At 37.2% G+C, this 60,948-nt stretch overlaps 2 pseudogenes; both read right to left on the reverse strand.

The window, feature by feature from the left end:
- Positions 1–37,813: 37,813 nt before the first annotated feature.
- LOC143670431 (putative monooxygenase p33MONOX pseudogene) lies at positions 37,814–38,708 on the reverse strand (annotated as a pseudogene).
- A 12,867-nt stretch (positions 38,709–51,575) lies between these two features.
- LOC143672081 (aldehyde dehydrogenase 1A1-like) lies at positions 51,576–53,667 on the reverse strand (annotated as a pseudogene).
- Between the last annotated feature and the right edge of the window lie 7,281 nt (positions 53,668–60,948).

Raw genomic sequence — 60,948 nt, forward strand, 5'->3', positions numbered from 1 at the left:
GATCTTTCTAAAATTAAATTAATGGCAGACATTGAACCACAGATTCATGAAGCTCAGGGGATAACAAAAGGGAAAATACTAAAAACAAACAGAAATAACAACAAAAAACCCTCAAAAATCCACGACACCTAGGCATATATGATGGTTAGGTTCTGGTGTCAACTTGACCAAGCAATGATGCCCACTTGTCTGGTCAGGCAAGCACTGGCCTGACCATTGCTGCAAAGGTATTTTGTGGCTGGTTGATAAACTGGAAGGCTGGTGTACTAAATCATCAGCAGGTTGATTGAATCTGTGGATGATTTCATCTGTGATCAACTAAGGCACATTTCCCATATTAATAAAATCCAATCAGTTGAAGGGTTTTAAGGAAGAAGAAAGATACTTCCACTGCTTCTTCAACCAGTAAGCCTCCCCTATGGAGTTCATCCAGACCTTTCTTCAGATCCACCACTTTCACAGCCTGTCCTATAGATTTTGGACTCTTCCATTGCCACAGTTGCATGAGACACCTTTATAAATCTCATATTTACAGATCTCTCCTGCTAGTTTTATTTCTCTAGAGAACCCTGACTAATGCAGCTTGGTACTGGGAGTGGTTCTTGAGAAACAGAATCTTAAAAATGGGTTTTTACAATAGGCTTTCTAGTCTAACTAGACTCAGAGGCAGTAATGACTGTTTCTAAAAATCAAGATGACACTGACAGTCCATGGGATGAGTTGGCAAAAGAGTACTCAAATTATCACCATTAAATTCTGATAATTGTAGGTTTATATAAGACAAGGCTCTTGGTGAGAATGTTTTTGATACCTTTACAGAGTTTTCTGGGATTTAAGAGGTGTAATGACATTGGTTGATTGTTTTTAGATACACCGGATACAGTGATGAAGGAAAGGGGTGACCTGAAGGTTTCGAATTTGCACCTTAAGCACTGTATGAATGATATAAAAGTTTACATGTGTGCCCTGAAAGAAAATCTTATTTCCTGTGGTGGCAGAGTTGAGAGCTCTGAAAACCAAACTAAAGCCTCATTGTGCAAATAGCACTTTTAAAATGTAAACGAAAATCTCATCCTTTCAGGGTATCTGCTGTTAAAGTAAGGGTTTTATTGGAAAAGAACTAGATCCTGAAACATGGGATGGTGATATATGGCTTGACAATGATGGCAATGGGGTGATAGGATCCTTGGAATCTGGTGAGCTTTTATTAGATAGATCTGTAAAGAATTGCCCTGAGGAAAGATCTTCCTGACCTCCAGCCTGCCTTGAGGAAATAGCTTCTCAGCCTCCAGTCTTCCCAGAGGATTCTTCCATCCAACCTCCAACTAATGAGACTAACCATTAAGTGCCTGATAACCCTGTAACCACCTCCACTGGGGAAACAGCCCTCACTCCTCTGTCTGGAGCAATTAATCCTATTTCACCAGATGAAACTGCAACAGACTGCTTCGAGGTAATTAGCTTGAAAGACACTTCTATTTCTTTCAAAGACCCACCCTCACCACCCCTCTTTTCTTCAAGACTTATGACTAGACTTAAGTTCCAACAGGTCTTGAAAGGTGAGCTACAACATGTGACCCATGAGGAGGTCAAGAGAACTGCATGATTTTCCAATCTATACAGAGAGAAATCAGGGGAATAGGAGTAGAATGAATATTAAAGATGTGGGATAATGGTGGAAGGAATACAAAGTTGGAGCAAGCTGAATTTATTGATATGAACACAATAAACTGAGATTCTGTGTTCAGTGTTGTAACTCAAGGGTTTTGAAAGGGCATTAACAGTTTGATTGGATGGTTGGCTGAAACATGGATCCAAAGGTGGCTGAAATAACTTGAGGCCAAATGCCAGCACTGCCCTGGTATAATGTGAATGACGGGATCCAGAGGCTTAGAGAGATTGGAATATTAGAGTGAATTTATCATAGAAGACCTGCTTACACACTCCTGGAATCTCCAGAGGATACATCTTTCACCAGAACCTTGAGTAATAAATTCATGAGTCTAGCTCCACCATCCCTGAAGAGCTCTGTAGTATCCCTTCTTTGTAGGTCAGATTTTACTGTGGGAAGTGCTGTCACTGAGCTGGAATCCTTAAACAGATTGGGGATAATCAGATCCTGAGTTGGCAGAAGCCATGTGGTGACAGTTAATCACCATAGACAAGGTGGGCGTGGCCATCATAATGGAGAGCAGACACAAACAGCAGTCAAAATAATCTAACCCATAGACGCTTGTGGTATTGGCTAGTAGATCATGAGGTACCTAGAAGTAAAACAGATGGGCAGTCTTCTAAATTCTTGTTTGAGCTATATAAGCTGAAGAATTCTAGGTCAAGTGAACAGAAATCTTACTTGAACTACAAAAAACAGTGTCATGGCCTTTTAATCAATTTCCAGATTTGAGAGTTTACAGACCCCAAGCTCGTCAAATGAGAGAAGGGCCAGGTACACTTGGGGAAGGACCCTTTTACACTGTCCAAAATGTGCACTGTCACCCTTCACACAACCTTCCCCAAGGAGACCTATGGCCTCTTACCAGGGTGTCTGTACAGTGGGGAAAAGGAAATGATCAGATATTTCAAGGATTATTAGACACTGTCTCAAAAGTGACAGTAATTCCAGGAGAGCCAAAATGTTATTCTGGTGCCCCAGTCAGAGTAAGGGCTTTTGAAGTTCAGGTGATTGATGGAGGTTTAGGTCAGGTACATCTCACTGTGGGACCTGCAAGACCCACTAGAAATTCTGTCATTTCCCCAGTTCCAGAATGCCAAGTTGGAATTCACTATCCTGCTGCAGTCATATGTCAACTCTCCAGTCCTATGGTACAATCTTGTCCGTAGGTTCCTCAACTGTTTATCCCTCACACAAGACATCACACTGGTCCATTATTTTGATGATATCATGTTCATTGGACCTAGTGGGCAAGATATAGCAACAATTCTAGACTTACTGGCAAGGCATCTGTGAGTCAGGAGATGGGAGATAAATCCATAAAAAATACAGGGACGTTCCATCTTAGTGAAATTTCCAAGTGTCCAGTGGTGTGGGGCATGTTGAGATATTCCTTCTAAGGTGAAAGATAAGCTGCTATATATGGTCCTTCCTGTGACCACAAAAGTGGAAAAACACCAAGTTTTTCCTTTGAATTTTGGAGACACTATATTCCTCATTTGGGTGCGCTACTAGGGCCTATTTTTTGAGTGACCAGAAAAGTTGCTAGTTTTGAGCCTACCTGGTCACTTCCAGTTAGTCATGTCACTTAATCAACAGGCATGAAAGGGGAATACTGTTCTATCTGGGATACTTGATCCTGACTATCATGGAGAACTTGGACTGTAAATACACAATGGAGGTAGAGAAGAGTTTTCCTGGAATGCAGGAGATCCCCTAGGGCATCTCTTAGTACTACCATGTCCTGTGATTAAAGTCAACAGAAAACTGCAACAACCCAATCCAGGCAGGACAACCAATGACCCAGAAACTTCAGGAATGAAGGTTTGGGTCACTCCACCTGGCAAAGAACCATGGCCAGCTGAAGTGCTTGCTGAAGATAAAGGGAACATTGAATGGGTAGTAGGAGAAGGTAGTGATAAATATGAACTACACCCACATGGCCAGTTACAGAAATGAGGACTATGATTGTACAAATATTTCCTCCCTGTTTTATCATGCATATGTTTGCATTTGTAGATAAGCAAACATCTTATTTTCCTATTATCATATGACATAAGTTGTGTTATAGTATTTAAGTCATAGGATATGAAGTTTAAGTGTGAATGCTACCTAAGGACTTGCATCCTATTCTGGAGAGATGTAGTGCACTTCTTGTTGTACACAGGACAGTTGAAGATTGCTAAACAAAACATATGTCTGTTATTGTGTTCTACTTTGAAATTAATCATGTTTCAACATGATGTGTAGAGCTGCCAAGTTGTTGAGGTGTGGATTGTGATGGTTAGGTTCTGGTGTGAACTTGGTCAAGCAATGATACCCAGTTGTCTGGTCAGGCAAGCACTGGCTTGACCATCACTTCAAGGATATTTTGTAGCTGGTTGATAAACCTAAAGGCTGGTGTATTGTCATCAGCCAGTTGATTGCATCTGTAGCTGATTACATCTGCAATCAAAAAAAGGTGCATTTCCCACAATGAGAAAATCTAATCAGTCAAAGGCTTTTAAGGAAGAAGAGAAACTCTTTCAGTGCTACTTCAGCCAGTGAGCCTCTCTTGTGTAGTTCATCCAGACCCTTCATCATAGCCACCAGCTTCACAGCCTGCCCTATCAATTCTTTTCTGTACTGTATGGCAGGGTCACATTTCAATAGTTTTCCATGTGAGTATCCCATTATTGCAGCAGCATTTGTGAATTTTGTTTGTTTGTCTTGCTTATTTGTCTTTTTGGTAAGTGCATGGGCCAGGAATCAAACCCAGGTCTTTCACACAGCATGTGGGAATTCTACCACTGAACTACCCTTGCACCCCCTGCCCTATGGATATTTTACCTTTCCATTCCCATGATTGCATGAGACACCTTTATAAATCTCATATTTACAGACCTCACCTGTTGATTTTGTTACTCCACAGAATCCCAACTAACACAGCATATCATATTTAAACTAAAAAAAAAGCCAAAGACATAAAGAAAACCTTGAAAGAATCCAGAGTGGAAAATAACAACTAACCTGTAAAGGAACAAAGATTATAATTAAAATGAAATTCTTATAAAAAGCCACGCAAGAAAGAAGAGACTAGAGTGAAATACATAAGGTGTGAAAGAAACAAATGACCAACTTAGATTTTTATATCCAGTGAAATTATCCATCAAAGGTGGGAGGAAACTAAAGACTGTCTCAGACAAACAAAATTAAGGGTATTTATTTCCCCACAAGAAAAATTAAAATAATTTATTTGTTTTGAAGGACAATGATGTACATCAGATATTAAGATCTACATGAGACAGAAAGACCATCATAGAAGGAATAAATGGAGGAAAAATACATTCTTTTGTGTTTTTTATTCTGCTTGATCTAAAAGATAATTGCTGGCTTAAAGTAATGATGGTAGATACATTGGGTGATTGCAGTAAATGGATACGTGAAATGAATGACAACAATGTAACAAGGAGCAAGAGGAGGAATAAGGAAATTGCACTATATATGATGCATCACACTGTTATTTGAAGGTGGATTTAAATTAGTTGAAATTATATATTGCAGGGGATACAAGGGTAGCTCAGTGGTAGAATTCTCACCTGCCATGAGGGAGACCCAGGTTCAATTCCTAGTCTATGCACTTCCCAACAAATAAACAAACAAGCAAGCAAAACAAACAAACAAACAAAAAATTCAGCAAATGGTGCTGCAATAACTCACATGGAAAAATAATGAAGTGTGTCCCTGCCATACAGCATATGAAAAGAAAAGTATATTGCAGACCATAGGGAAAACAATAAAATATTTTTAAAAGGAAGACAATTAATGTGCTTAGAGTTGAGAGAAAATAAATTCATATAAGGTGAGTATATAAAATAGTGCTCAATTTATAACCAGGGAAAGCAGAAAAAGAAGGGGAGAGAGAAACAAAAAACAAGAGCAATGTGCCAGTTTGAAGCTATTATGCACCCCAGAAAACCATACCCTTTAATCCTAATTCAGTATTACTGATTGGAATCTTTTTCATTGTTTCCATTGAGATGTGACCCACCAAATTGTGGGTGGTAACTTTTCTTAAAAACTTTTTTATTGTATAATATAACATATATACAAAGCAAAGAAAGAAAAAAGCAATAGTTTTCAAAACACTCTTCAACAAGTAGTTACAGGACAGATCCCAGAGTTTGTCATGAGATACCATACTATCCTCTCGTATTTTTCCTTCTAGCTGCTCCAGAACATAGGAGGCTAGAAGTAATAATTTTTTTTTATCATCACAATCGACATTTTTTTCTTTTTTGTGAAAAATAACATATATACGAAAAAACAATAAATGCGAACGCACAGCAGAACAATAAGTTTTAGAATAGATTTCAAAGTTTGGTGTGGGTTACAATTCCACAATTTTAGGTTTTTACTTACAGCTGCTTTAAGATACTGGATACTAAAAGAAATATCAATTTAATGATTTAGCAGTGATATTCACTTTTTAAACCCTACCTTCTCTGTATAAGTCCACTATCACCTTTGATGTTTCTATCCCACTCTTTAGGTGTATTTGGGCTATGGCATTTCTAATTTCCCCATGTTGGAAGGGGCTGTCAATAATATGGTGTAGAGAGATAAAGCTACCTGATGTTCTGGAGAGGCTGGGCCCTCTAGGTTTCAGAAACTATCTGGTTCATGTGGAGGTTTTAGGTTTCTGGAAATTACCCTAGTGCATGGAACCTTTGTAGAATCATACATATTCCCTTAGGTGTTATTTAGGATTGGCTAGAATGGTTTTGGTTGGAGCTTGGCAAGTTATGATAGGTAGCAGTGTCTAACTGAAGCTTGCCTAAGAGTCAACTCTGGAGTACCTATACCTGCAGGTAGCCTAAGCTTCTCTCCTACCTACATAAGCTTCACAAGAGTAAGCTTCAAGATCAAGGGCTTGGTCTATTGATTTGGGTGTCTCTCATGTTTGACACAGTATCAGGGGATACCCTGATGGTAATTTTTTAAAAGACTTTTATTAATACAGCAAGATACAAGCATATACATTCTTTACGTACAAAAATTCCATACCTGGTGTAAATTGATGGCTCACAATATCATCACATAGTTGTATATTCATCACCATGATCCTTTTAGAACATTTTCATCACTCCAGAAAAAGAAATAAAAAGAAAAAAGAAAAAAACTCATACATACCATGTTCCATACCCCTCCCTCTCCTTAACCATTAGTATTTCCATCTATTCAATATATAAATTTTCTAATGTTAACATTTGTTCTACCTATTATTTATTTATTTTTAATCCATATTTTACTCATCTGTCCATACCATAGATAAAAGGGGCATCAGACACAAGGTCACATTGCAAAAGCTATCTCATTATACAACCATCTTCAAGAAATATGGCTACAGGAACATGGCTCTGCAGTTTCAGGCACTTCCCTATAGCCACTCTAATATCCCTTAAACTAAAAAGGGGATATCTATATGTCATGGTCAGCTTCATGTGTCAACTTGGCCAAGTGGTTGTACCTGTTTGTCAGGTTGGATAAGTGCTGGCCTGTCTGTTGCGATGAGGACATTTCATTGAATTAGATAATGATCACATCAGCTGCATCCACAGCTGATTCCATTTGTAATCACTCAAGGCGGGTGTCTCCTGCAATGAGTGATGCTCAATCTAATCACTGGAAGCCTTTTAAGGAGGATATAGAAGAGACAGGCTCTTCCTGCTTTGGCCAGCAAGCCTCTTCTGTGGAGTTCTTCCAGACCCTCCATCTGAATCGTCGGCTTCACAGCCTGCCCTGCAGATTTTGAACTCTGGACTGCCTTGGCCACTTGAGACACTGTTATAAATTTTATATTTGCGAGTGTTTCCTGTTGTTTCTGTTTCTCTAGAGAACGCTAACTAATGCACTAAAAAATGCATAAGAATAACGTCCAGGATAACCTCTCAATTCTGTTTGAAATCTCTCAGCCACTGACACTTTATTTTGTCTCATTTCCTTCTTCCCCCTTTTGGTCATGAACTCTTTCTCAATCCCTTGATGCAGAGTCCCTGCTTAATCTAGTATTTCTGTCCCACATTGCCAGGGAGTTTTATACCCCTGGGAGTCATTTCCGACATAGAGAGGGGAAGGGTGGTGAGCTTGCTTGCTGTGTTGGCTGAGAGAGAGATAGGCCACATCTGAGCAACAAAAGAGGTTCTCTGGGGGGGGTGACTCTTAGGCCTAATTTTAAGTAGTCTTAGTCTACCCTTTGTGGGGATAAGTTTCATAGGAACAAACCCCAAGATTGAGGGCTCAGCTTATTAAGTTAGTTGTCCCTACTGCTTGTGAGAATACCTGATGGTAAATTTTAATAGCTCCATGCTTTTTCTCACATCCCTCAAGGAACTTTGCCAATACATATTTATTATCTGCTTAATATATTCTAAGATGTATCCAGGCATTACATTAAGGTATACAGGACTAAAGACCCTCATTCTTATTCTTATTTAATTGTTGAAATGAGCCATCCAGACAGGATGAGTTAGACTATGTGCCACATAAAATTTAGGTTCTGGACAAAATAAACCTTTTTTCCTTTGGTCTCAAAGAGTATGCATCATTCTAAAATACAGACAGTATCTTCTTACCCTTGTGTTCTGAATTACTTTAATCCAGAGCTGATTAGTTTCATTCTTATCTCTAAATACCAGTTTATAAATATAAAAAACTGCCTCTCAAAATCCAGAAATCATAATTACCACTCCTGACTAAATGTGTCTGCTATAAGAGCTTACAATCCAGGTCTGTGTTTTCTTATAAGCATTTTCTAAAGAAGAACTTACAACAATTGCTCTTTTGTTTCTGGCCTATTTTGACTCACCAAATTCCCACAGATTTATTAACATCATTGCATGCCTCAAGACTTTGTCCCTTTTAGTAGCAGCATAATATTCTATCATATGCATGCACCATCATTCATGAACCTACTTCTCAATCAGTGCATCCTAAAGCCACCTGCATTCATTAGGCATCGTGTGTAATGCTGAAAGTCCACAGTTCATCAACAGTCTCAATATTTAACAATTTCATTGTTTCCGAGAAAGATAGCTGATAAACACATCCTCACCAAATAGGAAATCTAAACTTCCCCTTAACTCTTTTTGCTATTGTTGTTGTTTTCTTTTTTATGGGCAGGCTCCAAGAATTGAACTTGGGTCTCCGGCATGGCAGGAGAGAATTCTGCCCGCTGAGCCACCATTGCAGTGCCCTAATTCTTTTTTTTGCTGATGTTTTCTTATTTAATAAAAGAAACAATACACTTGGAACACCAACAATCCAAGAATGGATATCTTAGCTCAACCATAGGCATAATTAAATAAAGTATCCATATAATCATTGTGAATCCTGTGTTTGCACAGTAAGTTTCATAAACCAATTAAAAATTAAGGCCACAAGGAAAAATCTACTTATTCAGACAGCAAAGTTCTTAAATTCTAAGTATTAAACACTAACTTAGATACCATTTCATTAGCTGTTAACAACTGTGAATGTTTTCAAAATATCAAGTAGAAAGTTCTTACAAATATCTGCATTGCTATAGTAATGACGTATGTTACTAAATATTTTCCTGATTTCAGGAAAATATGAAGATACAAATATTTTAACAAATAACATATGGAAATCTTAACCACCTAAAATGTATATCTAAGTTAGCTTATTCATAGGCATTTTAAAAATATCTAAGTAATATCGTATAGACTGTACAATATATTTCATAAATCAATTTAAAATTAAAGCAAAGAAGGAAAAATATCTACAAATTCAGATATGAGTTACTTGAATTCTAAATATTAAAACTACCATTTGATTAACTGTCAAAACTGTGCCTTCTGAGAATATCAAGTAAAAAGTTGTTACAAATATCAACTTTGCTATAGTAGTGAGCCAAGTTACCAAATATTTTCAAATTTTTTATTTCAAGAATTTATTTTATCTAATATCACTATAAGCATATGTAGGCTTTTAAAACCATTTTTAGTTGTAAAATATAACATATATATATATACAAAGAAAGGAAAGAAAATAAGAAATACTTTTCAAAGCACACATCAATCAGCAGCTACAGAACAGTTCCCAGAGTTTGTCATGGGCTACCATGCCATCAACTCAGATTTTTCCTTCTAGATGCTCCAAATACTGGTGACTTTATCAGAGTCATAATAATGGAATCATACAGTATCTGTCCTATTGTGTCAGACATTTCACTCAGCATTATGTCCTCAAGATTCAACCACATTGTCATATGTTTTGGGACATCATTTTGTCTAAATTTTGCATAATTATTCCATTGTATGTTTATACCACATTTTGTTTATCCACTCGTCTGTTGATGGGCACCTGTATTGTTTCCATCTCTTGGCAATTGTGAATAATGCCACTATGAACATCGGTGTGCAAATGTCTGTTCATGTTACTGCCCACAGCTCTTCTGGGTGTATATACTGAGTATTGGTTTTGCCAGGTCATAGGGCACCTCAATATTTAGTTTTCTGAGAAATTGCCAAACTGATTTCCACAGTGGCTGAACCATTTTGCATTTCTACTAACAGTGAATAAGTGTTCTAATTTCTCCACATCCTCTCCAACATTTAGTTTCCTGTTTGTTTAATGGCAGCCATTTTTATAGATGTGAGATGATATCTCATTGTCATTTTAATTTGCATTTCCCTTATAGCCAATGAAGATGAGCAGTTCTTTATGTGCTTTTTAGTCATCTGTATTTGCTCTTCAGAAGAGTACCTATTCATTTCCTCTGCTCATTTTATAATTGGGTTGCTGGTTCTTTTTTTGATGAGCTGTATAATTTCTTTATGTACACAGGATATCAAACCTTTATCTGATATGTGATTTCCAAATATTTTCTCCCATTGAACTGGCTGCCTCTTCACCTTTTTACAAAGTCTTTTGAGGCACAGAAGCTCTTGATCTTAAGGATTACCCATTTGTCTATCTTTTCTTTCAAAGCTTGTGCTTTAGATGCAAAGTTTAAGAAGCTACCTCCTATTAATAGAACTTGAAGATTTTATTCCTACATTTATTTTTAAGAAGTTTTATGGTGCTGGCTCTTACATTTAGGTCTTTGGTCCATTTTGAATTAATTTTTGTATAGGATGTAAGGTAGGAATCCTCTTTCATTCTTTTAGCTATTGAAATCCAGTTCTCCCATGCCCATTTATTGAAAAAATTATTCTGTCCTAATTCATTGGATTTGGGGACCTTATCAAAGATCAACATTCATGCATTTGGTGGTCAGTCTCTGTGCTTTCGATTCTATTCCACTGGTCAGTCCTTATATCTTTGTGCAAGTACCATGTTATTTTGTTGTTGTTGTTGTTGTTTGCATGGGCAGGCACCGGGAATTGAACCCGGGTCTTTGGCATGGCAGGCGAGAACTCTGCCTTCTGAGCCACTGTGGACTACCCACCATGCTGTTTTTGATCACTGTCTCTTTATAGTAAGCTTTAAAGTCTGAAGTGATAGACTTCCCAGTTTGCTTTTCTTTTTTTAGGTTTGTTAGTTATTCGAGGTCTCTTTCTTTTCCATATAAATTTGATAACTAGTTTTCCCAAGTCTTCAAAGTAGGTTGTTGGGATTTTTACTGGCATTACTTTGAATTTGCAGATCAGTTTGGGTAGTATTGACATCTTGATGACATTCAACCTTCCTATCCATGAGCATGAAATGTCTTTCCACCTATTGAAATCGCTTTTTATTTCTTTTAGCAATATTTTGTAATTTTCTGTGTATAATGGTCCTTGACATCCCTGGTTAGGCTTGTTTCTAGACACTTAATTCTCTGGTCACTATTCTGAATGGAGTTCTTTCCTTAGTTGTCACCTCAGATAGGTCATTGCTTATGTACAGAAACATTACTGATTTTTGTACATTAATCTTGTATCCTGCCACCTTGCTGAATTTATTTATTAGCTCAAGTAGTTTTATTGTAGATTTCTCAGGATTTTTTAAGTATAGGATCATGTCATCTGTTGTACATAATGAAAGTTTTATTCTTCCCTTCCTATTTGGATGCCTTTTAATTCTTCCTCCTGTCTAATTGCTCTAGCTAGTACTTCTAATACAATGTTGAATAATAGTGGTGACAATGGGCATCCTTGTCTCATCCCCAATCTCAAGGGAAATGCTTTCAATTTCTCACCATAAAGTATGACGCTGGCTATGGCTTTTTCATATATGCCTTTTATGATATTGAGAAAGTTTCCTTTGATGCCTAACTTTTGAAGTGTTTTTATCAGGAAAGGATGCTGGATTTTGTTGAATGTTTTTTTCAGCATCAATCAATATGATCATGTGATTTTTCCTTTTGATTTGAAAGGAATCAAATCAAAAGGAAACAATGTAATCCTTGTTGTTGATTGATTTTCTTGTGTTGAACCACCCTTGTATTCCTGGTATGTTGTTGAGTGAGAAAACCTGAGCTTCACTGGCCTTTCTTGAGTGATGGTAACCTATTTTTGGTGCCTTAGTTTGGACATTTTTATAGACTTTTGCTTTAATTGGGACATTTTCTTGAACTTAGAAGTGTAAATTAGCAACTTTTTAAATTCTCTTTTTTAAAAGCCATCCCACTTCTGATATGTCACATTCCAGCAGCTAGCAAATTAGAACATTCATATTCTTCAATTCCATGCCCTCCTCCAGACCTCCCTCTCCTGTGTTTTTTTTTTTTTTTTTAATCAGCTGACAGGGCTCCCTTTCATATTTCTTGTAGGGCTAGTCTCTTGTTAATTAGTTCTCTCAATTTTTTTTATCTTTGAATATTTTAATCTCTCTCTCAATTCTGAAGGAAAACTTGGCTGGATAAAGAATTCTTGGCATTCATGATCTTAAAAATATCATATCACTGCCTTCTTGCTTCCATGGTTCCTGTTGAGTAGTCTGAAGTCAGTCTTATGTGTTTTCCTTTGTATGTAGTAGATTGTTTTTCTTGTGCTGCTTTCATGACTTTGTTTATCTCTTTGTACCTGACAGTCTGACCAGTATGTGTCTTGGAGTGGGCTTGTTAGAATTTATTCTATTTGGAGTTCACTGGACTTCTTTCATGTGCATATTCATATCTTTTATAAGGGTTGGGAAGTTTTCTCCAATTATATCTTCAACTAACTTTCCTAACACTTTACTCTTCTCTTCTCCTTCTGGGACACCAATAATTCTTATATTTTTGTACCTTTTGTTGTCCGTCATTTCCCTAAGATCCAGTAGCACTTTTTCTGTCGTTCTTGACATTTGTTCTTTGGTGCATTCTAGTTCTATTGTTCTATCTTCTAGCTCACTTATTCTTCCTCCTGCTACTTCAAATTTGCTATTGTGTGTCTCGAGTTTATTTTTTAATTTGGTCTACTCAATCTTTCATTTCTGTGAGATCTGCCATTTTTTCTATTTAACCTCCAAAATTCTTCATGTTCTTTGAGTGTCTTCCTGATATCCTTTATTTCTTTATAAATATCCCTGATTAGTTCTTCCATATTCTGTGTCTCATCTGGGATTTTGATTTGGTCCTTTGGCTGGGCCATTTCTGTTTGGATCTTCGTGTGTTTTGTGATTTTATGTTGTGTTTGGGGCATATGATTATCTTGATATGGTTTTTATGCAAGTTGGTTTCCTTCACTCTTCTAAAGTTTTGTATTTACTTAGTTTCTGCTGAATGTTTCCTTTTGCACTTTGTTTATCATTTATCCTTGGTCAAATGAAGGTCCAGATTTCATGTAGGGGATACAATTCAACTTAAAGGTCTATTATAAATTAGGCTGGACTGCATGGATACTACAGTGACAGAATGGATGACTACCACACAGGAGACCCACGGTGGACTCCTAGCACCCTGGGACCTGCAATACTGGGTATTTCCTTCCTGTCTTCTATCTTGTTTTATGGAGTAGGAGTGAACTCCACCTCCCATAACTCTTGCCCACCCCCCTGTTATTTACCCCTGCTGTTGCTGTGGTACTGCTGGTGTTTGCCTGTTAAACAAAACTCATAACATGCAATAACAGTTTCCCCCCTGTATGCTGGACTTAAAAACATTCTTTGTACAAGAATCATACCTTTTAAGTAGTTCTTCAAGAACTTTATATTTATATTTATATTTCTAGTGTTAATCAGTGGAACATGTTGGTTTATACAACCCCTTTTAATCTTGTTCACCTTCAATATGGTTATATTGCTTATAGACCCACTAGAGAACTGCCTTCACTTCTGTCTATTCCCTTACATTTGAGTTTAACCTTATTAGCTAACCATTCACTGATCTCTAGCTTTTATGTATTCTAAGTCCCCTATATTCTGTATTATAAGCCTTCGATTTTACATTGACCATGGTCATAAAAGTGGAGTCCTATAGTATCTATCCATTTGTGTCTGGCTTGTTTCACTCAGCATATGTCTTCAAGGCTGATCCATTTTGTCATGTGATTCAGGATGCCATTTTGTCTTACTGCTGCATGATATTCCATCGTATGTGCCACATTTTGTTAATCCACTCATCTGTTGATGGGCATTTGGATTGTTTTCATCTTTTGATCATTGGGAATGTTGCTGCTATGGACATCAGTGTGAAAATCTCTGTGTCACTGCTTACAGCTCTTCTGGTTATATACCAAGTCTTGCTCTTGCTGAGTGATAAGGTAACTCAATATTTAGTTTCATAAGCAATTGCCAAACTCTCTTCCATAGCAGCTATACCCTTAAACATTCCCACAAACAGTGCATAAGTGTCCTAATTTCTCCATATCATCTCCAACAGTTTTAGTTTCCTGTTTGTTTAATAGCAACCATTTTTATAAGTGTGCGGTGGTATTGCATTGTTGTCTTGATCTGCATTTCCTTTATAGCTTATGAAAGTGAGCATCTCTTCATGTGCTTTTGAGCCATCTGTATTTTCTCTTCAGAAAAATGCCTATTCATGTATTTAGCCCATTTTATAATTGGAATGTTTGATCTTTTGTTGTTGAATTGTGTGATTTCTTTATGTATACAGGATACCAAACCTTTCTCTGCTGTGGGATTCCCAAATATTTTCTCCTATTGAATTGAATGGCTCTTCAGCTTTATAACAAAGTCTTTTGATGTTCAGAGGCATTTGATTTTGAGGAGTTCTCATTTATCTGTTTTTTTTTTCTTTTCTTGTTTGTGCTTTGGGTGTAAAGTTTAAGAAGTAACCTCATATTACTAGGTCTTGAAGATGCTTCCCTACAGTTTCTTCTAGAAGATTTATGGTGCTAGTTCTTATATTCAGGTGTTTGATCAACGTTCAGTTAATTTTTTGTGTAGGGTGTAAGGTAAGGGATCTCTTTCATTCTTTTGGTTATTGATATCCATCTTTGCCCACTTATTGAAAAGACTATTTTTCCCATTTCAGTGGATTTGGGGGTCTTTTCAAAAATCAGCTTTCCATAAATATGGTCAAATATTTCTGCATGCTTAATTCCATCAATACTTCTATCTTGGTGCCAGTACCATGTTGTTTTGACCACTGTGGCTTTATAAGAAATTTTAAAGTGAGGAAATGTTAAACCTCCTACTTTGTTCTTTTTAAGGATGGTTTTTAGCTTTTTGGGGTCACTTTTCTTTTTGGATGAATTGCATAACTAGTTTTTCCAAGTCTTCAAAGTAGGTTACTGGAATTTTAATTGGTACTGCATTAAATCTGTAGATCAGTTGGTAGAATTGATATCTTAACTATATTTAACTTTCTTATCCAAGAGCAGAGAATGCCTTTCCACCTATTTACACCTTCTTTAATTTCGTTTAGCAATGTTATGTAGTTTTCTGTGTATAAGTCCTTTACATCCCTTGTTAAGTTCATTCCTAAGTACCTGAATATTTTAGTTGCTATTTTGAATAATTTTTTTCCCAGTTAGGTCATTGCTTTTGTATAGAAATGTTACTGATTTTTGCACATTAATTTTATATCCCACCACCTGGTTGAATTTATTTATTAGTTCAAGCAACTTTCTTGTAGATTACTCAGGATTTTCCAAGTATAGCATCATGTCATCTGCAAATAATGAAAGTTTTACTTCTTCCTTTCCAATTTGGATGTTTTTTATTTCTTTGTCCTGCCTGATTGCTCTAGTTAGAACTTTTAGCACAATGTTGAATAATAGTGGTGACAGTGGGCATCCTTGTCTCCTTCCTGATCTTAGGGGGAAATTTTTCAGTCCCTCTCCATTCGGTATGATGCTGGCCATCAATTTTTCATATATACCCTTTATCATATTGAGGAAGTTACCTTTGGTTCCTATCTTTTGGAGTGTTTTTATCAGAAAAGGATGTTGAATTTTGTTGAATGCTTTTTCAGTATCACTCAACATTATCATGTGATTCTTCCCTTTCGATTTTTAATGTACCGTACTACATTAATTGATTTTCTTGCATTGAACCCTCCTTGCATTCTTGGTATAAACCCCACTTGGACATGGTTGATAATTTTTTTAATGTGTTGTTGGATTTGATATGCTAGTATTTTGTTGAGAATTTTTGAATCTGTGCTCATCAGAGAGATTGGCCTGTAGTTTTCCTTTCTTAAAGCATCATTACCAGATTTTGGTATTCAAATGATTTTAAGTTCATTAAATTAGTTAGGCAGTGTTCCTTTTTCCTCAATTTTTTTGAAAAAGTTTGAGCAGGGTTGGTGTTAGTTCTTTTTGAAATGCTTGATAAAATTCCCCTGTGAAGCCATTTGGTCCTGGGCTTCTCTTTGTAAGAAGATTTTTGCTGACAGATTGAATCTCTTTACTTGTGATTGGTTTGTTGAGATCTTCTATTTCTTCCTGAGTCAGTGTAGTTTGTTTGTATGTTTCCAGGAATTTGACCTTTTCATCTAAGCTGCTTTGTTGGTATGTAATTGTTTATAGTATTCTTTTATGATTTATTTTATTTCTTCAGGGTCTGTGGTAATGTACCCCTTTTCATTTCTGATTTTGTTTATTTGCATCATCTCTTTTTTCTTTGTCAGTCTTGTTGGTGGTCCATCAATCTCATTGATTTTCTCAAAGAACCAACTTTTGATTTTGTTGATTTTTTACATTGTTCTTTTGGTCTCTCAATCATTTAACTCTGCTTTAATCTGTTATTTCTCTTCTTCTATTTGCTTTGGGGTTTATTTGCTGTTCTTTCTCAAGTTTCTTTAGGTGAGCAGTTAAATCTTCTATTTTTTGCTCTTTCTCATTTTTAATATAGGCATTTGGGACAATAAATTTCCCTCTCAATATTACCTTTGCCATATCCCATATGTTCTGGTGAATTGTAGTCTTATTTACACTTATCTCCAGATAGCTACTAGTCTCTCTAGAAATTTCTTCTTTGACCCACTGGTTGTTTAAGAGTGTGTTTTCTTATCTCCATATATTTGTGAAAGTTCTTGTTTTTGGTGGTTATTGAAACCCAGCTTCATTCCATTGTGATCAGAGAAAGTGCTTTGAATAATTTCAATGTTTTAATATTTATAAATACCTGTTTTGTCCTGCAACATGATTTATCCTGCAGAATGCTCCGTGGGCATTAGAGAAGAATGTATATCCTAGTATTTTGGGGTGTAATGACCTATGTATGTCTGTTAGGTCTAATTCACTTATTAAGTTGCTTAACTTCTCTATCCTTGTTGATCTTCTGTCTGGTTGTTCTATTTATAGAGGAGAGCGGTGTAACAAACTCTTCTACTATTATTGTTGAAACATCTATTGCTCCCTTCACTTTGGCTAATGTCTGTCTCAAATACTCTGGAAGAGCTTGATTGGGAGGATGAATATTTATGATTATTACTCTTTGGTGAATTGTCTCTTTTATTAATATATAGTGTCCTTCTTTGTCTCTTATGATGTCCTTACACTTAAAATCTATTTTGTTCCAGTATTAGTATAGATATTCCCATTTTGTTTTGGTTTGATTTTGTTAGAACTTGTGTGAAACATCTTTTTCCATCCTTTCATTTTCAGTCTGTTTGAATCCTTGTGTCTAAGATTAGTCTCATACAAGCAGCATATAGCTAGATTGCATTTTTAATCCGTTCTGCCAATTTGTATCTTTTAATTGGTAAGTGAAGTCCATTAGCATTCTAAGTTATTACCACAAAGCATTATTTAAATCCACCATCTTATCCTTTGGGTTTTATTTGTCAGAGCTATATATTCTTTTCCCTCTTTCCCTTTTTATCCTGTAAGTTACCCTTGCTGGTACTCTTCAATTCTGTGCCCTCCTCCATGCCTCCTTTTCCTGCTTTTTTTTCAACTGGCAGATCTCCCTTTAATATTTCTTGTCGGGCTGGTCTCTTGTCGACAAATTATTTCAGGATTTGTTTGTCTCTGAAATTTTTAATATCTCCCTCAGTTTTGAAGGTCAGTTTGGCTGGGTACAGAATTCTTGGCTGGAAGTCTTTCTCTGTCAGGATCTTAAATATATCATACCACCGCATTCTTGCCTCCATAGTGCCAGTTATGTAGTCTGAACTCAGTTTTATGTGGTTACCCTTGTATGTAGTAGCTTGTTTTTCTCTTACTGCTCTCAGGATTTTCTGCTTTTTTTCAACATTTGACAGGCTGATTAGTATGTGTTTTTGGAAAGGCCTATTTGGATTTATTTTATTTGGAGTTCACTGAGTTTCCTTGTCTTGTGTGTATATATGTCCTTTATAAGGGTTGGGAAACTTCCCTGATTATATCATCTACTAATCTTCCTAGCCCTTTTCTACTCTGTTTCTGGGACAGCAATGATTCTTATATTTATGCACTTTGTTTTGTCCATCATTGCCTTGAGATCCAATTCAAAATTTTCCATCTGTTTTGGCATTTTTCTATTTATTTTTTCAAATTCCTCTTTATGGCCTTCTAGTGTCTTCTTGGTCTCATTTATATCATTAACCCTCCCATTTATTTTATTAAGTAGATTTATATGACATCTTTGTTTAGTTGTTCCAATGTCTGTGTCTCCTCTGGTATTTTAATTTGGTTGTTAGGCTGGGTTATATCTGTCTGCATCATGATATGCTTAATGATCTTCTGCTGTCTTTGCAGCATTTAAATATCTTGATAAGATTGCTTTGGAAGTTGATTTCCTTCAGTAGTCTAAAGCCTTGTATTTGTGTGATGAATGTGGAGCAGGATACACAGTGTGGGGCAGGTCACAACAATGCAGTAATGTTTTGCAACACAGATATAGGCAAAGGTTGGGGATGCTATGCTGGTGCCTGTGAGCCTAGGTGCCCAGGGGTAGAGAGGATGTGGTTGTACAGGAACATGGGTCTAGGGGACCCTGGTATGTACTGCTATAAGGTGCGGGGGTCCTTGTTGCACATGTGCAGAGTTCAAGGCAGTGGGTCGGCATTGCACCTTCCCGGTCTGGAGGGGGATGTGGCCAGACTGCACAGTTCAGCTCTTACCCAGAGCTGGAGGGTATGACTGGGAGCCGTGTGCGTGCACAGATCTGGGAAGGCCATAAACTGAGGTACAGGTGTGCAGAGTTCATGTGAGGTGGGATGGCATTGCACAACTGTATGGTCTGGGGGGCCGGTGTGGCTTGGGTGTGGAGGTAAGTGCCCACAGACTTTATGTGCTGTGGACCACCTGCAGGGGTAGGGAAGGGGAGATAGTGTTCAGGAGGGGTGTGTCAAGACTGCACTTTTGCAGGAGAGGTGGTTTGGGCTAGGATAGGCATGTGCATGTTTGGGTTGGGGGTGTGGGGCGGGTATGCACTCGTGGGTTTTGGTGGGATGGGGGCACGTGGAGCATGTGGAGGAGGGTGCAGAAGATGGAGTTCAGATCCATTGGTATAGGGTGAGTTACAGGTTGCGGGCCTGCACCAGTGAAGGTAACACATTCAAGGAACGCGACTTGGCTTACTTTCTAGTCCCTGTCTCCCTTTCTGTGCACTTCTGAGTGTTCCGGGTTTCTGTGTTAAGCTGTTTGCACCAGCCAGATTGTCTCCAGTTTAATACTTCTCAGTTCCTCAGCTCTTGCAACCAAGTCTTCCTTATGTGGTGCAGAAGACACTCCCTGGTCACTTACACCCTGGAATCACCATCTCAGTCACTCTTCTATCCCTTCTCTAGATTTCCTTAGAGTAAACTTGAACTTGACCAATCTTACTCTGCCATCTTCCTAGAACTCTCTACTCCCAACTTTTGATTAGATAGTTTCCATGTAGATGTGTCTCCATCCATTCAAGGTAGGGTGCCTACTGGAGCCCTTTAAGAGGGAACCATTTTGTAAAAAGCTTTAGAGCCACCAGAATCAACAAAACTCATGCAGCCAAAGACATCTGGGGCAGAAGAAAACTTTCTCCAGGGAAGTCTTATGAAATGAGGAGAAAAGTTAGAAGACATCACCATGTGCCTTTTCTGCTGAGAGAGCTGGAACTTCATTGCCGCTTTCTTTGGAGTTGAGGTATCTTTCCTTTGATGTCTTAATTCGGACATTTTCACAACCTTAGAGCTGTAAACTAGCAACTTAAAAAAATTCTCCTCTTAAAGGACATTCCATTTCTAATATATCATATTCTGACAGCTTGCTAACTAAAACAAACTTTGGCACCAGAGAAATGGGGTGCTGCTGTGGCTTGCAAATGCAAAACATCTGAAAAGGCTTTTTAAATGGATAAGGGGAAGATTCTGGAAAAGTTATGAGGAGCTTGATAGAGAGGATCTAAAATGTTTTGAAGAGACTGTTGGTATAAAAGTGGACTATAAAGATACTTCTGATAAGGCTTTAAGCATAAATGATGCATATGTTATTGCCAACTGGAATGAAGGTGATTCTTGCTTTAAAGTGGAAAAGAATCTGGCAACATTAACTGGCTTTGGATGGAAGTCAGATTTTAAAAGCCATGAACTTGAATATTTAGCAGAAGATATTTCCAAATTAAATGTGGAAAGTACAGCCTGGTTTTTCCTTGAAACTTATAGTGAAATGCAGCAGTAAAGAGATAAGCTGAGAACTGAACTTTTGGGTACAAAGGAACCAGAAACTGATGGTATAGAAAATTCTGGGCTCTCAGAAGGGGAGATCCCAGGGAATAGCACCCCAAAACATGGAACCAGCCAGTCATTTCAGAAGAAACCAAAATTGGAAATGGATTTATCCAGGAAGGATTTGTGGAAACTTCTTTTGTCTGATAGGCATGATCTGAGCATATTGCTTAAAAAGTCAACAAGAATATTGTGGGATCTGTATAAATGGAACCACTGCTGGTCTGGACAAAAAGGGGCAGAAAAGGGACAAAGTGAAGGAAAAATAACTTCAAAGGCAGAACCATGGAAACTAAGGTCTGAAGTCAAGAAACCTCGGGCCAGGGGAGTAGACCCACCAAAGCACTTGGAGAAGGTGAGTTTGCCTTGAAAGCAGAGGGAGAATCTACCATCTCCTTGCTCAGGAAGAGTTGCACCACCTTAGGCCTTGGATTGGGTAGAGCACATTCCTTGGGGACTTGGGAGAACCTGGTTGTCACCACATTGCTTTGGAGGGGTTGAGCATGTGCCTCAGAGATGGCAGAGAGCCTGGGCTTGGCCTCAGTGTTTGGAGAGGGTAGAGTTGAGAAAAAGGTGGTCTCCCCAATGTCCCCCAAGGTGGCACTTGGAAAGAGCTGGGCCACTGCAGAAGCCCTTGGAAATGGTAGGACTGCAGCTTTCTAAAGCCTCAAGGATAAATAACTCTCAGATTTTGAAATCTAGTGGTGTTTGCCCTACAGGTTTCCAGAAGGATATAGGCCCATTGACCCCTGTATTCCTTCCAATTTCTCCCTATGGAAATGGAAATATGTATCCTATGACTGTCCCTCCTTTGTATATTGGTAACAGATAACTTTGTCTGAGTTTTACAAGGCCATAGCCAGACGAGAATTTTGCCTTAGGGGTAGACCATGTCTGTAGCTGACTTTAATGAGATTTTGTACTGTTCATGACTTTGTGTTATATTTGTATAGATACTGAAATGGTCTAAGGCTTTCTAATATATTATGGAATTAATGTATTTTGATTTGGAAAGAACATGTCTTTTTGGGGTTCAAAGGAAATAATGTGCTAGTTTGAAGAAACTATGTACCCCAGAAAAGCCATGTCCTTTAAACCTCATTCAGTATTTCTGGGTGGAATCTTTTTTATTGTTTCCATGGAGATGTGGCCCACCCAATTGTGGTGGTATCTCTTGATTAGATAGCTTCCATGGAGATGTGTCTCCACCCATTCAAGGTGAGGTTGCTTATTGGAGCCCTTTAAAAGGTAATCATTTGGAAAAAGCTTTAGACCCACCAGAACTGTTAAGGTTTGAAAGGCTTATGTGCCCTAGAAAAGCCATATTTTAATCCTGATCCATCTTGAGGAGGAGACTTTTCTTTTAATCCTTATTCAGTACTGTCGGTGGGAAATTTTATTAGATTATTTCCATGGAGATGTGGCACACTCAATTGTTGGTATATTAACCTTTGATTGGAAGGAGATGTGACTCCACCCATTCCAGGTGGGTCTTGATTAGTTTACTGGAATCTTTTAAAAGAGGAAATAATTTGGCAAAAGCTTCAGAGCCACAAGAGCCACAAAGCCCACAAAGCCAGAGACTTTTGGAGATGAGGAAGGAATATGCCCCTGGTTTAGCTTCATGAAACAAGAAGCCTAGAGAGAAAGCTAGCAGATGTTGTCATGTTCACCATGTGCTTTTACAGTTGACAGAGAAACCATGAACTTCATTGGCTTTTCTTGAATGAGTGTAACCTCTTGTTGGTACCTTAATTTGGACATTTTTATAGACTTGCTTTAATTTAGACATTTTCATGGCCTCAGAACTGTAAATTTGCGACTTAATAAAGTCCTCCTTATAAAAGCCATTCTGTTTCTGGTATATCACATTCTGGTAGCTTACAAAGTAGAACAAGAACCAGCAGAGCCCAAGTAGCCAGAGACCTTTGGAGCATAAGGAAAATGCCTCTGGGGAAACCTTTTGAAATGAAGAGAAGAAACTAGCAGATATCACCATGTGCACTCCCAGCTGAGAGGGGAACCCTGAACTTCATTTGTCCTTTCTTTGGAGTTAAGGTATCTTTTTCTTGATGCCTTAATTTGGACATTTTCCTGGCCTTAGAACTGTAAATTTGCAACTTACTAAATTTCCCCTTTTAAAAGCCATTCTGTTTCTGTATATTGCATTCCAGCAGCTTGCTAACTAAAATAAAGCAACAAGTCAAACACAGTCACAAATATGGTAGCTACTAAACCAACTATATCAATAATCATTACAAATGCAAATGTCTAAATGCACCAATTAAGACAGAGATTATCAAAGTGGATACCAAAACAATATCCAACCATATATCATCTACAATAAAACTCACTTTAAATATAGAGGGCTAAGAATCAATGACATCCCAGTAGTAATATGCACACTTAGAACAGAGATCTTGGTTTCTAATACCACTCTCTATTAAAGGGACCAGAACTCTTTGGATAAATAACTGATTCTATGTCTGTGGCAGGAAATGTGCAAGATGAACTTGTAGTATCCTGTAGTTCTAGAAAGTAAGGAAGTGCTCAAAAAGTCTCCACAATGATGGCAGTAAGTCAAACAGACACAGAAACAAACTCAAGGATCTCCATATTACAAAACCTGGAATAAGTTGATCAACTAATTATTTAAAATAGCATTGGATTATAAACCAATGTGCAAAACAAATATCTGTGAGTTTAAGCTGATATAAAAATGACCAAATATATAATCATATGTGTGAGATAACGAAAAATTCCTGTGAAAGAATCCATGTAGATACTTCACCTTCAAGGGGGTGGTACCCACTTATTAATATGGGCTGTGCATAATGACTTCCATTCAAAAGAGAGTATAAAAAGAAGGAACAAAAGAATAAATTCACTGTGGAGAAACCTGACAAAAATCACCTCAGACAAAGTCAATATCAATAGTATGTCATGTTGATAGCATGTACCCTCCATATGATGATATGGGACTGGTAGTTTATATATGTGGTCTTCCACCTCACAACCCATAACACTATCTAATCATGAGAAAAGATCAGACAAATTCCAACATAGGAGTATCCTATAAAATACTTGATCAATACTCTTCAATACTGCCACATTTATAAAAAACAATAGTAGTCAGAAAAACTGTCACTGCAAAGAGGAATCTAAAGAGACATGGTGACTAAATATAATGTGGTATTCTGAATGGAATCATGAAACAGAAAGAGGACATTAGGTTAAAAAAACTGAGGAAATCTGAATAAAGTATCAATTTCAGGTAATAATAATGTGCCAACATTGACTCATTAGGTGTGACAATTATGCCATAGTAATATAAGATAATAATAGTAGGGAAAACTATTTGCTGGGTAAAAGGAAACTCTGTCTTATCATCACAATTTTTCTGTAAATATAAAACTGTTCTAAAAATGAAGTTTATTTTAAAAATAAAACAGTGAGTCAGGGGTTTGGGTTGAGCTCTTTTTGATAACAGAAGTACATCCAGAAGGTTTGCTAAGAATTGAATGAACTCCTTCTAACCATAGAGCATCTTGGTTCTTTTTTGTTGGCAAAGAAATTTTGTAAGTATGTCAGCATACTCATGAAGTAAAGTTTTCACAAAGGTTCAAAAGGAAGAAAGTTCTTTTGACCAGATTAGGAGCTGCCTGCACTAGAGAATATCTGTGATTTAAATTCAACTGCATGCTACTGGAATGTGTCATAACTGTCAATTACTCCATGACCTACTTCTTAATATAACAATAAGTGTTAGTAATTCTGGTGAATGATAGTATTTGATGGAGACACTATTTCTGAATTCATCCTCTGCTCAAAGTTACATATAAGTTCAAACAGTTCCAGGGCACAAGGCTTCACCCAAAACTTCCTAAATTGAGTGTGACATCTTTCTCCTGTAAAGAAATATATCCAATCATTAACCAGCTCAACATCTTCACTTGATATATTGGATATCTTCTTTTTACCTCTTCTGAACCATTCTCCACCCTTATTTGCTTCTGGGCATTGGGAAGATGAACTCTGAGTTACCTTAAAGTTCTTATTTTCTATCTGGATTCCTATTGGGTTTAGACAATGGAGAGCACCAACAGTAGTATAAACAGGAAGAAGAGGTTGGTTTATTTATTCTCCAAATTAACTCCCTGAATGGTTGCAGAGTACTGGCTACACCCTACAGAAAGGTCTCCACCTCTTCCACAGTTCTTTGAACAGTCCTACACACAGCCTTCTCCCCCACATCTTCTCTATCAGCAGTCTTCTCCATCTTGGTAAATGACAATTCTATTCTTCCAGTTGCTCAAGTCAAAAGGCTTGACTTGACTCCTCTCTCTTAAAACTTTACATCAAATCAGCAAATCTTCTTATGGCTACCTTAAAAACATATTTAGAGTGTGACCACTTTTTTTTCTTTGGCATGGGCAGGCTCTGGGAATTGAACCAGGGTCTACAGAATGGCAAATGAGAATTCTGTCACTGAACCACTGTTGCACTGCTCCACTTTTTAACACTTCCATTACTATCACTTTGTGCAAGCCACTATCACTTGTGATCTAGATTATTAAAGGTTTCTCCTAACCATTCATCCTACTTTCATTCTTGCTTTCTATAGTCTAGTATTATCCTTACAAAACCAGAGTGATCCTTTAAAAAGCTTTAGGTCATTTCACTACTTTACCCAGACCCTCTAAAACCTTCTTATTTCCCTTAGAGTAAAATTAAAGTCCTGGCTGTGGCTTACAAGGCCCTGCGTGATTGATCTTTTGCCTGGTATCTCTCTGACATCATCTCTTACCTATCTGCATTTCATTCTCTCTACTCCAGTCACCATGGTCTCCTTGCTATTCTTTGAACAGACCGAGCACAGTCCTGCATTACAGATTCTCATTTACTATTCCCTCTCATGTATCATTTTTCTTCTAGATATCCATATGACTTTCCCTCACTTCCTTCAGATCTTCCTTCAGATGTCCCTTACAGGCAAGCCTTTTCACAATCAACCTTTATAAATAGTTTGCCTGCCCCCATCTCTCTTTTTTTCCATCAGTCTTCCTTGATTCATTTCATTTTTTTCATAGAATTTATTACCAGACATGTGTTTGTAAATGTTACTTATATTAAACTCAGGTTCAGAGGTACAGAATTGGGTTGCTTTATTTAATGCCTAATAACCATTCAGTAAAATAATTGCATCTATTAAATGGTACTTGAGAGCTAGGCCATTGACTGGGTTAAAGGAATTGGCAAAATCCGAATGAATCTCACCACCACATTTCCCATAGAGCATGATCAGGAACTTCATCCACTGCTTCCCAAAACATCAGACCACTGGAGAAACTGCTCTCAGACTTATATATCACAAACAAACAAGTGGTCTAGGAAAATGTTTTTGCTGTATTATGGAATGTGCTGTGTTCTTTATCATATTTGCCTTTTTTGTTTGGCAAACGAATAGGCAGCTAAATAGGGCCCTTGGCTCTATAAATTCCAATATTACATCAGTCCATTTTTTTCCTAACACTAAACCCCTCCAATGTTCATTTGTATCCTTTGTTACAGCATATCCTTTTTTAGAAATTTTAAATCCTTTGTGGAACAATCTGGAGTATAAATAAAATAATTGTATTGTGGGGTTTTTTTGTTGTTCATTTTGTCTGTTTCCAATTGGCTGCATCATCAATTGTGTATGAATCTGTGCTGAGCTAGAAGAAGAGCTTAGCTCATTCTGATGGTTTACAGAATGATTTTAAAACTTTAAGCTGAGAGCAATTTTCTTCCATGGATCACTGCTGATTATGTGTCTTCAGAAATTTTCAGTTGTTAGCATTATCTTGTCATTGGCCACATCACTATAATTCTCTCTTCATTTTGTTTTTGCTGTTGTTTTTCCATTTATAATTAAATTAAATGTTAATGGCAGAAGGTGAGAAAATACTAATAATTTGATGAATCTAGGTGAAAGATAAATAACTTTTTGTTGTATGACTCTTTTGAGCATTTTGTAGGTTCAAATTTTTTTATTGTTAAAAGTAAACCATTGGGCAGGAAATGGTGGCTCAGCAGGCTGAGTACTCATCTGTAATGCTGGAGACATGGGTTCAATTCCCGGTGCCTGTCCATGCAAAATAAAATAATAAAATAAAATAAAATAAATAAAATAAAATAAAATAAAATATAAAATAAAATAAAATAATAAAATAAAATATAAAATAAAATAAAATAAAATAAAATAATAAAATAAAATAATAAAATAAAATAAAATAATGGCAGCAAAGAATCCTTTGGCCCTACTCCAACTTGAAATATATTAATCTGCATAGAATTCAATGATTCTTCAGTGTTTTACTGATCTTGATGCAATTCTTCTATTATGTTAATGAGCTGGGCATTTGTGTTACTCTCTCTGGAGATGAGAGATTATTTATGCTGAACAAAATTAAGTGTCTTTGAACATTATTCTAAGTCAAATACTATTATCTTGTGCCATTGAGTTGCATGAATGGGTCAGAAGTTTATCGAACCTGTTGTGTCTGATATTTACTTTGCAGGTATTCTCTGCTAAATATTCTCTAGAATTGGTTCCCTCATTTCTAGAGGTATGGGTCCATATATTTGGAAATTAACATTGTGGATATCACTTAAGTCCCTCCTGGATTTTTTCTAACTTTACAAATCTGCTGGATTCTTATACTATTACTCATCATTCATATGGAAAACTTCATGCCATCTGGCTCTGGCTCTGAACTGCTCCATATACTATGAAAATAAATGAGTACATCATCTTCTGAATTGATGTAAGCTTATTTTCTTTCACTTGCCTTACCAAAATGGTTAAACTTGAGCCCTCACACTTGAGGGAGCTTTCTAGAGCTGCCTATCCTATAAAAGATGTTCTGCCTGACATAGCTTCCTGTGGCTTACTTTTTGTAAATATTTGAGTCATTATTTATTGAGCACTTATTACAAGATACTCTGATCATGTCCTAGATGGGACGAAGAAATTAGTTGTGTTTTGAAGGTGGCCAAAGTTTCGAAAATCAGATATGGAGAGAGGTGGACTACATAGGAGAAAAACCTTTTTTAAAACATAGAAAAACAGAGGTAATAGCAACAATTTCAATTTGGCTAGAATGACAGTGTAGTAATAGGGAATGGTGGAAGATAAGCTTTAAATATCAAGAAAAACAGATTATGTTTACTTAGCCACCATTTTATATTGACATAAAAATTTTGAACCGGAGAGTGGTAGTTAGATTGATCTGACAATGAGTATGATAAAGTTTAAGAAGAGAAGATTGTAGGCAAGAAAATGGTTTAAAACAAGATTGTATGACTTCTGGGAAGATGGCTAAATAGAGTAACTTGAGTTCAGCCCTGCCTCACAGAAAAATTGGAGAAGGGTTGGGAGGGTGACTGAGACAGCAATGCAGGAGTGCAGCTGACCTGGGAGAGCCTTCTGCACCACATAGGGTGGCCCTAATTGCAAAGGCTGAGGAACGAGAAGCACAAATCTGGAGCTTGGCACAGAGGCACGGAGCCCACTGAAGTGCATAGGTGGAAGCCGGGTACCAGGAAGTAAGCCAGGCCACATTCCTTGAATGCCCTACCCTCACAGCACAGTCACATGACCGCAACTCACCCCATACCCCACACACCCAAACCCCAACACCTGCCCCATTCCCCATACTCCAAGTGTCTTCACCTCACCAGCGCCCAGTGCACGAACCTGCCCCACCGTCCCACCTTAAGTGCAGCCCAACCCACAACTCCTGCTCCCAGCCAAAGCACTACCTCCTCCTCTCTCTTCCCTGCATGCTGTTCCCAGTGCATAAAGGCTATGGGCACTAACCTGCATACCGGCACTACCCTTGTCCCCAGCCCATAGTGTTTCACAGCCTCGCCCTGCCCCACCCCGAGCTCTGTGCATCACTATTCCTAGGCCCACACATGCACACGGGCCTGCAATTACATCATTCAGCCCTGGAAACCGCACTTTGCAGCAGTCCTAGTACCACACATGCACACGGCCCTCAGTCACACATCCCAGCTCTGAGAAAGTGCTGATCTGCACATCAGGGTCACACCTGCTCCCATAAAATAAAGTCATAAAATTGACCTGCTGCCACAACTCTAAGAATGTGCAAAAAGGGCCCCATGCCCCAGACCAGCACACACCGGGGTTATGCCCCCCAGACCAGTGCATCCACACAACTACATACTCCCTGGCTGACTGGGCACCCATGTTCACAAGCACCAGTGTAACATCCCCAACCTGTGCCTATACCTGCCCTGAAATTAATCACCACACTGATGCGCCCCACCGTATACCTTGCTCCCTGCTGCACATACATCCTAGAAACACAAGACCTTAGAACACTGAAAGAAATCAACTCCCAAACTAATTCAATCAAAATATTTACATGCAATGAAAACAAAAGAAGATCACTAAGCATATCACAATGCAGACAGATACAACCCTGCCTAACAACCAAATTACAACACCAGAGGAGACACAGGCTTTGGAACAACTAATCAAAAAAGTTCATGTAACTCTACTTAAGAAAGCAATTGGGTTGGCAAATGGCATAATGGCGATCAAGAAGACAGTGGAAGAGCATAAAGAGGAATTTGAAAGAATAAATAGAAAAATGACAGATATCACAGAGATTAAAGGTTCTGTTAACCAAATAGAAAACATATTAGAGGTGCACGAAACCAGATTTGAAGAGACAGAAAAAAGAATAAGAATATAGAGGACAGGATAATTGACTTTGAAGACTCAAAACAGTAGGTGCCAAAAAAGATGGAAAAACTTGAATTAGAACTCAGGAAAATGATAGAGAAAACAAAGTGCACAAATATAAGAATCACTGTTGTCCCAGAAGGAAAAGAGAGGCATAAAGGGCTAGGAAGATTATTTGAGAATATAATGGGGGAAAATCTCCCATCCCTCATGAAGGACATAAATGTACAAGTCAAAGAAGTCCAACGAACTCTAAACAGAATAAATCCAAATAGGTCTTCCCCAAGGCACACACTAATCAGTCTGTCAAATGTTGAAGAGAAGCAGAAAATCCTGAAAGTGACAAGAGAAAAACAATCTATTACATACAAGGGTACCAAATAAGACTGAGTTCAGACTACTCAACTAGCACCCTGGAGGTGAGAAGGCAGTGGTATGATATATTCAAGATTCTGAAAGAGAAAGACTTCCAGCCAAGAATTCTGTACCCAGACAAATTGTTCTTCAAAGTTGAGGGAGAGATTAAAGTTTTCAAAGACAAAAAAGTCCAGAAGGAATTCATCAACAAGAGACCAGCCAACAAGAAATACTTAAAAGAGTTCTGCCAGCTAAAAAAAAAAAAAAAGACAGGAGAAAGAAGTCTGGAAGAGGGCACAGAATTGAAGAGTACCACCAAGGTTATTTAAAGAATACAAAGAGAAAGAGGGAAAAGAATATAGAGACCTGACAAAATTAAAAAGATGAGATGATGGAATCAAGAAACCCCTTTTCAGTAATAATTTTGAATATTAGTGGACTAAACTTACCAATTAATACATACAGATTGGCAAAATGGATTAAGAAACATAGTTCAGCTAAGCTATATGCTCTTTACAAGAAACTTATCATAGACACAAGAATACAAATAGATTGAATATGAGAGAATGGAAAAAAAAATTTCCACTCAAGTTGTATTCAAAGGAAAACAGGAATAGGTATATTAATATCAGACAAAATGGAATTTAAATGTAAAGACATCATAAGAGACAAAGAAGGACACTATATACTAATTAAAGGGTCAATTCATGAAGAAGATATAACAATCATAAATGTTTATGCTACCAATCAAGGAGCACCAAAGTATGTGAGACAGACATGGGGAAAAGTGAAGGTAGTGATATATGTTTCAACAATAATAGTAGGAGACTTCAATACACCACTCTCCTCTATAGATAAAACAACCAGACAGAAGATCAACACAGCAAGAGAGAAGTTAAATGACTTGATAAGTGAATTAGACCTAACAGACCTATATAGGTCATTGCACCCCAAAGCTTAAGGATATATATTTTTCTCTAGTGCTCATGAAACATTCTCAAGGATAGATCACATGCTGGAGTATGAAACATATCTTTATACATTTAAACACATTGAAATTATTCAAAGCACTTTCTCTGATCACAATGGGATGAAGGTGGATCTCAATAACCACCAAAGAATGAGAACATTCAGAAATATATGGAGATTAAATGACACACTCTTAAGCAACCATCAGGTCAAATAAGAAATTGCTAGAGAAATCAGTAGCTACCTGGAGATGAATGAAAACGAGAATACAACTTATCAGAACTCATGAGATGTGGCAAAGGCTGTGTTGAGAGGAAAATTTATTGCCCTAAATGCCTATATTAAAGAAAAAAAAAAGAGCAAAAATCAAGGACTTAACAGCACACCTGGAGGAACTTGAGAAAAAAACAGCAATGTAACCTCAAAGCAAATAGAAGAAGAGAAATAACAAAGATGGAAGCAGAGATAAATGAATGGGAGAACAAAAGAACAATAAAAAGAATCAATGAAACCAAAAGTTGGTTCTTTGAGAAAATCAATAAAATTAATGGGCCATTAGCAAGACTGACAAAGAAAAAGAGAGGATGCAAATAATCAAAATCAGAAATGAGAAGGGGTGCATTACCACAGATCATGAAGAAATTATAGGAGGACACTATGAGCAATAATACACAAAAAAACTAGACAACTTAGATGAAATGGACAAATTTCTGCAGAAACACAAACAAGCTACACAGACTCAGGAAGAAATAGAAGACCTCAACAAACCAATCTCAAGTAAAGAGATTCAATCAGTCATCAAAACTCTGCCTACAAAGAAAAGCCCAGGGCCGGATGTCGTCACAGGGGAATTTTATCAAACATTGCACAAGGAACTAACACCAATCCTGTTCAAACTTTTCCAAAAAACTGAGGACAAAGGAATTCTACCTGACTCATTTTATGAAGCTAATATCATTTTAATATCAAAACTGGGTAAAGATGCTATAAAAAAGGAAAACTACAGGCCAATCTTCTTAATGAACATAGATGCAAATATTCTCAATAAAATATTAGCACATGGAATCCAACAGCGCTTTAGAGGAATTATACCCCATGACCAAGTGGCGTTTATACCAAGAATGCAAGGATGGTTCAGGAGAATAAAATCAAATAATTTACTACAGCACATTAACCAATTGAAAAGAAAAATTCACATGATCACTTCAATTGACACTGAAAAAGCATTCAACAAAATTCACTACCCTTTTCTGATAAAAGCACTCCAAGGATAGGAATCAAAGGGAACTACCTCAATAGGATAAAGGGAATACATGAAAAACAAAAACCTTTATTGTACTCAATGGAGAGAGACTGAAAGCTTTCCCCCAAAGATCAGGTACAAGACAATGGATGCCCCCTTTCACCATTATTATTCAACATTGTGATAGAAATTCTAGCTACAGCAATCAGGCAGGACAAGAAATAAAAGGTATCCAAATTGGAAAGGAAGAAATAAAACTCTCATTATTTGCAGATGATATGATACTATACTTGGAAGATCCTGATAAATCTTCAGCAAAGTTACTTGTGCTAACAAAAAATTTATCAAGGTGACATCATATAAAATTAGTCTGCAAAAATTAGTAACATTCCTATACACAAGCAATGAACTAGCTGAGGAGTCACTTAAGGAAAAAAAAACTCCATTCAAAATAGCAACTAAAAGAATCAAGTACTTAGGAATGGACCTAGCTAAGGATGTAAAGCACTTGTACAGAGAAAACTATATAACATTCCTAAAAGGAGATCTAAATAGGGGGAAAGAGATTCCCTGCTCACAGAGAAGAAGGCTAAATATGGTTAAGATGTCAGTTCACCCCAAATTGATCTACAGTTTCAACACAGTACCAATCAAAATTCCAACAACCTACTTTGAAAATTTGGAAAAGCTAACTACCAAATTCATCCGGAATGGAAAGAGACCCCAAATAGCTAAAAGCATCATAAAAAGAAGGAAGAAGTGGAAAGATTAACACATTCTTACTTGGAAACCTATTGTAATGTCACAGTGGTCAAAACAGTATGGTACTGGCACAAAGATAAAAGCACTGACCAATGGAATCGAATCAAGAGTGCAGAAATATTTAAACCCTCTAGTCTCCTATATTCTAGAGCAGCTAGAAGGAAAAATCTGTATGTTAGCCCATGACAAACTCTGGGATCCATCCTGTAACTACTTGTTGAAGAGTGCTTTGAAAACTATTTTTTTTATTCCTTTGCTATGTATAGATGTCATAATATACAATAAAGAAGTTTAAAATAAAAAATAAAAACTAGAAACCTTTGAATAAGAAGTCAAAAAAAAAAAAAAAGAGAGAAGAAGCAAGAGTACACCTTAAAGAGGTTAACACAGATGTGCTCAAGGGAGGGACATGACCTGAGTGGTTTGGGTTTAGCTCACTTTATAAAAAGTTTTGTTGGTAGCAGGTTTTCATAGTAAAATTTGATCAGCAGGTGTTCATCTTTGTAGTAGGAGATAGCCAGTGGAATTTGTGGTTTGTTTTCACATACCTAAAATTTGTCTTTGGGCAGATGGTGCTCAAAGACAATCTTTATTGCCTTATGCTTCCAATCATTAACTAAGAATTTGCTTTGGGCCCTGAATTTTATGAGCTTTTATGGTTTAGTGGGATTTCAATGGTTTGGAGAGGTTTGAGGTCTTTAGGCTTTTTTTTTTTTTTTTGTCCCAGAGAGTTTGCAATGGAAGTTTGCAGCTCTGTATTAATTCAATTGAAGCTGAATACAATACCAGGGACCACAGCCTTGATAACTTATTCTATCCTGCCTCCCTGTCCTCTACCAGTATAAGCAGGCCTTTGTCAAGGAAACTGATGAGGCAATATGTCTTTGGATGTAATATCACAACTAATCCTTTAAACATCTCTCATTTTGTATATCACATGCATTATCAGCTTACAGAGACGTTTACCAACTATGTAATGAGAGCAGCCAATTCCAGACTCTATTGGCTGCTAGTGGTTCATTAATAGCTGATTTTATCATTCCTTCCTACTTTGATGGAGTGAGTTCAAAGGTACAATTTGCTCCTGTTCCAGAAGAGAAGGGGATTGTGATAGCCATCCTCCAAGATAGCCCCCAGTGATCTCTGTTTCCTAGTATTCATACCCTTGTACCTTTCCACACTGTATGATTGTGTTTTGGTATAATCAATAAAACACAGCAGGAGTAATGGTATGACATTTCTAAGATTAGGTTTAAAAGCCTGCAACTTCCATATGGGCTCTTTATTTCTATTTTCTCTCTCTCTCTTTCTCTCTCTTTCCTCCTCATCCACTTCCTCCTCCTCCTCTCTCTTTCACATCACTTAGTCTTGGGGAAGCCATCTCACTTGTTGTAAGGTCAATCAGGCAGCTTATGGAGATCTGTGTGGTAAGGGACTGAGGTCTCCAGCCAAAAAATACAGAGAGGAAGTGAGTCATGCTGACAACCATGAGGAAGATTAGAAGTAGATCCTCCAGCTTCAAGATGACCGCAACCTCATAAAAACCCTGAACCAAACCATTCAGTTAAATGACTTCTAGATTTCTGACACACAGAAACTGAAACAATGAATGTTTGCTGTTTACAGTTGTTAAATTTTGGGGTAATTTTTTATGCAGCTATGGATAAGTAACACAGGAACTTTCTGAGGGGGAGCTACCCCTTGTGGACAAACTGCAGAGCACACTCAAAGTCTATCTTTGAAATTTTGGGGAATGGGGACACTAGATCCTTTGTCACCTGAACTATGAGGTATGGCCTCTGAATGCCATTTTGGATCCACACACCACAATGGTAGTTGAAGGGAAGTACTTCAGATGCATGACTGTTTTAGATTCCTGGGCTGCCTCAAGCAAATACCATGAAATATATTAGCTTAAACAATTGGAATTTATTAGTTTATAGTTTTGAAGCCAAGAAAATGGTCAAATTAAGACATCGTCAAAGCAATGTCTTCTTCCCAAAGACAGGTTGCTAGTGATCCTTGGCTCCTTTGCCACATGGAAAGGTACATGGTGGTGTTTGGTCATCTCTCCCTTCTCTTGTGTGCTTTGTTGATTTCAGTTTCTTGCTTCCATGGCTGTCTCTCTCTCTCTCTCTCTCTCTCTCTCTCTCTCTCTCTCTCTCTCTCTCTGTGTGTTCATTCAGCTTATAAAGGACTCCAAATGATAGGATTAAGATTCATCATGAATGAAGTGAATCATACCTTGACTGAAGTAGCCACATCATAAGATCTCACACCCACAGAAATTGATTAAAACTTTAAGAACATGTTTTTCTGGAATACATACAACTTCAAATCATCATACATGACCCATCATGGCTCAGACCACCCTTCTGCTGGGAACACGCAGCATCTTCATTCTGATATTTGATCCTTTCATTTAAAAGCAATTAATCTTTTATTTACCCAATAGGTGGATTTAGATCCTAACTTTTGCTTTCAGCAAAACTATAAAAAGCAAAGTCAATCCTCATTGTTGGAAGAGAGGAAATAAATCATGTATTCGGCTGAGATTTATTTCTAGCAGCTGCACAGCTGTTCTGAGAGAAGGGTTGGGTTTGTAAATGGAGACCCCTCCTTGTGGTGCAAATAGACATAGAACATAATTCAATCACTCTCAGCCTTGGTATTTTCTTTTGTAAAACTAGGAGAAAAATACCTAATAGAGATTCTGTGATTATTAAATGTGATACTGCTCATGAGAGCATTTGTACCTATTAAATCTTATTTTAAAGTATTTAAGGTTTAATGCACTGGTCTTAGGAGTTGTGCTGGTTTGAAATGGTTGTGTACACCAGATAAGCCATGTTATTTAATCCTCATTCAATATTGTTTGGTGCGACCCTTTTGGTTAAGTCGTTTCCATGGAGCTGTGACCCACCTATTCAAGATGGGTCATTTACTGGAGCCCTTTAATAGGGAATAATTTTGGAATAAGCTTCAGAGCTGACACAGGCAGAGACGTTTGAAGATGAAAGGAGAAAACACCCCTGGGGAAGCTGTTTGAAAGGAGAAGCCTAAACCCAGCAGATGCCAGCCTTAGCTTCCCATCTGATAGAAGGCCTTTCTTGAGTTAAGGTGCCTTTTTCTGGATGCCTCAGTTTGAACATTTTTATAGCCTTAGAACTGTAAACTTCCAACTTAATAAATTTCCTCTTTAAAAGCCATTCCATTTATGATATATTGCATTCCAGCAGCTTTAATAAACTAAAACAAGAACCATGTCCACTTGTAGAAGAAGGTGCTTTGATTCATTGGACAAATATAATCTGAGCACTTACTTGGTTCCAGGCACTGTGCTTTGCTGGGTTTTGGTTTCTGGGAACTTATAGACTAGTGAGAAAAGTAATAATTAGCCTAATAATCTCACAAATGAAACCAACATTCCAATTGCAACCAGTGTTGAGATAGAAACAATGCAAGAACACATACAAAGGGAAATTTCGCTTAGTGAATGAAATTAGAGAATGCTCTGCCCAGGAACTGACACATGAACTGAAATTTGAAGGAATAGATGTTAATGATGGTAGGAAAGTGCCTCTCAGTTCTAGGGAACAGCAGGTATAAAGACTCAATGGCAGGATGGAGTCTGTTGAGCAAGAGAAATATAAAGCAAGAGTGGTTCAAGGGTAAAATACAATGGGAACATGACAGAGTGTATGAACTTTGTTCTAGTTCATGTGTCCACTAGGATCTGTCACTGATCTAAAGGACTATGTGTACAACAAGTACTCAATAGTGAGGGTAATATTTTTTGTTTTTGAGAAAACAGTACTTTTATTATCAAAAAAGAAACAAGCATATCAGAAAACACAAAGAAACTAATTTTTCTGATCATCCTAGACTTTAGGATCTCTTTATGGAAAGAACAGCTCCTTACATAGACAAGATAATATCCGAAACATAAAACAGCAGATAATTGAGACAGGGTTCAAGATAATGAAAGAAGATGTAACAGTGGGAAGAAACAAAAAAGCAGTTCTCCACTTTCTTCTCCTCAGTAAAGTATGTATGTGTATAAATGTAGGGGGCTCATTTTGGGAAAAAATGCTTTCATATAGAGAATGTTAATTTTCTCCATGCCCGAGAAAAAAATGGTTTCAGATCCCGGGTGGAATAAGGAAATCAAAATAGGGTGACAAAAAACTAGAGGGTGACAATAGTTTCAGACAAACCTCAAGACTATTATCTCTAATTATGTTTATCTTCTTGACTTTAAAAAAGTTTGAGTCCTTTTCTCTATACCAAACAAGTACTCTGAATTTTTTCTCTTAGGATGTTTTTAACCAAATTGGAGTTAAGTTAATCTACCCCTAAAGTGCAAGAAAGGATATGCAAGACCTAGTGTTTGCTCTGTGACATATCAAAGAGAAATATTCCATCAACAGCACAGATCCAAAAGATACTATATGAAGCACTGATTGCAGAACACAGTGATCCATTAAGTCTCCCAAAAAGGCCAGGAGAGTACAATTTCATCAATAGAAAGAGGGATACCTACCAAGTCTGGCTCTTAATTGTACCAATATCTCAAACAGATCTTAGGTCTTCCTCATCAACAAAGTCGGAACACAGCACCGACACAGGATCGAGAGGGCCAGCATTGTTTAAACTAGTCAATGAACACCACTACTCCATGATTTATCAATGCTCATGTTGCTCCTGGTAAAGGAATCAAGAAACCTTGGATTTATAACATCATAAATATTATTTACCTAGTAAGTGATAAAGTTCTTTTCTAGGGTAAATCATATAAAAATCGGTGATGAAAGCTCTAATACATCACCACTGAGATTAGTCTAACTTCAACTTAAACCAGTAAAAATTGGCTTCTTCTACACAATAAAGAGAAGCTTGCACTGATGTTCCCAAAAGCCAATTACATCTCTAGCTCTAACCTTAGTTTAACAGGTTTTTAAAAAATATACCTTTCCTATGTCAGAGCCAAGGTGTGAAAGGGTGTGAGGAGCAAGACACCCTCTATCTAGAGTCCCTGGAATAGAAAACCCTCTAGAACCCAGTGAGTGTAAACAAATTCAGATCACTGTGTTTGAGATTATGGATCCTTGCCAACAGTTTCTTCCCCTCCATCACTGGCCTGTCCATTTTGGGTGGCTTGAAGACTGCTGGGTGCTTAAGCTATGTGGGTGGCCTAGATATTGGTAAGTCCCATTGGAGAGGTCTTCTGAGCTCCTTTATAAGTCTGGATGGCAAAGCCTCTCAAATAAGATTCCTGGAGGGCTTTTGGTCCAAAGAGGATCCATTTATTTCTGATGACTTTCTGTCTTTCCTGAATCCATGATGCTAGAACTTGGGCCAGATAAAGCTGTGGAAGAACCAAAAATGAACCAGATTCTGAGTTGATGCTTAGGGGAAGAACGGGGATGGTGCTTCTTGGAGTAGACAGGCCTGATTCAGGCTGCTTTTCTTCTTCTATTATCTCTCCATTCTGTGGCTTTAGTTTGAGGAGTGCTTCTCCAAGCTGAAAGTACTTGGTCTCCTTCATGGTAAGGTCCTTATGGGATATGTAGCCAGAACCTTTGTGCCCTGCCTGTTGCTCAAAATGCTGAATGCTCCTGTTTTGTGATCAGAGAAATCATGATGATGTGGGTAGCTTTAGCCTTCACCACTGGGACCTTGATGTTGTCAGTAGCTGATGATGGGGTCACAGTAGTGGAAGATACACTGGCTTCTTCCTCCAACCTTGGCAAGGTATATTGTGCTTTGGAATTATTGGCTTCTAGGGGATGCTGACCATGTCTAATGGAGGAGGAGTCATGGGCATGGAGTACTGAAGGGCATCACCATTGCTGAATGCCTGACAGTACATCATGATGGGCAGGGACGTCTTGCCCAGAGGCCCACTAGGGTCAAGAGCAGATGCTTCTGGTTGTCTCAAAGTCATTGAAAAACTTGAATCCAGGTGTTTTTTCCAGATATCATTTCAGAGCTGAATCTCTTCTACCACAGTGGAATGATGTGATGATTTTTCTGAAAGCCAGATATTAATGAGGGACATCGTCCAGCTGTTGCAAATTAGTAAAGCTTCCCAAGAAAAACCCACCCAGAGATGGTTCCTCCAACACCATGTGGATGCCTATAGCCCGAGCTCCAACACAAAGAAACTCGAAGGACCCACATGTCTATAGATGCTCTGGCACAGTCCAGAACCAAGGCAAGTTGTAGGCAGTCTTCTACCAGTGACAACACTGAAGGTCTTGGGTAGCGACTGGGGAGCAGAGGATCCTTAGCCATGGCCAAAAGTCTTTCTGATAAAGCCCCAAGTTAATTTTGTTTTATTTGAATCTCCCTACAAGACAAAAGCACAGCTAAGAGAAACAGTGTTTGGGGGGATCCCTTGAAGGTTGCAAAATTCATAGGTTCTCTTGTGTTCAGTAACCTCTTTCTGATTGTGCTAGAAGAGCAAGACCTGAGGAATGGCCTGCTAGGCATTGGATCCTCAAACAGCTGTTACTCTTGCTCTGGGCTCTGATGTGAAGACATTTGTCAGTGCTGAGGAGCTTTATAAATAAGATTTCTGTGCAAACAATGAACTGTGATGAACACTCACAGCATGTGTCAGGGAATTGATACCCTTAAATATGTAAAGAGAGCTGAGAAATCATTAAAGAAATGTGTTTGCCTATATATATCCTAAATGAAAAACAGATCGAGGACCTGATCAGGTAATTTCTAGTTTGCTGTTCTAGTTTGCTAGCTTCTGGAACGTGATATACCAGAAATGCAATGGTTTTGAAAAAGAGGAATTTATTAATTTGCAAGTTTCAAGTTCTAAGACCATAGAAATGTCCTATGAAAATGTCCAATTTATGGCACCAACAATTGTTCACTCAAGATAATCTTCACTCAAGAAAGGCTAATGAAGTTCCGGGTTTCTCTCTCAGCTGGAAGGGCACATGGCTAAGTCAGCTAGCTTTCTCTCCCAGCTTCTTGTTTCATGAAGCTTCCCTGGGGGGCATTTTCCTTCTTCATCTCCAAAGGTCTCTGGCTGTGTGAGCTCTAAAGCTTTTTCCAAAATGGTTTCCTCTTAAAGGGCTCCAGTAAGCAACCTTACCTTTAATGAGTGGAGACACGTCTCTCCGGAAAGCATCTAATCAAAAGTTACCACCCACAATTGGGTGGGTCACATCTCCATGGATAATCAAATAGCTACCACCCAGCAATATTGAATGAGAATTAAAGGGCATGGATTTTTTGGGTATGCTTCAGATTCGAACCAGTACAATGGCTATGCCAGTTTGAAAAGATTTATGTACCCTAGAAAATTCATGTTTTTATTCCTAATCAGTCTTGTGGGAACAATGGTTTCTTCTAATCTCTATTCAGCACTATCAGTTGGAAACTTGATTAAATTATTTCCATGAAGATATGGCTCAATCATTTATGAATATTAAACTTGATTAAATGGAGACGTGTCTCCACCCATTGTATATGGGTCTTCATTGGTTCACTGGAATCCTATAAAAGAGGAGACATTTGGGAGATAGTTCCTTTTTGAGAATGAGGAGAGAGTTGAAGAACCACAATAGAAGGCTGAGCTAGTCACAGAGTCCACCAACCAACGACCTTTGGGGATGAAGAAGGAAAATGCCTCCTGGGGATCTTCATGAAGCAAGAGGCCTAGAGAGAAAGCTAACAGATGCCACCATGTTTGCCATGTGCCCTTCCAGCTGAGAGAAATACTGAACATCACTGGCCTTCCTGAACCATGGTATCCTTCCCTGGATGCCTTAGCTTGGACATTTTTATAGACTTGCTTTAATTGGAACTGTAAATTAGCAAATTATTAAATTCCCCTTTTTAAAAGCCATTCCATATCTAGTATATTGCATTCCAGCAGCTAGCAAACTAGAATAATGGCCAAAAAGCAAAGGAACAAAAGTTCAAACTCATAAATAATGGAAGAAAATGTAAAATGAGACAATTAATTGTATTTTAAATTCATTAAGATTTTCAAAAATGTTTATATCCTTTCTTGATGAGTGTATAGGAAAATGGACATTCTCAGGCATTACTTACCATTTTATTGAGGCATTGTTTTGGGGGTCCCTGAGGCCACCACCAGGTTTGATTATTCACTAGGAGTATTCAGTTTATAGTCATACTCATGGGTATTATTTATGACTGTAATACAATCATATGCTTTTATGATACAAAGCAAAATCAGCAAAGAGAAATGTGCACGTGGTGAAGTCTGGAGGAAAGCAAGTGCAAGTTTCCAAGAGTCCTCTCCAACTGAAGCACACAGGACATGCTTTGTTCCTCCAACAATGCATTATGACAACATATACGAACTATATTCTACCAGGGAAGCTCATTAGAGACTCAGTGCTCAGGCTATTTGTTTGAGGCTGGTCACATAGGCTCCCCTTTCCAGACACTTATCCACATTCCAGATCCCCAGAAGGAAAGCAGGAGTTTAGCATAAATCACATTGTTTGTACAAACAGATAGATGTAGTGAACCACTTTCATCACTGAAGAAATAAGAATGCTCCAGAAATTCAGGTTCCCAGATGCCAGCCAAGAGCAAAACTTGCAAGCAGGCCTCTCAAAGGATAGCAGTCTCAGGACTGCTATGTTAACACTTTTCTGCACAGGCTATATTTTATATAATATATCATTTATTCATTTCATCTGTATAATTTTCCAATGTTTTGGTAAATTTACCAAGTTGCTCAGTCAATGCATTTTAGAATATTCTCATCACTCTAATAAGATCTTTAATATGCATTTACTGCTATTCCTCATCACCCCATGCCCCAGGCAAGCCCTAATTGTTTTCTATCTCTATAGATTTATCTTATCTGGAAATTTCATATAAATGAAATCACACAATATGTGGTCATCTTTTATGGAGCATGCTTTTGAGGTTCATCCATGACATAGAATGAACCAGTAGTTTGTTCTTTTTTATTGTTGACTGGTTGTCCTAGTTTGCTAGCTGCTGGAAAACAATATACCAGAAACAGAATGGCTTGTATAAAGGGAATTTATTAAGTTGCTAGTTTGTGGTTCTAAGACAGTGAAAATGTCCAAGTTAAAACAAGATTATAAAATGGCCAAATTAAAGCATCACCAAGCATTTACCTTTACTCAAGAGAGACTGAAGAAGTTCAGGTTTTCTCTCTCAACTGGAAAGACACATAGGGAACATAGTGACCTTTGCTATCTTTATCTCCAGGCTTCTTGTTTCATGAAGCTCCCCAGGGCATTTTCCTTCTTCATCTCCAAAGATCTCTGGCTGCATGGACTCTCAGCTTCATTTCTCTGCTGCCACTCTTCCATGTCTCTCTCACGGTTCTGTCATTCTGAAGTTTTCCTTCCCTCTAAAGTGCTTCCTTTTTAAAAGGATTCCATTAAACTAATCAAGACCCATCTGGAATGGGTGGAGTCATATCTCCATCTAATCCAAGGTTAATACCCACAATTGGGTGAGCCACATCTCTTATGGAGATAATCTATTCAAAAGATTCCAAGTTACATTATTAAATAGGAATTAAAAAGAAATGGTTGCTCCTACACTATTGGATCAGGATTAAAACATGGCTTTTCGAGGGTACATAAATCCTTTGAAACTGGCACATTAGTATTTCATTATATGTAAATCTGAATTTTGTTTATCCATCCATCAGTTGATGGACATTTAGATTGTTTCTGACTTGGGGTTAATATGAACAATTCTGCTATGAAGATTTGTGTGCAAGTCTTTGTGTGAATATATGATTTCATTTATCCTGCATTGATACCTAAGAATGCAACTGTTGAGGGATAGCAATTGAATTATCCGATCTTAGACATGTTCTTCATCTTAATCACATTCTTGTGAATGTGAGTCAATTGTAAATAAGATCTCTTGAAGATGTTATTTTTAGTTAAGGTGTGTCCCAACTGAATGTGGGTGAATCTTAATCCGTATTGTTGGAGGCCTTACAAAAGAAAATAAAACAGAAGCCAGAAGTTATAGAAATCCACAGAGGAGGAAGCCAGAAGTCAGCAGAAACTAGTAGAGCAAAAAAGAAGAGTGCATTGACATGTGATGGGAAGCAGAGATACAAGTCAGGCTATCCCAAGGTTTGCCACAGCCTGCATCAGAATATGTTAGTCTTCAGAGACAAAGCAATTCTTTCTGATATCTTGATTTTGGACTTCTTCCAGCTTCAGAACTGAGAGCTAATAAATGCTTATAGTTTAAGCCAACCCATTGTGTTCTGTTTCTCATAACAGCTTGGCAAGGTAAGCCATATAGTAAATTTATGTTTCACCTTTTAAGAAATGGCAAAACTATCTTCCAAAGCAGCTGCACCATTTTACATTGCCACAAGCAGTGTGTGAGGGTTCTAGTTTTTCAACATTCTCATCCCGAATTTTTAGTTTTTATAAGTTTTATTAAAGCCATCCTAGTGAATGCAAAATGGCACCTCATTGTGGTTTGAATTTACATAGCCCTAATGACTAATGATGTGTATTTTTTCATATACTTATTTTGATTCCTATATCATTTTTTGAGAATAATCTCTTCAAGTCTTTGGCTATTTTTAAATTGGGTTCTTTACCTTCTTGTTATTGAATTGTAAGAGTTCCTTGTAAATTCTAGATACTTCTTTGTCAGATATGTGTTTTGTAAATATTTTGTCTCATTGATTGTTTGACTTTTTATTTTCTTAATAGTGACTTTTGAAGTGCAAAAGATTTGAATATATGATGTTTTGGGGGATTGAATCATATCCCCTACAAAAAGCATGTTCAGGCCCACCCCCTGATCCTGTGGGTGTGCACCTATTTGTTAACAGAACCTTTGAAGTGTACTTAAACTGAATGAGGATGGACCTTAATTAACATGGCTCAAATCCTTGCAAGTGAAGGAAATTGAACACAGGAGAAGCCATGGGGAGCATTCAGAAGCTTGAAGAAGGCAGAGAAGAAAGGAGAAGATACTGCCAAGGACATTTCCATATGACAGAAAGGCCAAAGACCAAAGAGCACAGGCAGGCAGCCACAGAATGACAGTCTTTGGGGTGAAAGCATTGCCTTGCTAATGTCTCAATTTTGGATTTCTCAAAACTGAGCCAATAAAATTTCCATTGCTAAAGCCAACATATTGTACAGTAATTGTTTTAACAGTGGGAGGAAAAAAGCAAATATGATTCAATTTGTCAATTTTTTAATGATGGTTTGTATTTTTGGTGTCATATCTATGAAAGTGTCACCTTTTCCAATAACTCAGATTTTTCTTGCTTTTTTTCTAAATATTTTGTTGCTTTAGCTCTTGCATTTATGTCTATGATCCACTTGTCTATATACTCACTTTTTTAGTTCTATACCCATAAATTTTATAAGTATCTAAATTCATCTCTGCATGCCCATATCCCAATGTCCAGCACCATTTGTTTAAAAAGCTATCTTTTTCCTACTGAATTGTCTTGAAATCCTTGTTGAAAATGTACTATGTATAAGAATTTATTTCTGACTTACAATTCTGTTCCATTCATTTATATGCCTATCCTTATTCAAGTTACACACTGTCTTGATAATTACAGCTATATAGTAAGTTCTGAAATTGGAAAATGAAAAAACTCCCCAAATTGTATTCTTATTTTTAAAAGAATTTTGAATATTGTAAGTCTTTTGCTTTTCTCAGTAATTTTTTTAGATTTCTACAAATAAAAGTGTGTTATGATTTTTATAAGGATTTCACTGAATCTATAGATTAATTTAGGTAGAATTGCAATGTTAATTATATTGTCTTCAAATCCATGAACATGGAATGCCTCTACATTTATTTAGATGTTCTTAATTTCCTTAAGAAATGTTTTGTAATTTTCCACGTACAAAAAACAACAGACGATTTTAATGGTATGGTAGAAAATATAGTAAAACTGGAAAAAGTGAAAAAAAAGCTATGAAAAATCTTGAAAGCAGCAGTGGAAAAAGTATTCTTCTGATACAAGTTATCTTCAATGACATGAACAGCTGACTTTTCATAAGGAACCATGGAGGCTAGGAGACAAGAGGATGACATATTATAAGTGATGAAGGAAAAGATACTGAACAAGAATTTTATAACCAGCAAAACTATGCTTTAGAAAATAAAGGGGAAATACAATAATTTTCACAAAAATGAATACTGGGAGAATTTATGACTAGCACACCTGCCCTGTGAGAAACTCCAAAGGACTCCTTCAGCCTGCAAAATAAAGAACACTGGATGATAACTCAGATATGCACAAAGAAGAAAAAAACATTGCTAAGATAATTAAATAGGTAAGTATAAAAGAAGTAAAAAAAAAAAACTACAGATTTAAAGACAACTTCATAAAACAGTTTTAAAAAACCTGTGTTGATGGGCGTATAATGTATGAAGATATAATTTGCATGACAATAATAACAAAAAAGGAGAGGGAAGAGAGGAATATAGAAAAATGTTCATATATTATTGAAATTAAGTGAGTAATAGTGCACATAATTGGCTTAAGTTAAGATGTTTATTTGTTTCTAATTTTTTTGTTTAGTTATATCCTTAATAGTTGTCCTGAGTATTTCAATTAGCATCATAACTTCAAACCATGCAGTTTAGATTAGTATCAACTTAATTTCAGTAATAGACAAAAACTCTTTTTGAATTTATCTTACTTGGAGATTACTGGATGTATAGATTACTGTTTTTCATCAAATTTGAGGAATTTCAGGCATTATTTCTTCAAATACTTCTACTCTTTTTCCACTCATTCTGGGACACCTTCCTGTTATATTTATGTTCATAAGCTTGCTAATGTCACACAGGTTTATGAGACTGTTTCATTTTTCTTCATTCAGTTTTCTTCCTGTTCCTCAGACTGAATAATCTGAACTGGCCTATCTTCAATTTTCTTTATTCTTCTGCTAGCTCAACTCTGTTTACTCTGAGTACTGGTGTGCCCCAGTACTGAAATTTTTATTTCAGTTATTAAACTTTACATCTCCAGAATTTATATTTGGTTCTTTTTCATTATTTCTGTCTATTGATATTCTCTATTTGGTGAGATATAGTAGTCAAACTTTACTTTCATCCTTTAAAGCTAGCTTCCTTTAGTTCTTTGAACATATTTATAATAGCTTATTTAAAGCCTTTGTCTACAAAGTAAAAATCGGGGCCTCTGAGAAATATCTTTTATTGCTCACTTTTTATCTGCATGCTCTATACTTTCCTGATATTTTGCATGTCTCATAATTTTTTTAACTGGACATTTTAGATTATAACTTGTGTCAGTTCTGGAATTAGAACTTTCCATCCCCCTTTGGGTTTGTTGCTGTTTCTGTTTTTTTTTTTTCCTGGTTTTTGTTTACTTGTTTAGTGACTTCCTACAGTAATGCTTTAGATTTTGTATTCAATGCTGTGTGTTCTCTTCCTACTTTTTAAAATGTCGTTAAAAATTTTTTAAACTTGAATTCCTACAGGTCACCTCTGCGTAAGTATATTTCAGTGGTCAGTCAATGATCAATCATAAGATTTCCTTAAATGCCTCCAGACAGTAAGTCTTTCACCTTTGTCAAAGGGATTTGTGTTTGATGGCATACCTTCAAATTTCAGGCAGCTGAAGCCAGCCTTAGCTTCCACTTTCTTATTGCACAGGGCCTAGAATTCAACAAGAAGTGAGTGACTGGGCCCTCTCCTTTCTCAGTTTTCTAACATGTGTACAGTTTTGCACACGAACACAGCCTTCTAGATCTCTAGATATATGCTGAACCTTTTCAAAGTCTCCTCTGATTATCTAGCTAAAACTTTTGGACCAACTCTCATTTGCCCCAATTTAAATCTTGACCTTATATAGCTGTGATGCTAATGATTCCATCTGATTGCTATTGTTTTCAGTAATGCCCTGGGGATACTGCTTATTTTGCAGAGTTTAGCTCTGGATAAGATTGAATAGCAACAATACCCTGGGATTGGAGCTTTCACAGGGAGCTGTTGGTCAAGGTCAAAATATTGACAGTGCTGGGGACTGCACAGAGTTCCAAAAAAGATCATATCTCTCAATTGACTGTCTGAGTGTCAGCTTTTCATGGCCACCATGGAACTGAGCTGGGGAGGTGGCCATGGGAGAAGCCTCAAATTAAAATGCCATAAATTCCACAGTTCTTATAAAATGTTCAGTAGTTTTCCCTGAATGAGCATTTTTCTGTTTTGTGCCTTTGGTTAATTTCCAGAGTTTATAAATGATTGATTCTGATAGATCCATCAGTATTTTCTTTGCTTTTGTGGAGGAGTCAATTCAATGAGCTCCTCATGCTGCCATTCTGGAAATCACCTCAGTTTCTTATAGATTTGTAAATAAGTATAAATTGGTGTTACTTTCCCAGAGGGCAGGTTATGAACCTGAACACAAATTGTAAAAGAAACAGCCTATGCCTTTTTACCTAGTTTATACTGTTTTGAACAGTTGATTAAGTAGACATAATCAAAACTTAATGAGTAGTTATTTATAGTTTTATTTATAAGAAAGAAAAATATACATGTGAGTATATATATATATGGTTAAATAAATAACATGATTTTCAATAACCATATATTTCACATATAAATGTAGCATAAGAAAATGACAAACTATTCAAATTATACCATTAAATGACCAGTGTCTGAGCCCAATTTTGTAATCCTATATTACAATTTATATGATAAATTATGTAATACATAAATATTATAAACATACTACAAAATTATATATTTTGTAACATTTTGTAACAGATTTTGAAGAACATAAACATGTATATACATACACATATACATATATGCATAAACATGTAAAATATATATTCTACTGCTAAAAGCGGTTATCTGTGTCATAGCTCACACCATATACCAAAACCAACTAAAAATGAATCAAAGACCTAAATATAAGAGACAGAATTATAAAACTGCTCAAAGAAAGCATAGAGAAACATCTTCAAGAACTTATGTCAGGCGATGGTTTCATAGACTGTACACCCAAAGCACAAACAACAACAACAAAAATAGAGAAATGGAGAATAATCAGAATTATACTTTTGTGCCTCAAAGAACTTTATCACAAAAGTAAAATGACAATCTGCAGAATGGAAGAAAATATTTGGCAACCACATATGTAATAAGTGTTTAATATCCAGAATATAAAGAAATTCTACAATTCAGAAACAAAAGGACAAACAAGCAACTGAAAAATAGATAAAAGTCTTGAATAGATATTTCTTCAAGGAAGGTATACAACTGGCCAATAAGCACATGAAAAGATGCTCAACATCAGCTGCTAGAAAGTTGCAAATCAAATCCACAGTGAGATATCATCTCACAATCATTAGAATGACTGCTATTAAAAATTCAGCAGAAAATAAGTGTTGGAGAAGATGAAGAGAAATAGGAACACTCATTCATTGCTGGTGGGAATGTAGAATGGTGCAGTAACTGTGGAAGACAGATTGGTGCTCCTCAGAAAGTTAAGTAAAGAATTATTATATTACCTGGCAATCTTACTTCTCGGTATTTGCCCAAATAAATTGAAAGCAGGGAGGGACTCAGATATTTGCATACCAGTGTTCGTAGCAGGATTATTCACAATTTTCAAAATATGGAAGAAACCTAAATGTCCATCAACTGATAAGTGGATAAGTGAAGTAGTGCATATACACAAAATGGAATATTATTCAGCCTTAAAAAGGAAAGAAGTTCTGATACATGAGACAACAAGGATGAAACTTGAAGACACCATGTTGAGTGAAATAAGCCAGACACAAAAGAACAAACATTATTTGATTTCACTGATGTGCTGGTTTGAAAGGAAGTATGCTCCCTAAGAAAAGCCATGTTTTAATATAAATCCATTTCTTAAAGGTAGAATAATCCCTATTCAATACCGTATATTTGAAACTGTAATGAGATCATCTCCCTGGTTGATGTGATTTAGTCAAGAATGGTTGTTAAACTGGATTAGGGGATGACATGTCTCCACCCATTTGAGTGGGTCCTGATTAGTTTCTGAAGTCCTATAAAAGAGGAAACATTTTGGAGAATGAGAGATTCAGAGAGATTCAGAGAGAGCAGAACGATGTAGCCATGAGATGCCGAGAGTCCATGAGCCAGCAACCTTTGGAGATGAAGAAGGAAAACGCCTCCCAGGGAGCTTCATGAAACAGGAAGCCAGGAGAGAAAGCTAGCAGATGACACTGTACTCACCATGTGCCCCTCCAGACAAGAGAGAAGCCTTGACTGTGTACACCATGTGCCTTCTCACGTGAGAGAGAAACCCTGAACTTCATCAGTCTTCTTGAACCAAGGTATCTTTCCCTGGATGCCTTTGATTGGACATTTGTATAGACTTGTTTTAATTGGGATATTTTCTCGGCCTTAGATCTGTAAACTAGCAACTCATTAAATTCCCCTTTTTAAAAGCCATTCCATTTCTGGTATATCGTATTCCAGCAGCTAGCAAACTAGAACAACTGATATTGAATAATTAGAATAAGCAAACTCACAGAGTCAGAATTTAGAACATAGTTTACCACGGTATGAGGTGATGAGGTGGGAATAGGGAATAAGGAGTTATTGCTTAAAATGTAGAGTTTCCATTTAGGACAATAAGAGGTTTTGGTACTGGATGGTGGTGATGGTAGCACAAATTGTGAACATTTTTACAGCACTGAATTATATGTTTGAGCACAGTTGAAAGGAGAAATTTTAGGTTGTATATGTGTTACTAGAATAAAATTAAAAAAAAAAATCCATGAAAAAACAGAACAAAACAGGGACCCCAATTTAGTTATTCTAACCCTAGGTTAAACCATGGAATATATTTAATAGTACAATTATAAAAATGGGTTTTATCAATTGTAACAAATATACCATATCAATGCAAAATATTAATAATAGGGTGGTATATGGGAACCTTGTATTTTATGCATGATTTTTCTATAAACTCACTTCTCTGTATAAAAAAGAATACACAGAAAAAATGTGTTTGCTTCCTAATTGAAAAATTATATTGTTTTTGGTAATAAAATTGAAAAGGAAAGACATCAAATAAAAAGTAGGTAGTGTTAAAAGGCTAAAAATTATAAAAAGCTTTTATAACCTGGAATCCCAAATTACACAATAGCTTAGGTCCATTCAAGGAATGTGGAACTGTATGGAAAAGTGTAGAGAAGAAAGATATTACATTAGAGCAATTTATTTTCTATTTTTTTTTGGTTCTGCACTCATCTGTGCTCAATGTAGCAAGACAATAGACTACATGTTGCAGGTTGCTATTTAACAGGCAAAAACATCAAAACTAATCTATCCACTTCTATAAAATATCTTTATGTACAAGAGAAGAGCTTATTATCATTAAGGATAACTTTACACTCATTAATAATTACCTTAAAATGTGCTTTAATCTTTGCAGAATCTAACAACAATAACGCCAAGTTCTTCTAATACTTTTGAAGGAAAAATTTCACAGATTTGCCAAGACAAAATCTTAAAACTCATGGATTTTTAGCTCAGTCACACTGATTGCAGATATATAAGATGCTGGTTTCTTTTCCAACCTTTTAATCTGAGAAAATAATTACCATTTTTCTATAAGCATTTTAAAAATATAGGAACTCTACTAACTAATATATATTACCCTCCTTAATAATTCTAATAAAACCTTGAGGCCATGTGGTGGATACACTCCAAATCTGGCTTCCTTAATTCTTTCTCTTTGTACAGGCATGCTGTTCACTCCTCATATCCAAAAATAAAGCCTAATTCTCTTCTCCTCGAATCTGAATCAGTTTTATGGTTTGCTTTTTCAAATGTAAATGTGACAGACTGGGCCACAAGAAGACTTTCTGCTTCTACATGGGCTTTCTTGAATGCTTGTTTGAGGGATGGTTCTCAGAACCCAGCCTCTGTACTGAGAAGTCCAATCCCATGGAAAGCTTCATGAGCATGCAATCTGTGTCGTCACTGTTTTGAAATTCTTAATGTTATTTTTAACAAGAAGCCCCATTTTTTCTCTGTTCCCTACAAACCATTTATTTGATACTGCCCAGGCTTGCCACATGGACAGGTTGAGCTCTCAAACCACACCAGCATCACCTGTTGGCCATGTCAGTGAGCCACTTTGGACAGTCAGCCCAGTTGAGCCTTAAATGGTAGCAGTTCCCATCGATATCTACATTTTTTCATGCAAGGCTGTTTTATTGAGGTTTGTATTCAGGTACAGCTGAGTGTTTCAGGCATTACTCTATTTAACAAACAGATATGGCATTTTAGGAAATATTTCAAGACACCAACAATTTCACAGTTACTGGGAACATAGAACACCCACTTTGCATTAATATGTGCAAGTTTTTCAAGAAATCCTTAAGGAAGAAAACGAAATGACAACTGGTCCTCTTCTAGAATATGATTATCCTTGACAAATAGCTACAGAGGAAAGAGCATGACTATTACAGAGTTAGATCCTGCATCCAAACTTATCCATTTTACTCAGGATTGGACTTGGTGTCACAGTTCACAAAGCAAATGATTCAGAATAAGCAACATGTTGAGTTTTCTGCATGTGATATTAACACTAATATGTCAAGCTTTTTGTTAAAAATCAAGAAAATAACTGTCATCAAGTATTTGAAGGTCTGTGATATAAAACACAGGTGAGACATTTTCTTTATAATCCCAAGTAGTATGGCTAAAACTAGGGAATGACTGTAGGGAGAAAATTAAAATTTGGATGTAAAACCCACTACGATGTACTAGCCACTATAGGAGTTGCTTAGTCATTGAAGATTCTTCTCTCCACACTTGCAGTTTTCTTTCTGAGTTCTTCTGAGAAATTTTCAATTGTGACAGTCTTGACCTCTGTGTATTTATGGAAGCCATATTCTCCCAGTTCTTGTACATTTCCAGACATCTTGAATCCACCAAAGGGGCACTGCACTGATACCACACTATAGCAATTTACCCACACTGTCCTATATTGCAGAGCAGAGGAGATGGTTATAGCTTAATCCAGGTATTTGGTGAAGATTCCTGCAAATAGAAAGTGTTGTCTGCTCTCTTAATCACATCATCTAAAAATGTAAATGTTATGATTTGTTGTACTGGTCCAAATATCTCTTTGGCAATGTGCATCTATTCTGTAACATTAGAGAAAACTGTGCGCTGGGTAAAGTAGCCTTTATTCCCCCATGGGTCATGTAGTAGTTAGATTCAGATGCCAACTTTGCCAGGTGAAGGTGCCTAGTTCTGCTGCTGTGGACATGAGCCAATGGCATGTGAACCTCATGTGTTGCTGATTACATCTGTAGTGGGTTAGGAGGCATGCCGGCTGCAATGAATGATTTTTGATTTAGTTGGCTGGTGCTTAAATGAGAGAATTCAATGTAGCACAGCCCAAGCAGCTTAGCATCCCTCATCTCAGCACTCACAGGCTCAGCCCAGGCCTTTGGAAATGCAGAAAGGAACCACCCTGGGGAAAGTTGTTGGAACCAGAGTCCTGGAGAGAAGGCCAGCAAAGATTGCCCTGTGCTTTCCCATGTAAGAAAGTACCTCAGTTGAAAGTTAGCTGCCTTTCCTCTGAAGAACTATACATTAACTAAATAAATCCTTTTTTATTGAAAGCCAATCCATCTCTGGTGTGTTGCATTCCAGCAGCTAGCAAACTAGAACAGGCCCCCTCCACATTTCAGCTGGGCCCCTTCTTTCTTACCTCTCAGTGAGGTCAATTACTTTATCATATTGTTCCTTGTCAATCTGAGGGCTTTTATTTACTCCTCAGGTTAGAGTATTTCCAAGAACATATTTCTTCATCCGTTCAACACTCCTTCAAAGTAACTCATCATAAATTGATTCTTCCACAAAAAAAGCCTCGATGCAGCTATGCAGCATTGACCCTGGTGGTAGAACAACCCCTGGTGTGCAAATTCAATAGCATTGTCCAAGTTGGCATCAGCAAACACAATGCAAGGACTCTTCCCACCGAGCTCCAAAGTTACTGTCTTCAGATTGCTCTCCCCTATGCTTTTTTTTTTTTTTTATCATTTTGCCGACCTCCATTGACCCGGTGAACACCACTTTGTCTATGTCCATGTGGGAAGAAATGGCTGCTCCTGCAGTAGGTCTGCAACCAGGGTCAATATTCACTGCTCCAGGGGGAAACTGTGCCTTTTTTAATTAAGGATGCCACGTGAAGAGCAGTGAGAGGAGTTTGCTCTGCCGATTTGGCAATCACAGTGTTTCCACAGCTAAGGGCAGGCCATATCTTCCAAATGAGCATAACCAACAGGAAATTCCAACAAATAATTTGGCCACATAAACCAATAGGCTCATGCCTTTTGTAAGTAAAAGGGTATGGTCCTGCTCTGGATCTCATCAGCCCAGTGTGCACAGTAGCATAATGTTTTTATGCAGCCTCCTAAATACATCAGATATGCATTGGAAAGTAGTTTTCCACCATTCATTGACTCCAGTGTTACCAGCAGCAAATGGTCGCTTTCAATTAAATCAGCCAATTTGTATATTAGTTGTCCCCTCTGTGAAGCATCCATAGTATGCCATGAAAAGCTGATCTGAAAAGCCTGTCATGTGGCTTTCACTGCTTTGTCAACATCTTCTTTATCTCCTGCTTCTACCTCACAGAGTTTCTCTTCAGTTGCAGGATTAATGATGGGAAATGTCTTGCCACTCACAGGATTATGCCATTCATTGTTTATGAAGATCTTAGAATACTGAATCTTAAAGTTGGTGAGTGGGACAGGTCTTGCCTGAGTAGGACACTTTTGGTTCAGCTCCTGGAACACAGGTGACACACTCAGCAATTTGGTTCTGATCCCCCATTGATATTTGACTACAACAGCATGATACATGCCAAGGGAAAACTCCCCAGCTGAGCTCAGTTAACCCCCAGAACCATGAGAAACAACACATTATTTTAAGTTACTAAGTTTTGGCATGCTTTGTTACCTAGCAACAGATAAGTAAGAGAGGTAACTATAATTATTGACTCATTCCATACAATAAACCCATGAAGTAATTGTCATTATCATAGTCACTTTTAAACGCTTATAGAAGCTAAGAAATTTTTCTAAGATCTCATAATTAAGATATATGTGAGCAGGAAATCAAACCCAGTGTCATGTGAACTCAGAGCCCAAGCTCCTGATTCCATTCTCTACAATAGGTATCTCATAAAAAAATGATTTCCTCTGTATGATGGATAATTTTTATTTTCTTTTTTTGATTTTTTATGTATTTTAGAATTTTTTTTATGGTCAACACATTCCTTATGCAACCCAAGGTAAAAAAGAAAAATGTTTAGAAGTGAATTTAATAAACTATTTGTAAGTTATAGTTACATCAATTGAGAAGATATGGCTTATTATATTACACAATAAGTGCTCAAATTTGAAGAACTTTGGGCGTACCATTCCTAAGAAATTGGTCTGTTTAATCTGATTGACACTGGTACTTATATAAAGGAACAAGTTTCCATTTTTACATTGACTACAAGAAAGCTTAGAGACAAATTTGTGGTCTATCTTTAACAACAGCAACAAAAAGATTTTTACAGTGTCTCCGTTTTGTAAGGCTGCTATGACAAAGAGCACATAATGGATTGGCTTAAACAATGAGAATTTATCAGCTCATGATGTTGAGGCTAGGGGAAGTCCAAAATCGAGGCATCAGCAAGTCAATGCTTTCTCCCCAAAGTCTACAACATTCCGGTGCTGGATGCCAGTGATCCTTGGGGGTTTTTGGCTTGTATCCACACCTCACTTCACATGGTGATGTCCTCTCTTTCTCTTCCACATTCTGTTCTGGCATTCATCTCCTTCCCATGGTTTTCTCCTACATGTCTGTAGCAGAAACAAAATCTGTTCTGTTTTAAAGACCTCCAGTAATCTGGATTAAGACCCAGCCTCATTCAGTTGGGACACACCTTAACTAAAAATAACATTGCCAAGAGATCCTATTTATAATGGGTTCACACTCACAGGAATGTCAGTTAAGATTAAGAACATGTTTCAATTGGAGTACATATTTCAATCTACCACGTGTTTTTGCCTTTTTCTAGGCTCCATTTTATATCTTTTCTTGTTTTTGTCCTTCACTTCTATTTTAAATTTATTGTGATATTTTGTATTTAATATACCTTTGTAAACCACATTAAATCCCTTTTAAAACCAAAGAATAGCTGTAGCATGAATTTATGTGTGTATGTACATAAATATATAAATTTCTGTGTATGCCCACACAAATATACTGTAAAGGTAAGCTCAGCATGACTTTCAGTTTTTGAGATTTTTATACATTTCTCTATGGAGCACACTCTTATACACTGTCTCCATTCTTTATACAGTGAATTAGTTCTACAAGCTTTGAGGGTTTTGGCACACAAAAGTATTTAGCTTATAATGCTTTTCTGTAAGTGTGTTTTTCCTTTAGTTCTATCTATCCCAGCCATTTTCTTAAATGCTATTTTACAAAGTCCTGCTGTGGCTGCTATCTGGTCCACAAGGGCAACATAGATCCCTGAAAAAAGCACAACATTTTACATAAGAATTTTAGGGTTTGTGTCCTGGCCCTGAAAACTATTGGCCATGTGGCCTCAAGTAAGTCATTTAACTCCTGAATCACCTCATTTGTGAAATAGAATGATGATACACATTGTCAAAACTTGCCAATTCAGTACCTTAGATCAATTGAAATCAGAGTTGTGGTCGGAAAAAAATGTGTATAAAGATGTCTAGGCTAAAAAGTATGAAATTACCAAGATGACCACTTTAGCACAGAGCTGCAACTGCCCAGAGAGAGTGATGTTTTAAAATTTGTGCAAGGTTTTATAGGGGCTAGCTGCATCTCTGAAAGATTATCTTCATAAATTGCTAAGCTATTATCCCAATGCATTGCTGTATATCAACCACTTTGTAGGCCAAAGATCCTGAAAATGTTGCTAAGGTCAATGACTTGTGTTCCTTCCAGGGCAACCACCAATTGATCATCCATTAGCATATTATTAAGAGTCCAGTTTATGCTGAAACTACATGCCTATGTAGGGTAGCAGCAATCAGCATTGGGAGTTTGTCAAGAAGTAATGTTGTAGCATTTGCATCGACACTGGTATCTCTGGAAATATTGAACCCTCATTTTGTGCTTCCTTCATTACTGTGTCTTACCATGTTCTATAAGATTAGCATGGAGAATTTGTACTTTGATGTGTGAGAGTCAATTTATCATTAGCCTGGTGTCATGGATACTGAAATGTGCTGTTGAAATCCCTTCTTTAAGTTCAAGGTACTTATTTTCCTGGAGTGTTGATTGTTGGCAGATGAGAATGGGGTCCCTCTCAAGAATTACCTTTTAATGAAATGTCTCTCTACTGAGGTTATAGCTCCTTCATAGGGGAACGATATAGCTCCTTCCTAGGCCAGTATTAGATGACAAGGTGATGCAGCATACATGGTTGACTTTCTTGCCTCAATTTGGGACATCTCTGAATGGCCACTTCAACTTCAGAGTTTCTCACGAAGCCTGCTGGTCTCTACTGCAATTAAATGATAGCTCTGTTTCTCTCTTACTCCCTTCCACATCTTCTCAAGAGCACTCTCCTAAAAACCACCTGCAACAAATCTTCAATTTTGAGTTTATTTCATAGGGAACCCAACCTCAATATCTACAAAATATAGAAATTCCAGGAATAAAAATTTCGCATATGAGGGCTGGTTGCCTTTCAAATATCCATTCTCTTCTTTCCACTAACTGAACTCCAATTTTATTTAGGCTGTCAATGGTTCCAGATTTATATATATTTCCCAGACTCCATTGCAGGCAGTATTTTCATGTAACACAGATCTGGTCAATGAGATTTAAGCAGAAGTCAATGATTTTTAAAGGGGTTAGGGTACTGAAACATATTCTTCTGCCCTTCAATTTTTCTCTTCTTTCTTTCTGAAAAGAATTCTCTATGCTGGAACAGAACATGGGAGGAAAACCAACAGATTTTGAAACCTCAGCTCTGTTTTCTATCCCTAAACCAATGTCACCCACCACTTCACTTAGGACTTCCATAAATTGAGAGACCTAAACCATATCTTGTTTAACTCATTGTCACGTGGGTTTTCCATATCCAACCATCCCTAACAAATATAATTGGAAAACTACTTCTAGGCTCTAGATGCAGATGAGGACCTGAGTTGATATTTAGACTTTAAATTAGAATTACATAATTTGGCCTTGAGTCTTGGCTCATTGACCTTCAGCGAGTCCCTTAAACACATCCAGCATCAGCAATCTAATTTATAAAATGGGGAGAACATTACCTATGGCCCAGGATTCTGTTTTTAAACTTTTTTATTTTATAATAAAACATATATACAAAGAAAGAAGAAATAATTTTCAAAGCACTCTTTGAAACTACAATGAGTAGTTACAGGACAGATCCCAGAGTTTGTCATGGACTATCATTCCACCGTCTTAGATTTTTCCTTGTAGCTGCTCCAGAACATTGGAGGCTAGACGGGATATTTTTGTTTATCATCACAGCTGACTCCTTTTTCATTCTTGTGAAAACAATGTATTTACAAAACGGCAATAAATTTTAAAGAACAGTGCAACAATTAGTTGTAGGACAGATTTCAGAGTTTAGTACGGGTTGCAATTTCACCATTTTAGGTTTTTACTTCCAGCTTCTCTAAGATACTGGAGACTAAAAGAAATATCAATATAATAATTCAGCAATCATACTTATTTGTTAAACCCTACCTTCTCTGTATAACCCCACCATCATCTTTGATCTTTCTCCCACTCTCTAGTGGTATTTTGGCTGTTGATAATATGGGGTAAGGTGATGGAACTAGCTGATGTTCTGGAGAGGCTTGTCCCTGTACGTTTCAGGACTTATCTGGCTCAGAGACCCCTCTGGAAGTTGTAGGTTTCTGGAAAGTTATCCTAGTGCATGGGATCTTTATAGAATCTTACATATTGTCTTAGGTGTTATTTAAGGATTGGCTGGAATGGCTTTGGTTGGGGTTTGGCGAATTATGATAGGTAGCAATGTCTAACTGACACTTGCATAAGAGTCACCTCCAGAGTAGCCTTTTGATTCTATGTGAACTCTCTCAGCCACTGATACTTTCTTTGTTATACTTCCTTCCCCCCTTTTGGTCAGGATGTCATTATTGATCCTATGGTGCCAGGGCCAGAATCATCCCTGGGAGTCATCTCCTATGCTGCCAGGGAGACTTTCACCCCTGGGTGTCATGTCCCATGTGGTGGGGAGGGCAATGATTTCATTTGCAGAGTTCGGCTTAGAGAGAGAGCGAGGCCACATTGGAACAACAAAAAGGTCCTCCAGAAGTATCTCTTAGGCATACCTATAGGTAGGCTATGCTTCCCTCCTACATACAAAAGCTTCACAAGAGCAAGCCTCAAGATTAAGGGCTTGGCCTGTTGATTTGGGTGTCCCTAATGTTAGACACAGTATAAGGGGTTTTCACAGTAGTAAAGTTTAATAGATCTATATATTTTCTCCCATCCCTCAAGGACTTTGCCAATACTTTTTGATTATCAGCTCAATATACTCTGGGATGTATCCAGGCATTATGTTAAGCTATACAGGATTAAAGGCTCTCATTTTTATTCTGGGTTCCCCCTGTTTGGATTGTTTATATGAGCTATTCAGAAAGGTTGAATTAGATTATTGCTACAGAAAACTTAGGTTCTGGACAAAATAAACATTTCTTCCTTTGGTCTCAAAGAGTAGATGAGGTTCTAAAATATAGACAAAGTCCTCCTTACCCCTGTGTTCTGAATTATCTTAATCCCAATCTGATTGGCTTCATTCTTATCTCTAAATACCAGGTTATACATATATAAAACAGCCTTTCAATATCCAGAAATAAAAATTCTCACTCCAGACTAAATGTAACAGCTGTAAGAGTTTACAATTTAGGCTCTGTTTTCTTATAAGCATTTTTTAAAAGAGACCATACAATAATTGCTCTTTTCTTTCTGGCTTATTTTGCCTCACCAAATGTCCCACAGGTTCATTCACAATGTTGCATGCTTCACAACCTCATTTCTTTTTTAGCAGCACAATATTTGATCATAGGTATACACCATCGTTCACCAATCTATTACTCAATCAGTGCATCCTTCAGCCACCTCCATTCATTAGGCATCATGTATAAAGTCCAAGGTCAACAATCCATCAATATTCTCAATTTTAGATAATGTCTTCATTCCCAAGAGAAAGATAACTAATAAACACACCCTCACTAAGTAGAAAATTTAAACTTACGCTTAACTCTTGTCCCTCTCCACATTATTTCCCCCTGGTGTTGCTGTGGTACTGTTGATATTTTCCTGTTAAACATAGCCCATAGCATGCAATAGCAATTTCCCCCATACCCTGAACCTATACACCCTTTGGATAAGAACCATACCTTTGAAGTAATTAATGTAATAACTTATTTATATTTGTAGGTTAACCAGTGGAACACATGGGTCTATACAACCCCTTCAATCATGTTCACCTTCAATATGGTAATTTTACTTATAGACCCACTAGTGAACTGCCTTCACTTCTATCTATTACTTTACATTTGAGTTCAACTTTATTAGCTAACCATTCACCCATCTCTAGCTTCTGTGTATCTTTAGGTCCCCTATATTCTGTAGTATAAGCCTCTGATTTTACCTTTACAATGGTCATAAAAGTGGAATCATACAATATCTATCTTTTTGTTTCTGGCTTATTTCACTCAGCATTATGTCCTCAAGGCTCATCCATCTTGTCATATGCTTCAGGACATCATTTCTACTGCTGCATAATATTCCATAGTATGTATATACCACATTTTGTTAATTTGCTTGTCTGTTGATGGTCAATTGGATTTTTTCCATCTTTTGGTGATTGTGAACAATGCAGCTATGAACATTGGTGTGTAAATGTCTGTTTGTGTCCCTGCTTTCAGCTCATCTGGGTGTAAACTGATAGTGCTATTGCCATGACCCATGATTTTTATGAGGATTCAATGATAGAATAGATAGAAAAGTGTCTATCACAATGCTTGGCATAAAATAAGTTCTCTGCTAATATTAGTTCACTATTTTTACAGATATCCCACAGTCCCTTGCAGCTACCAAGCTCATTATTTTAGATTGGAGTATCAGGTGCCCTGTGGGCATACTAGATATAAGTAATTAAGATAGAGCCCTCTCTCAATTTATCAGCAATTGCCCAGTTAATCTTTATTGATCTGTCATTTCATGAAGCCATGTTATACAGAGTGTTGCTGCAAATAAAAATAAACTGAGAAGGTGTTGTAATTAGATTCTCCCGGAAGGCTATGAGATAGAGTTTAGTACATGGGATGTTTGTTCAGGAATGCTCTTAGAATCAACCCCTGTGTAAGGAAGAGGAAGGAAGTAGGACTGAGTAAAGGGAGAAGTCAAGCTGTAATGAGGCCCCCAAACAGCCTCTGTTGACCCTGTTGAGAACACCGGAGTAAGGAAGGCCCTTCAGAGATTTTCCCAATTTATACTCACTCATGGATCTCATTGAATATAGACCACCCAGAGAAGTGTCACCACCCAGGGAAAAGGCATGACCCTGAAAATGTAGTTTCTGAAGCTGAGGCAGACCCTGAATGGACTAAGAGATGCAGAATATTTTGTCCACAGAAGTCCCAGCAACTGGGGCAGCATGCCTAAAAACATTTTAAATATTTTTCTTCTCTGAGATATCACTGAAGTTTATTAGGATGTGGGAGGACTGGGGGGATACCACTGTTCCAAATTTGCTATGTACCTTCTTTCTGCTCCCAAATGCTACTAATATTTTCATTCAACACTTACAATCACCCAATCACATTAGAACTGCGTACATGTTTGTGTGTGTGTGTGTTTGTAGAGAGAGAGACAGAGACAGAGACAGAAACAGAGAGACAGAGAGAGGAAAAAATTCCCAGATAATAAAATTGAAAATGGAATCTTTGACACATTAAAACACTTTTTCAAGGTCATTACATGGTAAACTATGGACTTGAACACAAATGTTTTACTGAGTACTTCATTCTTTCTATTATATTATCCACATCATGTGATTACCCTTCCATATGCCCATTTTGTTCTTTTCTCTGTATCTT

This window comes from Tamandua tetradactyla, chromosome X (genome assembly GCF_023851605.1).
Source record: "Tamandua tetradactyla isolate mTamTet1 chromosome X, mTamTet1.pri, whole genome shotgun sequence".
In the NCBI taxonomy this organism is placed as follows: Eukaryota; Metazoa; Chordata; class Mammalia; order Pilosa; family Myrmecophagidae; genus Tamandua; species Tamandua tetradactyla.